We start from the raw sequence: 72,089 nt of genomic DNA on the forward strand, positions 1-72,089 counted from the left end.
GCCTTCAATAGAATTCTTTTGAACCTCCCAGGAGGCAGAGAAGAGACAGATTATTCCCATGAAATGTTTCCACTGAAAACCCACAGAAAAGACAAACCATGTCAAGTTTCTTTGCTGTCAGTATGTAGACTCAATTTACCTGTGCAACCACATAAACAAATCTTCAATTTTCATGGGACTCGTAAGAATGTGTGGTTCTACCCAAAGATAAAATGGCAGTGTTGCAATGCCTCCACTGGTGAATGGCGTTTCCCCCCTGCTTTTCAGTTAAAGAAAAATCTCAGTCACATGATCGCCCTGCACGACATCACAAATCTCCCATCTCTGCTTTGTTGGCCTTATATGCATGAATAATTTTCCCAGTGCTTGTTTGTCGCGCAGCCAGAGAAAGAGAGAATTACTCCCTCACAATCTCTTGTTGTCCTCAATCAGCATTCTGTTGGCTTGAGCAGGCTTACAACGGTGTAAAGACATTGGTGGCATGTGTTATAATATATCGAGCATTGTCCTCTTGAAGAACGCACGAAAGAAAGAACATTGTTCAACCAGGGAGCAATTCATTGGGTTTTTCCCAGAAACTCTTGGGTCAAGTTTTTATAGGCCTATTTGATTTTCAAATTCTTTTTCCTCCCCTTTTTCCTCACAGTGCGCCATAGTGTCCAAACTTGTCTACATTTACTTCTCATGTTTTGTGCATGGTAGATGTCCTTTAAAAAGAGTATCTCAAATAAGTCTTTATTCTTGTTTTGTTGGCTCTTCTTCTGTGTTTTCATGAACTCTGGCCCCGGCCATGGCAACTGCAAGAAAAATGTTAACATTGATTGACAGGATTGAAAAAGCCTCCATCCCTATCCGCATTTCAAACACTTTGAGAACAATGGGGTTTGGTGTGATTGAATTAATGAGATAGCGCAGACTGTCAAAAGAGCACACATATTTTACATAAACCTGATTATCTTTACATGGCAGAAATGAAGAGAAAGAGAGAGAAAGAGAGAGAGAGAGAGAGAGAGAGAAAGGGAGGAGGAGGAGGAGGAAGAGGGGAAGGAGAAGAAGAAGAAGAAGAAGAAGAAGAAGAAGAAGAAGAAGAAGAAGAAGAAGAAGAAGAAGGGCTTAAAGGTTTTGGTTTCAGTAGTACCTCGAAAGGAGCCATCAAAGTGGATGCCCTGGCACAGGGAGTGATGTGCCGACTGGCTTAGCCTTTCTCTCCCCAACCAAGCCTGCTTAGCATACATCAGCCATGGTCTTTAACAAGTCTATTCAGGAAACTAGGCCCCAGACAACACTCTTTTCACTACTCATCATCACCTCTCTTGCTGATTCCCCTCCCCTTCCAGGAGCCATTGTTTAACTTGAACTAAGCACACATTCCAACAATTAGACCTGATCTGGCTTCTCCTGCCCTAACTTAACCCCTGAAGACTGAGATCACTCATGACTATAACACACATTTAAAGAGGTGAGCCCCAGCTGGTGCCTTCTTTAAGGAACAGAAGAATAACTCTAGTGGGAAGAAGGCTTTGAGAGAGAAATGTCTTTCCATGTATCGCTCAGAATGATATTTGGCTCCTGTGGGAAATGTTTCCACAGCCATCAAGTCACAGGGGACCTACTGAACGCCACTGGACTTCAAAGGCAGGCAGAATGGCAACATCTTTCACTTCCAAAATGGTGAGTGTATGTCAGGCTGGGGCAACAAGCTGTGGCACACGAAGAGGAATGCAGCCCGCCAGTCATGTTTGGCAGCCAACCAGGGATTCTGTTCACCTCATGTCTTTGGTGCCTGCCTGGGGTGTGGAACCAAGGCACTTGTCGAGCACCTAGCAGGCCATAAAACATGGCTGATGCATCAGGTCAGGTACAGCAGCCTTCTCTAACATGGTGTCCTCCGGATGTGCTAGACTACAGCTCCCAGAATTCCTGACCATTGGCCATGCTGGCTGGGGATGCTGGGAGTTGAAGTCCCCATCTTTGATGACACCAAGACCAGGAAGACTGAGATACAAGTTATCTAGGATGGCACTATGGTTTGAATGGTTTTGGGAGCAATCCTATGAGAGCATCTGGGAGGACATAGGATAGTTAGGTTTCCTGGCTCTGAGGTGAGAGACAGGGATCTGACTTCAGAGCCAGGAAAATGTGCTCCCCACCCCCTCCCCCTCCAAGCCGAAGTGGAGAGGACCACACCAACTGCCTCTTCATACTCAGAAAGTGGAGCGCAGAGATGGGGTAAAGGGGGTGTCCCTGGGGGTGGGGAGGAGACCAGGGAAGCTGCACTATGACCTGTCCTATGGTTGCCTTCCCTGCACCTCTGCGGTGCCACTGCTAGATGAGTGAAATTGCCCCTCCAGCAGAAATTAGGGATGGCGGAGAATTCCGCCACGGATTTCAGGGAGGCTGAATGCACTGGCATTCGACCCCCCGAAATCCGTGGTGGAACGACCTGCCACTCCCCCACGGATTCCCCCCAGACGACGCTTACCTGGGGCGGATGTTCCGGACGGCGGTGGCTCCGGCGGCAGCTCCGGCGGCTCCGGCAGCGGCGGCTGGTTTTTTGACTGGCTGCTGCGGCCGCCATTTGCATCCTGGTCTTTGCCGTGATAGGCTACATAAGTATTTATGTAGCCTATCATGGCAAGCCAAGCTAAAAAAAAAGCGTACGCAAATGGCGGCGGCTACGGCAGCCGCCATTTGCGTTCCCTATTTTTCGCCATTTAGCCTACGTAAATATTTACGTAGGCTATTACGGCGAAAAAAAAGGGGAATGCAAATAACGCTCACTATGCTATTTGTGTCCCCCTTTTTTTTCACCGTAATAGCCTATGTAAATATTCATGTAGGCTAAAACAGAGAAAAATAGGGAACGTAAATGGCGGCCACCATAGCTGCCGCCATTTCTTTACGCTGTTTTTTTTTTTTTTTTGCCCAGCCGTGATAGGCTATGTAAGGATATGTAGCCTATCACGGCAGCCTGGCTGGATGCAAATGGCGGCTCCTATGGCGGCCGCCATTTGCATCTGCAGCAGCCCTTCCGCGGCCGGAAGTCTGGCTGCAGACGGCCCTGGCCGGCTGCTCCGTGGAGCCACCGCGGAGCGGAGCTGGCTGGGCAGGATTCCGGGGGGGAGGACCAGATCACCTCCCCCCCTGCCGAGGATTCCGGGGGGAGGGACGGAGCACCTCCCCCCCAACGTGAATCAATTCCATGAAAAGGTAAGTGACTTTCGTACATCCCTAGAAGAAATGCAGAGCAGCTGGTGTTGCAGAGGCGAAGATTGCCTCCGCTGTTCTCCTGCCTTGCATTGGATACTTGGCAGCCTCCGAGTTCGGAGGCTGCTGGGTATCCACATAGAATTGTGCCCTTTGAAGCTAAACGTCATTCTAAACATCTGCCTATATGCCTTCCTCCTGTAGTTCATTGCTTTTTTCTTTCCTTGTACTGTAGTTCTATGGTGCCAATGAAGGTTCTTTGCAAGCATCCAAGGAAGAACCCAGGTCAAAATTCCACTGAAAGAGAAAATATGTTCTAAATTTCATTTTCAACATGTCCGTCCTGTCACATTGGTAGCACTTAAAGACATAGTTTTTAAACTCAGGATAATGCATACCTTCTCACATGTGTGGGTATCTTTCACACTTGCGCATTTCACACATTTGTTTTTAGAATTCTATTTTCATAACCTTCGCCTCATAAAATACCATGGCTGTATTTACTGTATTTGTATTCAAGCTGGGTGTATGTGTGAGTGTTGCAATCCCCTCAGGAAGACTTAGGTCAAGTTCACACATGCTTGTACATCACTTGATCTCTCAACACTTAGTGACTTGTGGCAGAATGTGAGAAAGGACTCCACTGAAAAGCCTTGTGTTTCAGGTGGTGTGACACTCTTCTGGTTGTTAAGTAGCGATTCATCATCATGTATTCTACTCGACTGGAATGATGTTTGCTTCACGCAATGCTGGTCTTCCAGTTAGCCTCTGGGGCAGTTCATTCTGCAGCATCTCTACATCAAACTATGATTGGATCATTTCAATGCAGAGAAGAAACCAAACAGCCTGGTCTCAGAGGAGGATGACTATTGCTTCTCTGCCTGAGTCTGCCATAGTTTTAACAGCTTTTTATTGTTTTCATTGACTGTCGTGAGCCATTTTCCTGCTTCTCCAGATTTCTGATCAGGCACAGAAGACCATCAGGAGAGCCCTGCTGGATCAGATCATGTAGTCAAGCCATCTGTCTCCCATAAGGGCTACCCAGCCAACTGCATCTGGGAAGCTCAGAAGATGTCCATGAAGACATCAGGTGAGATTAAAGATCTTTCTGTGCTGATTAAACTGCGAGGGCTGCAGCCATCAAACGATGAACATGCATGGGAAAACCAGGTCTTTCATACTGAAGAATGTGAGAGATGGAAGAAAAAAGATGGCATGGGGGTGATTTAAAAAAATACCACAAAAATAAGTGACAACAGTACTAGACAAAGGAAGAAAGCATGTTTCCGCCATCTGTTGCTACTTTATCCCAACATTTCCTTTGTCATGCAAGCCAAGTTCTTTTGGATGCCATTTCTGATATACACTTTCTAGTGCACCCCAGATGTGTTGGACTACAACTCTCAGCATTTCTAACCACTGGCCATGCTGGCTGGGGCTGATAGGAGTTGTAGTCCAAAATATCTGGAAGCCACTACATTGCCTAGCCCTGTACTGCACCCATCTAGGAGCATGACTTGCTATACAATAGTATGCATGTTTACTGCAAAGGAAATCCCACTGAGTACAATGGGCTTATCCCCAGATCAGTGTGCCTGGGATCACAGCTGTAAATTGCTGTTACCAGGCCCCAAGCCAATTGTCCGTGTGTCCAGCAGTCATGAGTGCCTGTGGGTAGCAAGGCTCGAATCTGCTGAGGTCCTCTAAGTTCAACATTGAAGCTTAGACAACCTCATTTGTGTCCTGGATTGTGAGCTCCCTTTCCACTTTCCCCTATTCAAACAGGAGAAGTATTCATTTGGGTGCACATTTTGTAAAAGTGTGCCCCCAAATAATGATTTCCCCCATTGGCTAAAGTGTAAAAATGTGCATTCCCTCAAATGCGCATTTTAAAAGTGCATGTTTTCCTACAGTATGCATTTTGTGAATGAGCATCGCAAGGTTGTGAATATGTGAAGGTTGCCTGCAAAATGCACTCATCATGTCCAGAGGGGTGAACGGGGCACATTCTGATCTTAAATGAATGGAAATGAAATTCTCATTCATCCCTATCTATGGGGAGCTAAGCAACAATCATGCTGATTACTTTTTTGGCAGGGAAGGAGGGGCAGAGAAAAGAAAATCCAGCCTGTTGCTTTGAACTGCTGATTTGTACCATCTATTACACCTTTTCTAACAGGACTTTATGCTCACAACCCTGGTAGCTGGTTTTGGGGGTGAGCTATGTGAACAACTTCTGGTTGTGCGTGGGGCATCTGTTTCACTTACACGTCACCAAAAAAGAGGACAAAAAGGACAGAGATGTGCATAAAATTTGTATATGCTACATCTCTCCATAATGGGAAAGATTGTGACCCGGTGATGTCCTGTGTACCTTGCTCAGTCAGCTGTCCAGGGGCTGTTGATGGGCAACTTCAAGGCCCAGCTCTGGTGGTTCTTTATCTTTAAACTGGACTTGGACCAGACAGGCCTTCAAATAGAGGACTGTCCTCTGTATAGTAGGACACACGCTCAACTTACTACTAGCTGGACCAGGGTGCTAATGTTTAATGTGAATCCACTTGCTCTAAAACCCATTGATTCTTGACATGTTCCCATTGGATAGTTGTCCTTCCGCTTTATTTTAAAAAGAAATACACATGATTTCTCATCAACAGACTCATGCAAGGGGGAATTAGTTGGCAATAGCATCTGGTAACATGGAGGCAAGCATCATGCATTTAAAAGACAATTGAAATACGTGGTATCCGGAGCTGCTGCTTAACCTGGAAAAAATTAGGGATATCAGAGAATTCCACCACGGATCTCAGTGAGGCCAAATGCCAGTGCACTCGGCCCCCCGAAATCCGTGGCAGAACAAAGCCCCCCCGCCCCACTACCCCACGAAAGGCACGCGAAACGGAGCACTTACCTGGTGCCGTTCGTGCTGCTTTGCGAATGGCGGCCGCATCTGCGGCCACCATTCGCTTCACAATTTTTCCCGTGATAGGCTACATAAATACTTACGTAGCCTATCACGGCTAATGCAGGGACACCATTTGCATCCCTGTGGAGGCCGTGATAGGCTATGTAAATATTACGTAGCCTATCATGGCAAAAAAAGGGAACACAAATGGCGGCCGCCGTAGCTGCCGCCATTTGCGTTCCTGTTTTTTTGCTGTGATAGGCTACGTAAATATTTACGTAGCCTATCACGGTAAAAAAACAGGGGTGCAAATGGCATAGCGGCCGCCATTTGCGCCCCTGTCTTTCGCCGTGATAGGCTACGTAAATATTTACGTAGCCTATCACGGCCAAAAACATGAACTCAAATGGCAGCCACCGTAGCTGCCGCCATTTGCATCTGCAGGCTCCACATGCCTGCGAATGCACCCGGCTGGCAGCTCCGCAGAGTTGCTGCGGAGTGGAGCCGGCCGGGTTAGGATTTCGGGGGGAGGTGCGGAGCGCCTCCCCCACACCGTGAATCACCCCTGCGAAAAGGTAAGTGACTTTTGTACATCCCTAGAAAAAAATTGCTCCAGCATGCAACTGTGCTGTTAACAATAGCTTGGTTTTCAGAAATCAGTGGCATGAAGAGACATAATATTACTTGCCGATAATGTCTTCAGTTTGAGCCCCTGCCAAAGGTGCAGAATTAGGGACCAGTAAAAAGTTAGAAGAAACCCTAGCTGAGATCTGATAAACCTTTCTGCATTTCTTTTCGACCATTCTCTTCAGTTAGAAGACAAGAATGATTTGAAATGAGATATGAGTGTATTTGAACATGTTGATACTATGTCTACAATTAAAGGTGCTGTTCATTCTGGCTAATCCTGGTTGCCCATGCTATTACTTTCCTAAGTGAGCTATGAGACTTTCATTGTGATTTGGCAACATTAACCACTTTTGGGGAGTTTTTGCTTTCTTTATCACAATTGCGGAGCCCTTTGCCACTTTGTTTTATATGAAGAGCATCCTTCACACAAGAAACCCAGGATCCTTGAGTAACCGGAAATCATTAATAATTATAATTATCACTGGCGGCAGAAGAACAGGAGAAGCTTTGAGCCTGGCACAATGTCCTGGCCAAATTTGTTTGACTGGATGAAAAAACATTTACGGAGATTAACACCCGCCGAGCTTGCTTGTTGGTAGGTTGTCGCAGGTTAATGGAAATGTGTGACAACAGCCAGAAACATTAGCACAGCCTTTATCTTGGAGGCTCATAAATATTCTTCTAAACCCCTGCTAACACCCATGTTTCAGGCTTTTTTCTGAGAAAGAATTAAGACAGCTAACTCCATGCTTATTGTAAGGATTATGCATATTTGGTTCAGGTTTTTCCCCCTCCATCCCCTGATTGTTTGGACCTCTGCTACTCTGGGAACATTTATCTCAAGATTGTATCAAAAACAAGGACAGCATGATTCTCTTCTTGTAAAGGAGGGAAAATATCTGGAAATCTCTCCCTCAGAAATAAAATGGGTTTGGTGTTAGGTTGAACTCAAGGGTCATCCATGTTCTTAAATGTCATTTAGAGACAGTAATTCACCTTTCTTTTTCGAGGGGTGGGCAGAGAGAACGAGATTTTTGTAGGGGTCAAAGTTTAAAGGTCTGTTTTTAGCTATAGTTAATATTGTATTGTTATTCTATAGTTTGTTTTAAGGACATTTGTTGTGCTTATTTTTTAAATACTTCATGATTGACCAAAGCACGCTCTGTGTGTGTGTGTGTGTGTGGGGGGCATGCCCTAATCTAGACCCAGGATGAGTGTATTTTCCAGCTCAGGGCCGCTCAGGTCAATGGCTTAAACTGAAACCTGAAGTGCAGCCAGCCAGACATTGCTCTGCTGACAAGAGGGATGAAGGAGATCAGGCTTCTAGTATTTTCAGTAGAGCTAGGCCAAATTTTCACCTGTGAACAAATTTGGAGCAAAAAACCCAGGGGGGCTGAAAGGTTTCCAGCATCCATCCACCCACCTCTAATTTTCAGTGGTCTTTTCACTCCTGTTAGCAGTCCAATCTGTTTCTGCCTTAAAACCATTCCCTCCACCCCAAGTTTGCTTCATTGTGTGATCCCAGCCAATCAGGGTTGTCTTTACAGTGCTGCCAGAAGGTGCATTGGGATGGTCATTCAGCCACACCTGCTCACTCCAATATGCATTCTAATATCCAAATGGATATCCACATTCTGCTGCATATCCAGATGCACAGTTAGGCCAGTATTGCCTGTACTGTTGCACTATGCTGCGCTGTACTGCCACACTTTCATTGCCACATCACAGACTGCCAGGCACTGGCCTGGTGGTTGCTAAAGCATCAGAGATCTCTGTTCCCTCTTCCCCTTCTCCGTTCAACATTTTCACATCCTTTCCTGTAACCTCCCCAATTGCCAAGCACAGTGGGCTTGTCGAAGGGCATGACAGTATTTGCAAAACTGAAGCTGCATATCTCTAATCCCATCTGCGCCTGAAGAGCGCTCTAAAATGTGAGCACACATAGCCCTCAGTAGCTCATGAGGTTAGGTCCCCTGCCTGAGACTCTGAGGCTATCGCAATATCTTCAGCATCGCTCAGACAGTAAAGCCCCAGCCCTCTTTTTTCCTTTTCTTCACACAAAGGATTTGTGCCTCTGACATGCATACCATGCGTTCATGTTATTATTTATAACAATGGCCACTGTCTGTGTGTAAAATCAGTGAGCTGGCCAGAAATATACGGGTGAAGATATTGACAGAGCCTTTAAAGCAGGGGTGTTCAGCCTTTTTCAGCCAAAGGGCCAAATTCAATCCAGGGGAAGGTCTCGGGGGCTGCATTCCAGTGGTTGGTGGGGCCAAAGGCAAAAGGTGCAGGGCCAAAAATAACAGCATATTTTAGCTTAAAACTCTTCCTGCCAGTAACTAAACCTTAGGAGAGGCATTTCAACCTTTTAGAATAAGGAAAAAATGGCACAAAGCCCAGGAAACCACCAAATGATGGGGAAGGGGAAGGAGGCCTGGCCATCTGGGGAACCCCAGGGGGTTGGATTCGGATTCCAGGAGGGTCAGATTTGGCCCCCAGGCTTGAGCTTCTGTACCCCTGTTTAAGGATGGGCAAACTCACTGGGATCTAGGTCATGCACCACTTGCTGAACCCCCTCTGACCACCTGCCTGTAATCTTGCATAAATGGCCCCTTTAGGCCTCGTTATTGTTAACAAAGGAGTGCACCAGGGATGTTTGCTTGCACCTCTTTTATTCAATCTATATCTTAATGATATGGTTCCCTACTTATCTAATCCAGACTTCTTCCCACCTCTTTTAAAAGACAGGAATATTTCAGTGTTATTATATGCAGATGACGCTGTTCTCCTGTCATACACCCAGGTGGGGATGCGTAGGCTTTTAAGAGCCCTAAGCTCATATTGCGTGAGAGAAGCCCTTCAGGTCAACTACAAAAAAACTAAAATCTTAGTCTTTGGCAAAAGGAGGAAAAAATACCGATGCTAAGTTTAAAATTTTACTTTTACTTTTATTTTTATTTAAGTAAAAAATACTGCTAAGTTTGTCAGTCGAGCCCTGGAGAGGCGAAAGTCATTGACTGTTATAAAATAACTAAATCCGTAAACATGGTAATAACATTCTGGCAGATATTGTTTTAGGATTTTAAAATGTTTTTAACTTGTTCTTGTTAGTTATTTTATTAATAATTTGTACTTCGGTCTCCCTTTTGGGTTGATGTGAGAATTCTATTTGTTTTGTGTGCGGATGGCCTGATTGGCTAAAAAGCAATAAACTGTTACTGTAAAATGGCCCCTTTATGGCTGCCATTTGCGCAAATGGATGTTTACGAACAAGGACGAGCAGCCATTTTCTGGTAAAATGGTGGCTTGGGGAGTAAGCGGGTGGCCATGCAATTGCGAGCTGTGCAAGTGGGGGGGTTCACAGACTAGTGTCTGGGAGGCCAGATGCCAGCAACATCCCTACCCCTGTTTAAAGAGGAGTTACAGCAGGTTCTTCCTCTGCCCTGTGAGTCTGGCTTGCTCCCAGCTTCACAGTTTGCATGACAGACATACGTTCTCTCGAATCAAATGCTGGGTCAACTACCATTCTTTCCCATCCTGCATGTTTCAGGCAGGTACCCCTCCTTTTTTGAAATGCAGCATATATATTGTCTATCTATTTATACATTCACATACATTTAACTCTTTAAAAGCAGACACTAAACTGTACCAGAGTTAGGGGAAGAGGTGCTGTGATGACAGCACAGGAGCTAGTCAATCAACACCATCCACAGTTGGCTTTTTGTAGAACTTGCAGAGTTGTGTTGGGTTTCTCCTCCTGTCTTTCAGAGCTTGACCCTGGGGAGGAAGCAGCGATATTCATTTTTAATATGGTGGGGGTACTTTCAAACTGGTCTACTGATCTACAAATGTTCTCTCTGTTTTTGGCGTAAGGGTCCCTGGGGAGTAGCTACACATGATCTGAAGCACTAGGGTTGATGGTTACCTGCTCCAAACTACTACCCTACCAAAAGCTATATAGAAAATAGCTGTTTGTTAGCGCTTGTATGACTGGTTTTGCTTTTAAACAAGTCTGAGACTTGTATTCTGCAGCATGAAGAAAACAAAGCAGGGAAGGGGTTAAGGAGCTGCATTGGCTGCGGTTTCTCAATCAGCTTTGCGAAGCCTCAGGTCAACTTTGCTCATAAAAACTCTGCACAAATATTTCTTTTTCTATCAAAAAGAATTCTAATCTGCACAGACTGGTGGCACTCCGATTATTACACATTATTAAAAATTAATTTAGAGGAAAAAATTGTCTGGTCTTTGCAATCTCACGGGGAGATGCCAGGACAAAATCCCCTGTCCTATATTGATTAGATCATGCCTAAAATATACTTTTAATGCCTGCCTTTTAAAATTCATTTTATTTTGTTCCCTGCCTTCTCTAGCATTGTTCTGTGTACAATGATAAAGTGTTGTCTGCACATTGACTGTGTACAGTGATAAAGTGTACCTTTAACCAACACCCCTCTTTCTGACCATACAGCATGTATTAAGGATTATTACGCTAATTATGGGAATAGAAAAAAATAATCATACACTTACTTTTAACAACCTAATCATCTGCATGTTTCCATGGAAGTAAGTCCCACTGAGTTCAATGAGACATGCACAATCCTGTTTCCTCATCATGCAAGCATGCATAGAAAGCAAGCTATGGACTGGCTCCTCATAAAAGTCAGGTGCAATCCTCCCCAGTGCCTCCCTGTCACCAGTGCACTGGGCAATCTATGGCTAGGGATGGGTGAACATGTGGTGTTTGAGCTCGTCGAGGTTCTCGGAGTTCCTCTTTGAAGCTTGGTTTGCCTTGTTCATGTTCCCGAACATAAGCATCTTTTTTTTGAATGGGAAAAACACACATTTTTGATTGGGGGAAAATGTGCATTTTTTTAAAAAAAAAAATGCGCACCCTAAAATTCACACTTTCCCCCATTGGCTAAAGTGTGAAAATGAGGAAGTGTGTGAACTTTGGAATGCGAATGGAAGTTTGGGAAATTGCAAAACGTTCCTGAGAATTGCGCTCCTGCCTGCATTCGCATTGTGAATGGGACATGTTTGCATGATTTGCAAACCAGAACAACATTCTCATACACCCCTATCCATGGCTGTGCTTACGTGATCCAGCCCAGCTAGGTACTTCTGTGGAAGCTCACCTTTTCTTTGTATAGGACTTAGGCTAACTTTGGGTTGGCTTGGCTCTCATGTGTCTATACTGTTTGATAAGGAAGGATAAATTCCTTCAGAAATGGCATCATTCCTTCCTGCTCCAGATGACATATTTTTGGACCCTCTAAATCATGAGGGGAGCCTCCATGGATAGAAAAGTCTCCTCACTGTAGAAGGTATCCTTCAACATAGGAGGAGCTGAGAGAAGCCCCACGGCCACAGCTCTGTTGTATCTGTGTTGCCCCGTTGCATGAGTAGCACACGAGAAAGGCTTTTGTGTGAACAACTCTGGTCTTCTTGGTTTGTGTTGCACTTCAGTATGTCATTTTACTCTTGATCCAGCTTGATCCCTTACCGCTGACTCTCTAGCACATGGGTAGGGTGGGGGGCTTCCGGCTTAATCTGGCCCAGGGGCTCCCAATCCAGCATGTTATCTCCAATTTGTGATTGAAGATAACAAGGGGACTCCCCTGTGTGCTGCTTTCCTTCCCAATGGGAGAACAAGCGGCATGAAGGCAATCCCCTCGTTATCTCCAATCACTGATTGGAGATAAGATGGGGCTTCTCTACAGGGAGCAGGGCTGTGCATTCAGTATTATTTATTATTAAAATTATTATTATTATTATTATTATTATTATTATTATTATTATTATTATATGTATTAAGCACCAGAGTGGTCACCCAGCCACTCTGGGCGATGTACAGCATACATAAAACAGTTTAAAACAATAAAATTCTACAGTAAAAACATTTTCTAAAGTACCCTAATCCACCCCAAATGCCTGCCTGAACACCCACGTTTTTAATGCACGATGGAAGCTCATTAAAGAGGGGGCATGGCGGAGTTCCCTAGGGAGGGAGTTCCACAGAGTGGGGGCCACCACAGAAAAGGCCCTCTCCCTCGCCCCCACCAGTCTAGTTGCCCTGGCTGATGGGACAGAGAGAAGGCCATCCGAGGCTGATCTTGTTAAGCGGCCTGTCTGGTGCTGCTGGAGGCGCTCCTTAAGATAGGCTGGGCCGGAACCATATAGGGTTTTAAAGGTCAAAAACCAACACCTTGAATTTGGTCTGGAAAACAACTGGTAACCAGTGCAACTCCTTCAGCACTGGAGTGATGTGATCTCGCTGGTGGCTGCCTTTAATCAGGCGAGCCGCCACGTTCTGTACCAGCTGCAACTTCTGAACCATCTTCAAGGGTAACCCCATGTAGAGCGCATTACAGTAGTCTAAACGAGAGGAGACCAGGGCATGTACTACCGATGGGAGCAGATGGTCGGGAAGGAAGGGGCGCAGCCGCCGTATCAGATGGAGTTGATACAGTGCTGTCTGGCTCACAGCTGACACCTGAGCCTCCATGGACAGCTGGGAGTCCAAAATGACCCCCAGGCTGCGGACCTGGTCTTTCAAGGGTAGCCGTACCCCATTCAACACCAGGTCAACATCCCCCAGCCTCCTCTTGTCTCCCACCAAAAGTACCTCGGTCTTGTCAGGGTTCAGCTTCAGCTTATTTCTCCCTATCCAGCCACTCACCGTCTCCAGACATTTGGACAGGGATTCTACGGCGAACCTTGGTGAAGATTTGAACAAGAGGTAGGGATGGCAGAGAATTTCTCCATGAATCTCCGGGAGGCCAAATGCCAACACATTCGGCCCCCTGAAATTGGTGGGGAAATTCTCCGCCCCTCCACCCCCCCCGGGATGGGACTTACCTCGCGCGAATGTCCTTCTCGGCGGTGGGTCCTGGCAGCGTTTTGGCGGCGTTTTGGCGGTGGCAGTGGCCGGTCTTCTGACCGGCCGCCGCCGCCGCCATTTCCCCGTAAAGTAAAAAAAAAAACACGTGATAGGCTACGTAACGATTTACGTAGCCTATCACGGCTAGATTTTCAAAGTCAGCTGTGATAGGCTACGTAAATCTTTACGTAGCCTATCATGGCTGACTTTGAAAAAAAAAAGCGCGTACGCAAATGGCGGCGCCCATGGGTGCCGCCATTTGCATTCCTTATTTAGGCACAGGTAGTCTATGTAAAGATTTACGTAGACTACGGCGAAAATAAGGGCAACGCTATTGCGTTGCCCTTATTTTTGCCGTAGTCTACATAAAGATTTACGTAGACTACCCGTGCCTAAATAAGGAATGCAAATGGCGGCGCCCATGGGCGCCACCATTTGTGTACGCGCTTCCCCCCCCCAAAGTCAGCCGTGATAGGCTATGTAAAGATTTACGTAGCCTATCACGGCTGACTGAAAATCTAGCCGTGATAGGCTACGTAAATCGTTATGTAGTCTATCACTTTTTTTTTTCCAATTTACTTTTTTTATTTCGCGGCCGGGGAGACGGGGCGCTCCCCCCCGGCCTGAATTTCGGCGGCAAGGGATGGGGCGCCTCCCCCCCGGCCTGAATTTCGACCGGGAGGGGCAGGGCGCCTCCTCCCCACCAAGAATTTCGGGGGGAGAAACGGAATGCCTCCCTCCCACCGCGAAGCAAGCTGCGGGACCAGGTAAGGGACTTTCGTCCATCCTTAACGAGAGGTAGAGCTGCGTGTCATCCGCATACTCGTGACACCGCACCCCAAACCTCCTGATGATAGCCCCCAGCGGCTTCACATAGATGTTAAATAGCATCAGGGAGAGGATGGAACCCTGTGGCACCCCACAAGTGAGTGGCCACAGGTCCAAAACCTCCTCTCCCAGTGCTACCCTCTGGTACCTGCTGGAGAGGAAGGACCGGAACCACCGCAATACGGTGTCTCCAATTCACTCGTCCTTACAGGACAGAAGCTCCTGCAAGGGCTGGCGGAGTGCTCCTTGCCTGCCCTTTGTCCTCACTCAGTGGGGGAAGGTGCAGGGCAGGCAAAGCTGGTCAGGGTGGCTTTACTGCATGCAGGCCCTCAGTGTGGGAAACTCAGTGTGTAGTGAAGCCAGTTCCTGGCTGACATTCCAAGTGGGTCATCCCCCTGGTATGTCATCTGGAGCCCAAATGATGTCATTTGGCCCACAAAGGGCTGGGAGTGAGGGTCATCTGTCTCCCCACTGGAATTGCATTGCCCAACCCTGCTCTAGGGTCTCCTGATTCTTGGCCTCCTGGCTCTCCTCTGGCTGCTGCCTACAGCTCAGCCTTGATAAATTTACATTTCCATTTTTTTTTTTAAAGCAAGTCAATCATCCACAGTTTCATTAAAAGGAACAGGTTAAAACAGTCAACTTCTGAGCATGTACTAACAGTGGCTGCTGGCTATGAGTGCCTAGAATGATTAAAGCATATCCCGCAGGAGCAAAATCAGCACATGATTCTCAGTTTAAATTATGAGCTACAGGAAAATATCATCCAAGCATGATGAGCTGGGAAAATTCATATTCTGAGCCCATTCTCTTTGAACACTATTTGATCACAAATAGTGATCAATTGGCATCACTAGTGTTCACACAGGAGTGTTATAGTGGGGTTTGGAAGGCCAAATTGCCTCATAATGCAAAATTTAGAAACAAACTGTGTAATCCTATATGTGTCTACTCAGAAGTAAGCCTCACTAAATCCAATGGGATATACTCTCAATATGTGTGTATAGCAGCCTTCCCCAACCTGGTGCCCTCCAGATGTTTAGGACTACCACTCCCAGCATTCTGGACCATTGGCCATGCTGGCTGGGGTTGATGGGAGTTGAAGTCCAAAACATCAGGAGGGCACCAGGTTGCAGAAGGGTGGTGTATAGGACTGAAGTCTAAATTGGTTGGAATGTTTGCTCGCGCATTACAAATGCCTCTCCTTAGGAAGGATCAGGGGAGAAATTCATTCAGTTCACATTTTAATATGAACGTACCCAATTTTGCACTTTCAAAACACCATGAGAACCAAAATTCAGCTATCCTCTGAAGTGTGCACTTTTCCAAATTTTGCAATGGAGTTCTCCAATAAAAAAAAATGCATATATTAGAGAGAATAATGTTCAAATATGCATTATTGTAGGGAAAACAGCTTGCAAAAATGTGTATATTATGGAAAAATGCATAAAAATGCATGTATTAGAAGAAATATGTACAAAAATGGTTATGGATGTTCATACAAACTTTAAAAAAAAATTCTCATCATTCAGGATGAACCACACTTAAGACTGGAGAAATTGTCAAAGTTGGAGATGATTGGAAAGCTTAAGATTGGAAAAATGAGAAACTGAGAGAAACCGAAATTGACAGATTTGTCCTACTCTTTAGGCTTTCTGTTCCACATTAACAGTGATCACATATGCACAAGAAAACAGCAGTGCAGATCGGACTGGACCTTGCAGCCCAGGGGTCCCCCAAGTGCCCACGCAGAGATCAGCAGGTGAGAAGGGCAGCAGAAGCAAACTCCCCTTTATTCCTGTGATCATGATGGTGCAATAATTTATGTGAGTTTAAAATGCAAAATTGCAGGTGTTCAGTGTTTTGTTTTTAAAATCAGTGTCAGCAAACAGTTTGTTGTTAGTATTATTCTAATGTATCAGGAATGTAGAAGCAGTTGTAAAGTATGGAATGGCGGTGGAATGGGGGAGAAAACTGTTAACTGAAGTAATAATATGGCTATCTAAAGCCCCCCTCCTCCCGATAAGACCATTAAGTCCAGGGTCGAAAATTACCAAGCTGCACCACCGGAGGCAAGGTTCAGAAGCAGTTTAAACCTCATGTGTGAACATGGCCTTAGTTTTAGGGTGAAACTAAACACGAACTGCGGAATTACCATTGCTCTGTGTCCCTCCCCACCTCACATTTTCTCATAATGTCCAGGTTAATATAATGTGGCATTGCACTGTGACTTGCCCTGCCCAGCCACAGGGTGAGGCACAGATGGGACAATGCACAGCATGATGACATGACATCACACATTGTGTTCAAGACAACATCACAGGGAAGGAGGTGGGGAAAGCAGCATTTATCACAAGCTGCTCCATGTTGCTTGCAATGTCTGGTTCTGCTGTTAGTGCTAGCAGTTTCAGGGTTAATTCTCAGCAGGGGACAAAAAGCAAAGAAACAATCTGGATGCTAGTTTCTAAAAACGAATTTTCAGCGCATAGCCCACAGACGATCATTGATTGCAGTAAATAAATAAAGCCACTTCTGACTTTTATTGTTGTAGGGAGTAATTATAATTCACACAGCCAGACCTTTTGTGCCACCGAAAGCTTCGTTTGTGGTTTGCATGCGCAGATACATTAACTCCTGTAAGCTCTTTTCATTAGAACGCGATTACTCATTGAGGACTGATCAATATATCATCTATACAACATCTTGAAAGTGGATGTCTGGTCTCATTGTGGGCTTGCTGATAATGACTTCTTTATTCAAGGCACCTTGTACGAACAAGGAGATAAAGAAAAGAGAGGAGAATTATAGCATATGCTCGTGGAAGTATTGTAAAGGATATAAACAAAAAGTAATAGTAGACTTATAGGGTAGGGAAAGACAATTACAGGAGGAGGAGGGAGGGCAAGGGAGAAAAAAGTGGAAAAGAGGAGGTTGTGACCATGTTCAAGAAGTACATAATCCACAGCAAGCAATGCTTGGAGAAAGTCTCCTTTTCAAAGCAGCATCTCCCAGTGGAGGACATCAGCCTTTAGGCTTCAGCATTATGAAATGAGCTTGGATTGGGAGCTGAAGAGTCTCCAAAGGAAACAAAGTGGCTTCCTCCACCCCCACCCCCCATAAAAGACTGCACATGGCCATTTTTTACTCTTGATTTCCCCCACTTTTAACATCTTTGTTCTTTATTCAGCACCATCAGTGTCATTATGCACCTTATGAAGCTGCCTTGTATCAGTGGAGGCTGGTGGCTCCTATGTCAGTGGGGTGGTGAATCCACTCCGGGTTTCAGTCAGAACCAGACAGAACTCTAAAGGAGCTCTCCAAGGTGATTCGCATCAGAGCTTCCAGCCTCTACTGCTTTTTACTGAGTCAGAACACTGGATTCAGTACTGTCTACACCAGTCTTCCCCAACCTGGTGCCCTCCAGCTGTTTTGGACTTCAGTTCCCATTAGCTCCAGCATGCACGGCTAACCTTTCCTCGTGAGGCAGTTGCTTTATGCATGATGTAGAGAATGTGGATAGGGAGACATTTTTCTCCCTCTCTCAGAATACTAGAGCCCGGGGTCATCCTATGAAGCTGATTGATGGGAGCTTCAGGACAGATGAAAGGAAGTACTTCTTCACACAGCGCAGAGTTAAACTATGGAATTCGCTACCACAGGATGTAGTGATGGCCACCAAATTGGATGGATTTAAAAGGGGGTTGGACAAATTCCTGGAGGAAAAGGCTATCAGTGGCTACTCATCTTGATGGCTATGTGCTACCTCCAGTACCAGAGGCAGTGAGCCTATAGGCAATTGCTGGGGAACATGGGTGGGAAGGTGCTGTTGCGCTCATGCCCTGCTTGTGGGTTCCTGGTTGACAGCTGTTGGCCACTGTGTGAACAGAATGTTGGACTAGATGGACCCTTGGTCTGATGTAGCATGTCTCTTCTTATGTTCTTATGTTTAGCCTCTTGATCATTTTAGTTGCTTTTTCTGCACCATTTCCAGTTCTACACTATCCTTTTTGAGGTTTGGTGGCCAGAGGTGTACACAGTATTCCAAACATTGCCACAACATCTTTTTTTAATTTTTTTTTTTAATTTTTGGTAAAGGAATCCCTTTCCTAATGATCCACAATGTGGAATTTGTCTTTTTTAAAGCAGCTGCACACTGGGTCAATGTTTGCATTGCGGGATCCACCACAACCTCAAGATCCCTTTCCTGTCAGTCACCACCAGCTCAGACCCCCATTATCATAGATGTGAAGTGTCTTATGCCCCACCGTGCATCACTTTACACTCACACTGAACTGCATTTGCCATTTTAATGCCAGTCCCCCCAGCTGGAGATATTCTTTTGGAGCTCTTCGCAATCCTTATTTGTTTTAACCACCTGAAATAATTTCATGCCATTAGCAAACTTGGCCACTTCATTGCTCACTTATAACTCCAGATCATTTATGAACAAGTTAATAAATATGAGGAAAAGTTAAAAGCTTTGGTTCCAATACAGATTCTTGGGGGAATCTACTACTGTTTACTTCCCTCCATTGGGAGAACTGACCATTTATTCCTACTCTCTGCTTCCTGTTATTTAACCAGCTTTTGATCCATTGGAGGTCCTCTCCTTTTATCCCATGAGTGTTAAGTTTGCTCAGGAGTCTTTGGTGAGGGGCTTTGCCAAAAGCCTTTTGGAAGTTGAAGTAAACAATGTCTACCAGATCACCTTTATCTATATGTTTACTATAATTCTCAAAGCTTAGTGAGACAGGACTTAGCCTTGCAGAAGCCGTGTTGATTGTTCTTCAACAAGACTGGTTCTTCTGTATGCTTAATAATTTTATCTTCACCAATTTGCTTAGAAAAGCTGTTATGCTAGCTAGCCTGTAATTTCCTTGATCCCCCTGAATCTCTTTTTAAAAAGTGATGTGACATTGGCCACTTCCTAGTACAGAGGGACAGCTTACGTATACCAGGAATTGAACCTGGGATCTTCTAAACATGTACTATACCACTAAGCTACAGCCCTTCCTTTTACAGAGTAACATATGCAAAAGAGACAGGCCAATCTCCTTAGAACTTTGTCACTTTGATAAGCAATCCATCTCTAGTCAAATACATGAGATGCACATCTACATCTGTATTAATGGAGCCATCCACAAAGCATGTGAGGAATAGCATAGCCACGTTGGTCATGAGCATTAATTTTTCTTGCTGTATCACGACAGTACTTATTTTCCTATTGCGCATGATTTAGATGAAATGTAGCACACAGTGCTGCCCAAAGCAACAGCATCATAGTTTTCATGTTACAATGGGCTGTGGATGTCATTAATAATGAGCAGAGGATACCTGACTTAAAAGTACATGGAATATGTTTCATAGGAACTATCAGTAATAATTGTTTTCATCCTATCAGTGACAGCCAAATGATGATTCATTTAGGAAAGTAGACCCTCCTCTGAAGAGGCACCTCCATGAAATATATTATGGGTTGTATCCAATGGTATTCCTACTTAGAGTAGATCCAGTGAAATGAATGGGACTTAAGTTAGACTAACATTGGATACAACCCTCTGGCTCCAATCCAGCTACTATTACTTATGACAAAGCCCAAAGAAACCAATGGAATAGCCACAACTAACATTTAATCAGATTTACAGTGCAAAAGCTGGTTTGAAACTCAACATTAAAAGAACTAAAATCATGATATCTGGCCCCATCACTTCCTGGCATATAGAAGGGGAAGAAATGGAAGCAGTGACAGATTTTATTTTCTTGGGCTCCAAGATCACCACAGACAGTGACTGTAGTCATGAAATTAAAAGACGCTTGCTCCTTGGGAGGAAAGCTATGGCAAACCTAGACAGCATAGTAAGAAGCAGAGACATCACCTTGCCGACAAAGGTTCGTCTAATCAAAGCTATGGTTTTCCCAGTAGTAACATATGGCTGTGAGAGCTGGAGATAGGGATGGCGGAGAATTTCTCCACGAATCTCGGGGAGGCCGAATGCCAATGCATTTGGCCCCCCGAAATTGGTGGTGAAATTCTCCGCCCCCCCGCCTCCCCGGGATGGGACTTACCTCCCTCGAATGTCCCTCTCGGCGGCGGGTCCCGGTGGTGGTTCGGCGGCGGTTTAGCGGGGGCGGGGGCCGGTCTTCTGACTGGCTGCCGCTGCCGCCATTACAAAGTGAATTAAAAAAAAACAAAAACACCCGTGATAGGCTACGTAATGATTTACGTAGCCTATCATGGCTAGATTTCCAAAGTCAGCCATGATAGGCTACGTAAATTTTTACGTAGCCTATCACGGGTGACTTTGAAAAAAAAAAAAGTGCGTACGCAAATGGCGGTGCCCATGGGCGCCACTATTTGCATTCCTTATTTGGGCCCGGGCAGTCTACGTAAAGATTTACGTAGACTATGGCGAAAATAAGGGCAACGCAAATAAGGGCAACGCAAATTAGTCAATCCTAAAGGAAATCAACCCTGAGTGCTTATTGGAAGGACAGATACTGAAGCTGAAGCTCAAATATTTTGGCCACCTAATGCGAAGAGAAAACTCCCTGGAAAAGACCCTGATGCTGGGAAAGATTGAAGGCAAAAGGAGAAGGGGACGGTAGAGGATGAGATGGCTAGATAGCATTACCGATGCAATGAATATGAACTTGAGCACGCTCCGGGAGAGAGCGGAGGACAGGAAGACCAGGTGTGCTATGGTCCATGGGGTCACGAAGAGTTGGACACGACTGAACAACTGAACAACAACCTTAGCATCTTCACTCAATGGGACTGCAGCCATAGTTATGACTACCTTTAGTGGATTGGTGGCTGTACCCTTAGCATTTGTTCCTCTTGCATTGGTGACCAAGGTCCATTCACACATCCCTCCTGTTTATCCCTAGGTACACCGCTTGCCTGGAGAAATGTATTGTGTGAACTGGCACTAGTGCTATGATCTTCTGTTGCCCTTTCTGAAACTTCCCTGATCATAGAAACAAGTGAAGGAATGTACCAGTTGAGCATTGGTTTACTCAACTCACTTCTCAATGCTTATCCCTGGAGCTGGAAGGGTTTGTATGGAGTTTATTGCCTGTTTGGAATGGTCCTGATAATATAGAGAATGTACAGCAGGAAGACATCTGAATTTGCTCAGAAGAAGATGGAATTTTTAAAAGCCACGAGATGTAGGTAACTTGTTGAAAATAAACAGATATTTAAATTATGTGGGGGAGTGGGTGCTGTGTTTATTTAGAGGGATATTTGCCATCAGCGCTGTAGTGATGCATAATGAATGGGAATGGGGAATAAAATGGAGCTGTCTGCTTGGAACGCTAGGAACATAGGAAGCTGCCTTATACCAAGTCAGACCCTTGGTCCATCTAGCACAGTATTGTTGACACTGACCAGCAGCAGCTCTCCAGAGTTTTGGGCATGGATTTTTCCAGCCCTACCTGGAGATGCCAGGGATTGAACCTGTGAACTTCTGCATGCAAAGCAGGGGCTCTACCACTGAGCCATGGCTACATCACCTTGTGAACATGAGCACTGAACAGGAGCAAGCTGGACTTTTTTGCAGATCCCATGTGTAAGTGCAGTAATATTGAGCTCTCCAGCTTGTATGATTTTAATTTGGTTAGGTATGTAGTAAACAATATAAATTAACCCCACTGTGTGAAACCCATGATTATTATATAGTGGGATACAGTTTTATTTTACAGTGCCTTGATTGTATAAACTATCTTTCAGAATCAAATAAAATGTAGCTAGGAATCATGCATGCTATAAATTATAGAAAACACTAGTGCAAAGATATTGCTTAATGAATAAATTAGACATTCAATCATAAGACCAATAACAGACGCAGAAAGAAATTAAGAGGTGTAAATATAAAAAGAAGAATGAGGACAGGAATGAAGAGCTGATAAGAGAGAAAAGGAAGAAGCGGAGAGGCCTGGATGCAGTCCAGAGCAACACATCAGAGCGATTGGAGAAAAGGTGTGCCACCTGCTTTATATTTACTGTATTGTCATATCAAGTTAAAGCATATGCTGTCAAGACTCAGCTGGGACTGTGAGTGGCTGTCCCCAAATGTAGGCCTGGAGGAGGGTATGAAGAAGCTGCAGGAACCTGGAGGGTGAACTCCAACAGGTATAGGAAAAAGGCCAAGGCTCCAAGTATTTATACCAGGCCTAGCCAATCCAGAGTCTTTGTGCTGCCTGACAATCCAAAGAGCCCGTGTTGCACAACGTTTCACTGCCTGGAGAAGATTCTGAGGCTCAAGTATACAGATTCCCATGTAGATGAAAGGGCTCTATTTGGGTCATTGATTGTGGACATTTTAACTAGGGATGTACGAAACCCCCCTTACCTGGCTCTGCCGGGTTCCGCTGGGAGGGAGAGGCGCTCCATCCCTCCCCCCAGAATCCTCACCGGGGGGGAGGCACTCCACGCCTCCCTTCCGGAATCCTGGCTGGCCGGCTCCGTTCCGCGAGGATTCCGTGGAGCTGCCGGCCGGCTCCGCCAGCAGCCGCACATCCGGCCGTGACAGGCTACATAAAGACTTACGTAGCCTATCACATCTAGGTTAAAAAAAACAAACACGCGTACGCAAATGGTGGCGGCTATGGCCGCCACCATTTCTGTTCCCTATTTTTGGTTGTCTTAGTCTACGTAAATATTTACGTAGACTAAGACGGCGAAACTAAGGGGGAACGCAAATAGCGTTCACTACGCTATTTGCTTTCCTCCTTAGTTTCGCCGTCTTAGTCTACGTAAATATTTACGTAGACTAAGACAACCAAAAATAGGGAATGCAAATGGCGGTGGCCGTAGCTGCCGCCATTTGCGTACGCATTTTTTTTTTAAACCCAGACGTGATAGGCCTCCTACGTCTTTACGTAGCCTATCACGAATGGGGGGGGGGGAAGACTGCAAATGGCGGCAACAGCAGCGGCAGCCAGTTGGAAGACCAGCCGCTGCCGCTGCCTCCGCCGAAGCCGCCGCTGGAGCTGCCACCATCCGGAACATCTGCCCCAGGTAAGTCTTGTCCCGGGAGGGATCCTCGGGGGGCAGGAGGGTGGCAGGCCGTTCCGCCACGGAGTTCAGGGGGGCCGAGTGCACTGGCATTAGGCCTCACCGAGATCCATGGCGGAATTCTCTGATATCCCGAATTTTAACTTTTTTATTAGAACAATTAACCAAGCTCCTTGTTGTTATGCTGACTCTATATAGCTGGTCTGCAAGGTTTACCATGCAATCCTCCGACACATGCTTAGGTATATGGTTGGCCACTATGGGAAACTGGATGATGGACTAAAAAAGGCTTTAGTCTGATCCAGCAGGGCTCTTTTTATGTTCTTATGAAAATAGGTCCCATTAACTTCAATGAGATTTGCTCCCAGATAGGGAAGTATGAATGTCACTTACCTTTCGCGGATTATGTTGATGGTGGGGGGGAGGCACTCCGTCCCTCCCCCCGGAATCCTGGATGGGGGGGGAGGCGCTCCGTTCCTCCCCCCCCGGAATCCTGGCCGGCCGGCTGTGCTCCGCAGGGGTTCTGTGGAGCTGCCGGCCGGCTCCGCCAGCAGCCGGACATCTGGCTGCTGGCTAGCAGGGACGCAAATGGCTGCAGCCGTAGCTGCCGCCGATTGCGTCCCTGCAGTCAGCCATGATAGGCTACATAAATGTTTACGTAGCCTATCACAGCTGACTTAAAAAACAAAAAACAAAAACGTGCATATGCAAATGGCGGCCGCCATATGCAAATGGCGGTGGATGCTACGCTATTTGCGTTCCCCTTATTTTTGCCGTCTTAGTCTACGTAAATCTTGATGTAGACTAAGACGTGCCAAAATAAGGAATGCAAATGGCGGCGGCCGTGGCCGCCGCCATTTGCGTACACATTTTTTTTTTAAGTCAGCCGTGATAGGCTACGTAAACATTTACGTAGCCTATCATGTTTTTTTTTTTAAACTTAGCCGTGATAGGCTACGTAAATCTTTACGAAGCCTATCACGTCTTTTTTTTTTTTTTTACTGGAAATGGCGGCGGCGGCAGCTGGTCGGAAGACCGGCCGCCACAGCCGCTGCCACCGCTGAACTGCCGCCGAACCGCTGCCACAGCCACCACCAGAGCTGCCGCCGCCAGGAAGATCCGCCCCAGGTAAGTCTCGTCCCAGGGTGGGGTGGGGGGGAGACCGTTCCGCCACCGATTTCGGGCCTCCCCGAGATCCATGGTGGAATTCTCTGACATCCCTACTCCCAGGTAAGTATGTATAAGATTGTAGCATTTGCTCGTTTAATCAGTAGATAATTCAACCAACAGTTTAATTGACTTACTGGGAGGGGCAATTTTGATCAGCAAGAGTAAATGTATTCAGTGCAGCTATAAGTGAAAGGTGCACATGTTTATTTATGGCATACTTTGCCATAAATAAACACAGCAGGATACTTTGATCCTGGTGTGTTGCTGTCTTTTCAGTGGGTGGTAGCTTTTGCTGATTAAACTGTTGTTGTACAGTCGTTAAGTCGTGTCCGACTTTTCGTGACCCCATGGACCATAGCACGCCAGGCCTTCCTGTCCTCTGCTGTCTCCCGGAGCATGCTCAAGTTCATCTTCATTGCATCGGTGATGCTATCTAGCCATCTCATCCCCTACCATCCCCTTCTCCTTTTGCCTTCAATCTTTCCCAGCATCAGGGTCTTTTCAAGGGAGTTTTCCCTTTGCATTTGGTGGCCAAAATATTTGAGCTTCAGCTTCAGGATCTGTCCTTCCAATGAGGAATTGGAAGTCAGGGTTGATTTCCTTTAGGATTGACAGATTTGACCTCCTTGCAGTCCAGGGGAATCGTAAGAGTCTTCTCCAGCACCACAGTTCGAAAGCATTGATTCTTCTAGGGATGTCAGAGAATTTCTCCACGAATCTCGGGGAGGCTGAATTCCAGCGCATTCAGCCCCCCAAAATTGGTGGAGAAACGGTCTGCCCCCCTGCCCCCCCCGGGACGGGACTTGCTTTGCTCGAATGTCCCTGGCGGCGCCGCCATTTCCAAGTAAAACAAAAACAAAAACAAACAAACGTGATAGGCTACGTAAAGATTTACGTAGCCTATCATGGCTAGATTTTTAAAAAACACTGTGATAGGCTACGTAAATCTTTACGTAGCCTATCACGGCTGACTTTGAAAGAAAAAAAAAAGCGGGTACGCAAATGGCGGCACCCATGGGCGCCGCCATTTGCGTTCCTTATTTTGGCACGTGTAGTCTACGTAAACATTTACGTAGACTACGGTGAAAATAAGGGCAACGCAAAAGCGTAGCATTGCCCGTATTTTCGCTGTAGTCTACGTAAATGTTTACGTAGACTATATAGCGTTGCCCTTATTTTCGCCGTAGTCTACATAAATGTTTACGTAGACTACACATGCCAAAATAAGGAGCGCAAGTGGCAGCGCCCATGGGCGCCTCCAGTTGCGTACACGCTTTTTTTTTCCCCCCAAAGTCAGCCGTGATAGGCTACGTAAAGATTTACGTAGCCTATCACGGCTGACTGCAGGGACGCAAACGGTGGTGGCTACGGCCGCTGCCATTTGAGTCCTGGCAGACGACGAGGTTTTGTGGCCGGAGGGACGGGGCGCCTCCCCCCCGGCCAGAATTTTGGCGGGGATGGACGGGGCGCCTCCCCCCCGGCCAGAATTTCGGGGGGAGGGACGGAGCGCCTCCCCCCCACTCCGAAGCAAGCGTCGGGATCAGGTAAGGGACTTTTGTCCATCCCTAGATTCTTCAGCACTCAGCCTTCCGTATAGTCCAGCTCTCACAGCCATACATTAGAAAACCATAGCTTTGTTTATACGAACCTTTGTCGGCAAGGTGATGTCTCTGCTTCTTACTATGCTGTCTAGGTTTGCCATAGCTTTCCTCCCAAGGAGAAAGCATCTTTTAATTTCATGGCTACAGTCATCGTCTGCGGTGATCTTGGAGCCCAAGAAAATAAAATCTGTCACTGCTTCGATTTCTTCCCCTTCTATATGCCAGGAAGTGATGGGTCCAGATGCCATGATCTTCGTTTTTTTAATGTTGAGTTTCAAACCAGTTTTTGCACTCTCCACTTTCACCCTCAACAAGAGGCTCTTGAGATCCTCTTTGCTTTCTGCCATTAGGGAGGTATCGTCTGCGTATCTGAGGTTGTTGATAATTCTTCCAGCAATCTTAATTCCAACCTGTGATTCATCCAACCCGGCATTTCTCATGATGTACTCTGCATATAAGTTAAATAAGCAGGGAGACAATATGCAGCCTTGTTGTATTCCTTTCCCAATTTTGAACCACTCGGTTGTTCCATGTCTGGTTCTTACTGTTGCTTCTTGACCCTTGTACAGGTTTCTCAGGAGACAGGTAAGGTGGTCTGGTACTCCCATCTCTTTCAGAATTTGCCACAGTTTGTTGTGATCCACACAATCAAAGGCTTTAGTGTAGTCAATGAAGCAGAAATAGGGATGTCAGAGAATTCCACGATGGATCTCGGTGAGGCTGAATGCCAGTGCATTCGGCCCCCTGAAATCCATCGCGGAATGAAGCCCCCGCCCCCCCACCCCATGAAAGGCGTGTGAAACGGAGCACTTACCTGCTTCCGTCCACACTGCTTTGCGAATGGCGGCTGTCCTGTGGCCGCCATTCGCTTCATCTTCATAGCCGTGATAGGCTACGTAAATACTTATGTAGCCTATCACAGCTAACGCGGGGACGCCATTTGCATCCCTGTGGAGGCCATGATAGGCTACGTAGGTATTTACGTAGCCTATCACGGCAGGGGGAAAAAACCCCAGCTTACGCAAATGGCGGTAGCTGCCGCCATTTGCATACACTGGGGATTTTTCCCCCTGCCGTGATAGGCTACGTAAATATTTACGTAGCCTATCACGGCTCAATACAGGGACACAAATGGCGGCGGCTACGACAGCCGCCATTTGTGTCCCTGCAGGGCTGCCCAGCAGCCAGCTGGCCAGCTGTGGGCGGCCAGAGCCGGCCGGCGCCTCCACGGCTTGACTGTGGAGCGGAGCCGGCCGTGCAGGATTCTGGGGGGGGGGGAGGACTGGATCACCTCCCCCCCATCAAGGATTCCGGGGGGAGGGACGGAGCACCTCCCCCCCACTGCGGATTGCCCAGCGCGGAGCCAGGTAGGTGTTTCGTACATCCCTAAGCAGAAATAGATATTTTTCTGGAATTCTCTTGCTTTCTCCATGATCCAGCAAATGTTGGCGATTTGATCTCTAGTTCCTCTGCCTCTTCGGAACCCAGCTTGTACTTCCAGTAGTTCTCGGTTCACATACTGCTGAAGCCTAGCTTGTAGGATTTTGAGCATCACCTTGCTGGCATGTGAAATGAGCGCAATTGTATGGTAGTTTGAACACTCTTTGGCATTGCCCTTCATTGGAATTGGAATGTAAACTGAACTTTTCCAGTCTTGTGGCCACTGTCGAGTGTTCCAGATTTGCTGGCATATTGAGTGCAGCACTTTAACAGCATCATCATTTAGGATTTTAAATAGCTCAGCTGGAATACTGTCATCTCCGCTAGCTTTGTTGTTAGTGATGCTTCCTAAAGCCCACTTGACTTCACTCTCGAGGATGTCCGGCTCAAGTTCAGTGACCGCACTATCATGGCTATCAGGGACATTCAGATCTTTCCTGTATAGTTCTTCTGTGTATTCTTTCCATCTCTTCTTAATCTCATCTGCTTCTGTTAGGTCCCTGCCTTCTTTGTCCTTTATCATGCCCGTCTTTGCACAAAACGTTCCCTTGAGATCTCTGATTTTCTTGAGGAGATCTCTAGTCTTTCCCATTCTATTGTTTTTCTCGATTTCTTTGCATTGTTCATTTAAGAAGGCCTTCTTGTCTCTCCTTGCTATTCTCTGGAACTCTGCATTCAGTTGGGTATATCTTCCCCTTTCTTTTCTCTTCCCTTCTTTCCTCAGCTACGTGTAAAGCCTCATCAGACAGCCACTTTGCTTTCTTGCATTTCTTTTTCTTTGGGATGGATTTCGTTGCTGCCTCCTGAACAATGTTAGGGACCTCCGTCTCAGGCACTCTGTCTATCAGGTCTAATCCCTTAAATCTATTCCTCACCTCCACTGTATATTCATCAGGGATATGATTTAGGTCATACCTGAATGGTTTAGTGGTTTTCCCTACGTTCTTCAATTTAAGCCGAAATTTTGCAACAAGCAGCTCATGATCTGAGCCACAGTCAGCTCCAGGTCTTGTTTTTACTGACTGTATAGAGCTTCTCCATCTTTGGCTGCAAAGTACATAATCAATCTGATTTCGATATTGACCATCTGGTGATGTCCATGTGTAGAGTTGCCTCTTGTGCTGTTGGAAGAGTGTTTGCTATGATCAGCGTGTTTTCTTGGCAGAACTCTATTAGCCTTTGTCCTGCTTCATTTTGTATATCAAGGCCATGCTTGTCTGTTATCCTGTGATTTCTTGACTTCCTCCTTTAGCATTCCAATCCCCTATGATGAAGAGGACATCTTTTTTTGGTGTTAGTTCTAAAAGGTGTTGTAGGTCTATGAAGAACCGATCAACCTCAGGTTCTTTGGCCTCAGTGGTTGGGGCGTAGACTTGAATTATTGTTATGATGTTGAATGGTTTGCCTTGGATTTGTACTGAGATCATTCTATCATGTTTGAGATTGTAGTCCGGTACTGCTTTTCCCACCCTTTTGTTGACTATGAGCGCTACTCCATTTCTTCCAAGGGATTCTTGCCCACAGTAGTAGATATAATGGTCACCTGAATTAAATTCGCCCATGTTTGTCCATTTTAGTTCGCTGATTCCCAAGATGTCGATGTTCAATCTGGCCATCTCATGTTTGACCACCTCCAGCTTACCTTGATTCATTGATCTGACATTCCAGGTTCCTAAGCAATATTGTTCTTTACAGCATTGGACTTTCTTTTCACCACCAGACGCATCCACAGCTGAGTGTCCTTTCGGCTTTGGCCCAGCCGCTTCACTCTTTCTGGCGCTACTTGGAAATTCCTTCTGCTCTTCCCCAGTAGTATATTGGACACCTTCCGACCTGAGGGGCTCATCTTCCGGCATCATATCTTTTAGCCTTGTGATACGTTCCATGGGGTTTTCTTGGCAAGAATACTGGAGTGGGTTGCCATTTCCTCTTTCAGTGGACCACATTTTGTCAGAACTCTCCGCCATGACCTGTCCGTCTTGGGTGGCCCTGCACGGCATAGCTTATGGCTTCACTGAGTTATGCAAGCCCCATCTCCACAACAAGGCAGTGATCCATGAAGGGGGATTAAACTGTACGTTGTCTCAAATATGCACATTTATTTAAATGTGATGGATTAATTGAGTGATTGAGGCAGATGACTGATCAATGAAATCTTCCTAATATCCCTCATTTATTATATCTTGATTACGTACATCTGCTATCCTTTGATGCAATTTTTGCTTGGAGGGATCTGATTCCTGTAGTATATCAGGGGATTATATAATGCAGAAATTTCACATCAAACTCTTGTCCACTTTTATGATTAGAAAATAAAAGATTAGTTTTACTTTGTCTTTAATTACCCCATGAGTATCTCAGTGCACCCTCAGTGTCATGATACACACATATGTACGTGTATCTATTTGGCAGTCAATATACAGTTTATAAGCACGGTATATCAACGCAACGAATACTGCCTTTTGTTGCAAACTGAGAACAGCCCTTGAAAGACCTTTATGTTCCAGAGCCTAGAGCCAATTGTCTGCCTCAGTCAGATACTGCACCAATCAGTTGTTTGGCGGGGAGAGAGGAATGGCCTTCTGTATTCCTTCTTTCAAACAGCTGATCAGTTCTGTTGTCCTTTTTTCTTTGTAATGGTCTGTATGATTGCATACCTGGTTCCTGTGACTGGATCAGAAGGGGAACTGCATGCACAACGCACCAATATATATGTACACAATTCTTTATCAAGCTAGGGTTACACATGCACAAGCCAGGTCTCCTAGGTGAAGGAATCAAAAGGATGATTATCAGTCCCTGTGATTTTTGAAAAGGTACATTTTGATTTGTGAAGTTCCCCCCACCCAGTGAAGAGCTGTTCAGTTAATCTATTTTGGCCTTCTTACAGGAGGTTCTCATGTAAACTGGCATGTTTATGCCTTTGAATAACTCTTCAATTTGTTTATTTATTATATTTGAATCCCATGGGCTCAGGGCGGCTTACAGCCATTTTATCAAAGTCAAATCTATCACTGTGTGTCCCCAAAGGGCTCACAATCTAAGCAATGGCTTGAGGAAACAATATTTTATTCTCCCATTAAATCAGTGGGACCTTTAAGTGTATAATTTGTTATTGCTGTTGTCATCATTGGCCAAAATCTGGAGAGTTTCTTCATCTACTTCATCCTATGGGATAGTTCTTCTCCCCTGTTAACACTTAACTGCTACGTGCTGGGCAGGGGCATGCTTTTCTTTCTCTCTTTAAAAAACACCCACAGTTTTACTAGGGTGGGAGCACACACAGAAGCAAAGCACTGTCTAAAGCCACAGCCACCCGCCATCTTCATTTCCCAGAATGCCTCTGGGGCTTGCTGCATTCCAGGGCAAAGAAGATGGCAGGTGTTTCAAAGCTGGTAGACTGCACGCACCCCACAGATTCACACAGACTCTGCCTTCCAAACAAACTTATAGGTTTTATTTAAACAAAGCCTTTCCATAATGCCTCCAATATTGTGTAGATCAAGCTTTTCCAGCCCAAATGTGTGCATATTTAAATATGCATATTTTTAATTAGCTTCCTTTTTCGTAACAAACAAAAAACACCTCGGCAAAATGGCAGGCGTTCGCGGATGGGACCCGGGGTGACTACGGGTGGCTCACTGAGCTCGTGGGGGTTTGAGCATGTGTCTAGGGGGGCTCGAGCAGGGGGGCTCGAGCAGGGGGGCTGCTTCAGCAGGTGCCTGCCGATCCCAGACGGGGGTGGGTTCACGCATCCCTAACTGTACCATATTGAAGGTTTCTGCTTTAGCTTCTTCTACTGATCCCTCCATGGTAGCTTCTGGTAGGTATGCCCAGCTCAGGGTATCTGCTAACATTAGGTCTCTGCCAGGGCAGTAGTTGATTTGTATATCATACTTCTGCAGAGGCATCATCATGCATTGTTGATGCTTTAGTGCACTGAGTAAGGATTTTTTCCATATTTTTTCCAGAGGTTTATGTTCAGTCTGGACATCTACGGTGCGTCCATATGTGTACTGGTGAAATTTCTCCATGGATTTATTACCCACAGAATGTCTTCACATTCACTGTCACTCTCCATATTTACAGTGAGCACTCTAGCTTTGGGCTTTTCCTGGTTTGATAGACACTAGGGATGGACAAAACTCCCTTACCTGTTCTCGAAGCTTGCTTCACGGTGGGGGGGGAGGTGCTTCGGTTCTCCCCCCGAAGTTCAGGCGAGGGGGGGGAGGCGCCCTGCCTCGCCCGGCTGAAATTCAGGCCGGGGGGGAGGCGCCCCATCCCTTGTCGGTGAAATTCAGGCCGGGTAGAAGCGCCCCGTCTACCCAGCCACGAAAAAAAAAGTAAACACACACACACACACACACACAGCCGTGATAGGCTACGTAACGATTAACATAGCCTCTCACGGCTAGATTTCCAAAGTCAGCCGTGATAGGCTACGTAAATCGTCACGTAGCCTATCATGGGTGACTTTGAAAAAAAAAAGCGCGTACGCAAATGGCGGTGGCCCATGGGCACCACCGTTTGCGTTCCTTATTTTGGCACGTCTAGTCTACGTAAAGATTTACATAGACTACGGCGAAAATAAGGGCAACGCAAATAGCGTTTCCTTATTTTCGCCGTAGTCTACGTAAATCTTTATGTAGACTAGACGTGCCAAAATAAGGAACGCAAATGGCGGCGCCCATGGGCCGCCGCCATTTGCGTACGCGCTTTTTTTTTCCCCCAAGTCACCCGTGATAGGCTACGTGATGATTTTCGTAGCCTATCACGGCTGACTTTGGAAATCTAGCTGTGATAGGCTACGTTAATTGTTACGTAGCCTATCACGGGGGTGTTTTTTTTTTTTACTTTACTTTTTTTTTTTGCAATGGTGGCGGCGGCAGCCGGTCGGGAGACCGGCCGCCGCCCCCGCCCCTGACGAAGTGCCGCCAAACTGCTGCCGGGACCCGCCGCCGAGAGGGACATTTGGCTACGGTAAGTCCCATCCCGGGGGGCGGGGGCCAGCAGAGAATTTCCCCACCAATTTCGGGGGGCCGAATGCGTTGGCACTCGGCCCCCCGAAGTTTCGGGGAGAAATTCTCCCCCATCCCTAATAGACACTTGGATGCATCATTGTCACTATTGTGGCACTATGTGGCACAAGTATGGCATTTCTTCTCATAAACTGGGCAACTCTCTTTTTGTCTTGCATGTTTCCCCCCACAGTACTTGCATTGTTCTATGGTGTTCACTATTGTCCTTACATCTGATTTCCCCCTCTCATTCTTCCATACTATATGGAGAGGTTCCAGGGCTCTAATCCTGTCTTTGGACAACTCAGCTGCCCTGCAAATCTCCAAGCTTTTCTCTAAGATCAAGTCTACTTCCCTCAAGAATCTCTTGTTCTTGGGTGTCCTATATTTCTCACACAATCCAGTCCCTTTTTAAGGAGTCTGATGTCTCCAAAATAGCAGCTGGCTGCTAACACCTTTTAACTGGTGCAATATTCCTCAATGCCTTCCCCTATTGCTTGGTTCTGCATGAAAAAGCTATATCTTTCCATAGTTTCATTCTTTCTGGGGCATCAAAACAACCTATGATTGTACTTGAAGTATGCTGTGCTTAGGGAATTATTGCAGACAGTGTCTCACTTATTTCTCTCTCTGCTTTTCTCCAATCAAATATAGAAACAGTTTCATTTTCACAAACTCCTCCTCATCTGTTATTGCAATGACCGCATAGAGATTAAACTCCTCTTTACAGGTTTTCCATGCCTGGCTAAGTTGTAAGCTTGCAGGTTGTGCTTGGTGGCTTCAGTCTCTCTCTCTTTTTCTCTCCTTCCGGTTTGTTCTTCATCTTCTGGCTAGGATTCAGTCACCACTGCCATCATGTTTCAGAGTTGGTGGACTTCACTCCGACTCACACAGACTTTGCCTTCCAAACAAACTTATAAATTTTATTGAAACAAAGCCTTTCCAGTGAGCTCCTTCAGGCTATGGCCATTCTTTCAAAAGTTAGTCCTATTGATTTCAATGGGAGAGTTTTAAGTATGGGCTTAACAACTTCCACAGAAATAAGTGGAATTTGAAAGTAATTAACTTTAAATTAAGCCCATTGTTATCATCATTGCTAATGGTATTTCACCTCATCTCTGTGTAGGGTTAGATTTAAAAACAAAACCACACCCAAATTGTACAGATTAAAAAAGCTTAGACATTTAAAAGGAGGTCTTGCAAAAACAGAGCAGCAGAGGATTGAAAACCCCAGTCCCAAACCTCTCAAAAATGTTGCCAAGCATCCAATATTTTACTGGTCTGACCAGGAAAACTTTATCATCAGGCAGTCAATTCTGGGGTCTGAAAAACTGTTAAAACTCCAAATGCTGTGAGGATTTTCCCATGTCCCATCAAACTAAATCTTTCCCTAGTCCTTCCACTGACAAATCTATCCTGTTAAGCCCGAACCTCAAGTCCTGCTCTGTCTCCACCTTCAGTTCAATAAATTCTGCTCAGACTCCCCTGCTGGCCTGAGGGGTTCTGATCTACCCTGGCTCTACCTGCCTTAGCTCTTCCCCCTGGCCCCACCTGGAGAGGCCTGTACTGCTGAAATTAAAAGTTAAATCAAAACTAACCCCAAGTCAGGGTTGATAAAAATCAATGATTTTTTTCTAAAAAAAAATAAAAAAAGGATTTTTTAAAATGTAAATTGGATTTTTTTAAAAATTCAAATCAGATTCTGACATTTTCTTCAAACAATTAGAGACAAAAGAGCCTAGGTCAAAGATATCATCATGAATACTAATTACACAACTTCTAATTATACTCTATGAATGTGTTAACAGCAGTTTATGGAGAGGGGAGATAACCTGATCGGTCCTATTCTGCACTGCAGGTGGTGCGCGGAAGTGTGCTCTCTCTCTCTGTCTCTCTCTCTCTCGGCCTTGCCTCTCTCTAAGTGCAAAGATAGGGAAGGTCAATGAATAGAGAATTTGGGGAGGTGGAGTAGATCTGAACAAGGAGGAGGAGTCTGGATATAAACACAAGGGGTGGGAGAGGGGAATAGAAAGTGAAACCAAACATGAGTAGAACATGCGGTCCTGACTCCTGAGGAAACTTCTGCTTTGTGAATCCTCCACTGTGTCCCTACCTTCTAATGAAACCTAGATCTCTGAATACGTATTAAGGTTATATTAAACAATAATGTACTTCTACTAAAAAATGATTAAATAGAATCTTCTTCACTAGTGAGTCCTTCAGAGAAGTGATTTCAATCAAATCAACCCCGCATCCAAGACTGGCGTCAAGAGTTGGCATGGCTGGCCACCTGCTGAGGACCCTTGCCCCACAAGGGCCAACTGACAAGAGCCCCTTGGAGTTGTCCCTTTTCTTCACCATTGCAACCTCAGGATTCATTTTCCTAGCTATCCTTGCAAGAAGAAAAGTAGAAACTATGGAATCCCTGCAAGTAGAAAAGTCATAACTACCACCTATGCAATTGCTCTTTCTGTTCTCTTCCCTCCCTGTATTTTGATGTGCATAATGATTTATATTTAAATCAGAGCCTTCAGATGTAGGACAGACAGACAACAGAAGCACAAACACACACACAGACAATTCAAGTAAAAGTTTACGACTAAGGAAAAATAGAAAGGTTGAAGGAAAATAATTAGCTGACAAAGGCTTTATAAAACCATAGCATGTGGAACAAAGACTAATTAGCCCTTTAATGCACATCTGGTTTGAAGATAGCAATGCTATGTATTAGTATGTTCAGCAGAATATTCCGGAAGATCATCCACAAATATAAAAGTAAAGCAGAAATCATTATGCCTAGGTGAGAAGGTTATAGCAACATCAGATGTTCATTCAATGTATTTTATGACTTCAGGGCAACACACAGCAGCCTTCTCATCTTCTACCATAAATAATCAGGCAGTCAGCCTTAATGCAATATGCAGGTGATGTTTGTGCAACTGTAAATTTACCTGGCGTTTAACTGTAGAGTGATATCCCTTTAAGTAATTTTAAGAGATATTAGACACCAAATCTTATACATGTTGGGCTGTAATTGCGTCCTGCACATTTCAGAGGGGTTGCCATGTTGGGCTATTGAGCTCTGTGGTACCTCAGAGGCTGACCACTTTTTAAAAAAATTGTGGCTACTGCTGAGCTGACATTTCTCAGGAGATGTATTTCAGAGAATATTTCCATTTCCCCCTGACTACCACACCCCAGAAAAAGAAGACAACTGTTCAGAATTTTCTTTGAATGTTCTCCGCTATTATTATTATTATTATTATTATTATTATTATTATTATTATTTGCGTGTGTGTGGTGGCTGCCATTCCTCTTCTCATCCCACAGTGCCATGGAATAACACAAGGTTTGGGCATATAGAGGATGCAAAATCATGTCTTGGCTGCCAGTACATTTGCAGTTTGCCAAAAAACAGGGTGGAGAATTTCAAGAAGCTCTATTTGCGCACAGCTCTATTTGTGACATAATCTTTTGCAAACAAGAATCCAGATGCATGAAGTGACATCCTCATTTTAAAAGTATATACATCTATCTATCTATCTATCTATCTATCTATCTATCTATCTATCTAGTACAGTGAAAAAAGTTTGTATCATGTGATCAAAGGGCAGTATCCTATTTGACACCACTGCTAATGTAAATTATGTTGCACTAGCATAGCCAACTTCTAGCATAACATCAAAAGCATTTGCTGGTGTGATGTGTTTTTCATGGAAACCTGTTGTGCCAGCAAACACTACCGCCATTGTGGTAGAGGTTGCTTGCTCTAGCAGAACGTAATTCATGTTAGCAGTAGTGTCAACTAGGATACGGACAAAAAGCCTTTAAAATGAAAAGGGGCATCAATAGGTCTACCATATTTCTCTGCCATGCCGTGTATATGCAAGATAAGAACAATGGTCAATGGTGTCTTTCTTGCTATGATAATTTAACACCTAAAGTGGAACAATTATTTGCAGTGTGAAAGATAACCCTAATCTCACTTGAGTCCAAATTCAATAGAGATAATCAAATTTGCTAGAAAAAAATCCTGGTTCAGCAGTTCTGGATGCTCAAGGATTTCTGTTTGGCGTACATTTTGAAGCAAACTGTCCTGCCCCACACCTCCCAGGTGAATTTGCGGGCCAGAATGCCGTTATCCTTTGGATCTCACACTTCTCAAAAATTTGCAATGCAAAACTCTCAGCTCAAAAAGACCAACAGACATATAAAATGTGTATTTTAGAATAAGATACCTTTAGAAATGCATATTTTGTGAGAAAATATATTCAAAATACATATTTGAATATATTTTCATGTGACTATTCACAGTTCAATATGGGACTAGGACAGAATGGATTTAGGAAGGGACATGTGTGAAACTGACATGAACTGAAGATAGTCTGATCCGTCCATCTATCAGCAGTTCCATACTAAAATTTCCCTTTGAAGTCTTTTTGTTTACATTTGGGGACTTTGACGTCAGCAGCAGTGTGTCCTCGCTGGGGATGTACGGATTGTGTGAAATCCATTCTGTCTCTGTTTCATGGATTATCAGGCACCTTTTGTTCAGTCATCCGGCCATCCACAGAATCAGATTTTTTTTTGTTTCTGAAGTTGCACAAATTCACATGTACAAAAATGTGCAAATTCCCCCCAAATGCTCAAATTCCTTCCAAATGCACCTTTTCATGCTTTAGCCTATGGGGGAAATGCACATTTTTGGCCAGTTTTTACATTTGTTTGCTTATTTTTCTATGACAAAATTTGCATAAAATTCTGGAAAGTTAAAAAAAAAATGGTCTGGAAGTCCATGGAAACTGCCCAAAGGGGGAAAGCCAGTCTGCTGTGGAATCTGTGGGGCAGATTCATAAAAATCTGAACCAATTTGGTTCCATTGCAGAACCAAAAATCCTACTATCCATTATTGCTACAAAGCCAGGGGGACATCCCTGCAGTGCTGGAATAGCTTTATAGGCATTTGCCAAGAGTATAGCCAATTCATATGAGACACGATACACATTGCATTTGATGTTTCAGTTATTTATTGGAGTAACCAATGATCCATCCATATCCCTTCACAAAACTGACCCAATAGGGCTCAATGGAGCCCTTTCAACTCCTTACTTGACTGGCTGTTGCCATCCATGGGAGACTATACATGTACCTTGTACCTGGATCCTGAGCTTGAGCTCAATTTCTGCATTATCCCCCATCTTCTTACATTTAGGAAATGAAATTGCACAATTGCACATGCATAGTTTGGTGTTGCAGGCATCAAACAATGAACATGCATGTGAGAATCAATCCCATTAAATTGAGAGTCCCAATTCAGAATTGCATTTATAATGTCTGCAAACCCTCTTCTTCTTATAGCTGGGAAACAAAATCATTTATTTTGATCAATAAACTCCTTGTATTTTCCCTTATCACAGTAAAGCATTGTGACTAATAGTGACATGTAAACATTAGCAGCTGAAGGCCAGTGGATGTTATAAAATTGATGCATATTGATGTATTATGAACATAGGGTGAGGGGACTGGTGCAGTGGTTTGCCTGTTCTGTTGTGGGATTTTTTATTTATGAAACAATTTATATCCCACCTTTGATCTCTAAAAAGCCCCCCCCCCCCCCCCGGCAGCTTAACAAACTATAGAAATAATACAATACTAAGGAAGAGCATAAAATTAGAAAATTTTAAGAGATTTTCAGCACAGATGCATTCAAAACAGAGTCAACACAGCCAGGGAAATTCAGCAAAAGATCAAATATCTGGTGAAATTAAATAGTCTTAATGGCATGTCTAAATAAAACTGTGAGAGAAGGGGCCAACTGAATATCTCCAGGGAAGGAGTTCCACACTCTGGGGGTCACAACCAAGAAGGTCCTGTCTTGTGCCTCTGCAAAGCACACTGCCAAAGTTCATGGACACAGAGAAAGGCCTCCAATGAGGAGCATGGTTGGTGGGCAAGTTCCCTGGAGGCTGACATTTAAAATTCCCACAATGCCCTGTGGCGATGCTACATTGGAGGCATTGTGGGAAATTAAAATGGTTGTTTGATGCTGCCACCACCACTAAACTCACAGCCAGGACCACAGGGCATGTATCAGCATGAGTGGGGCATGCTGGCCTGGGTGTTGATGTTCACCCCGCAGTGCGAGAGGCATGTTGACGAACGTTTCATTGTTCCTACTCTTAATATCACTCTTCTTCACCTCCTCCTCACCCCTGTGCTCTCTGTGTTTCACAGCCTGCAAGACATCTGTGCCACCCTTCAGCTCCTTCCCATGTTCCTTCCTCTTCCTTGACTCATCCACTAAAGCTATGGTTCCCTTGCTTACTAGGCAGGCTTAGAAAGTGACATGATTTCCACGTTATATGTGATAATTCCTTCCAGACTTCCTGCATCTTGTTTAATGCTTGAACTGGCCTGACATGAAGTACTGGCGTCCAGTGTGGTATAGCGGAGAGAGCATTGGACTTGGACTGGGGAGATGTGAGTACAAATGCCTACCTAACCATGACACACACTGGGTGATCTTGGGCCAGTCATTCTAAGCCTAACCTTATGAGGAGAAACTGAGGGATGCCACCTGCCGCTCTGAGATTCTTTGAGGAAATTTAAATTTCAGGGTCAGTGGTGGGTGGGGAGAAATCTAAACTTCAGCCAATGCAGTGGTTGAAATAGTTGTTTGAAAAATTGTTTATTCTCATGGAAGTCTTTCCACATAGGAATCCTATGTGTAACAGTGGATCCTTGGTGGTTTTGGGGTCACAGTTACAGTTCATGATGGGGGCCTATTTGAGAGGACAGGACTCATGTACTTTTAATATTTGTACAGAAGAGCGTATTTTAGTAGTTTAGTATAGCTGTTCATGCAGGGATAACTACAGCTACAGTGGCTGAAATTCCCTTTTCTGTACACTGTTAAAGATACTGAAGACTTGTCCCTGCATGGCCCCTTGGCCTCACTGTTGCCCTGCATGTATTGAAAGTTTACCACAGAATATGGCCAAGACTAGCACAAGACATCTTACTGGCACAGTGGTGCCTTCCCCACATGCCAGGTCACAGTGCAGAGTACCTAAGGCCATCCAAATCATTTTGAGACCTAAGCCTGCAAATCCTGCAAGAATGTCTTCACCTCCCTGGCACTAAAAGTACAACAATAACAAATTAAACAATTGACCATTGGCTTCCCTTTCATGACATCCATACCTAGAAGAAGCTGCCTCACTTGGCCTTATGAGATGGCTGGTCCTTACATAGCCAACATTCTCTACAGTTCTGAAGAATGAGATGCTAATGGTAGAGCTGGTGTGGTGTAGTGGTTAGAGTCCCCTTCATGGATCACTGCCTTATTGTGGCGAAGGGGCTTGCGTAACTCAGTGAAGCCATAAGCTATGCCGTGCAGACAGACAGGTCATGGCAGAGAGTTCTGACAAAATGTGGTCCACTGGAGAAGGAAATGGTAACCCACTCCAGTATTCTTGCCAAGAAAACCCCAAGGAATGTATCACAAGGCTAAAAGATATGATGCCAGAAGATGAGCCCCTCAGGTCGGAAGGTGTCCAATATACTACTGGGGAAGAGCAGAGGGTTTTTCCTAGGGATGTACGAAAGTCACTTACCTTTCCGCGGATTATGTTGATGGTGGTGGGGGAGGCATTCCGTCCCTCCCCGCGGAATCCTCGACGGGGGGGAGGCAATCCGTTCCTCCCCACCGGAATCCTCCACAGCCGGCTGTGCTCTGCGGCAGATCCGTGGAGCAGACGGCCAGGCCCAGCCCAGGCCAGAGCTGTCTGCAGCCGTATTTCCGGCCACGGAGGGCTCTGGGGAAAAAAAAAAAACAGAAACAAACCCCGTACGAAAATGGTGGCGGCTACGGCCACCGCCATTTGCGTTCCTTATTTTTGGCCATCTTAATCTACGTAAATATTTACATAGACTAAGTAAACTGAGAGCCAGTGTGGTGTAGTGGCAAGAGTGTTGGACTAGGAGCTGGGAGATCTGGGTTCTAGTCCCCACTCGGCCATGAAAGCTCACTGGGTGACTTTGGGCCAGTCACAGACTCTCAGCCCAACCCACCTCACAGGGTTGTTGTTGTGAGGATAAAATGGAGAGGAGGAGGATAATGTAAGCTGCCTTGGGTTCTTCGCGAGAGGAAGAAAGTAGGGGTGTCAGAGAATTTCTTGCCGAAACTTCAGGGGGCCAAGTGCCAACGTATTTGGCCCCCCGAAGTAGTTTCGGGGAGAAATTCTCCCCCCCGCCCCCCCCCCCAGGATGGGACTTACCTTTCCCGAATGTCGCTTCCGGTGGCAGGTCGCAGCGGCGGTTTGGCAGGGCTTCGACAGGGGCAGGGGCGGCAGCCGGTCTTTCGACCGGCTGCCACCGCCGCCGCCATTCCAAGAAAAGTAAAAAAAATCAACGCCCCTGTGATAGGCTACGTGACGATTAACGTAGCCTATCACAGCTGACTTTGCAGATCTAGCCGTGATAGGCTACGTAAATCGTTACGTAGCCTATCACGGGGCGTTTTTTTTTTTTTTTTACTTTTCTGTTGAAGTTCGCGGCCGGGGAGACGGGGTGCTTCTCCCTGGCCTGAATTTCGGCCGGGGTGAAGTGGGAAGCCTCCCCCCCGGCCTGAATTTCAGCCGGGCGAGGCGGGAAGACACCCCCCACTCGCATGAACTTCGGGGGGAGAAGCGAAGCGCCTCCCCCCCACCATGAAAAAAGCTGCGGGACAAGGTAAGTCCCTTTCGTACATCCCTAGAAGAAAGGCGGAGTATAAATGCAATAAATAAATAAATAAATAGACTATGATGGCGAAAATAAAGGGGAATGCAAATAGCGTAGCATGTGCTATTTGCGTCCCTTTTTGATTCACTGTTTTAGCCTACGTAAATCTTTATGTAGGCTAAAACGGCGAATCAAAAAGGGACGCAAATAGCGCCCGCTACGCTATTTGTATTCCTCTTTATTTTCGCCGTCATAGTCTACGTAAATATTTACGTAGACTAAGACAGCCAAAAATAAGGAATGCAAATGGCAGCGGCCGTACCTAGGGATGTCAGAGAATTCCGCCATGGATCTCGGGGAGGCCGAATGCCAGCGCATTTGGCCCCACAAAATTGGTGGGGGAACGGTTTGCCCCCCCCCAGGATGAGACTTACCTGGGGCGGATCTTTCTGGCGGCGGCGGCTCCGGCGGCGGTTCGGCGGTGGCGGCTGCGGCGTCCGGTCTTCCGACCGCCTGCCGCCGCTGCCATTTCCAGTTAAAAAAAAAAAAAAAGACGTGATAGGCTATGTAAAGATTTACGTAGCCTATCATGGCCAGGTTTTTTTAAAAAACCATGATAGGCTATGTAAATCTTTACGTAGCCTACCACGTCTGACTTTTTTTTTTAAAAAAACCCCGCGCATACACAAATGGCGGCAGCCACAGCCGCCGCCATTTGCGTTCCTTATTTTGGCACGTCTTAGTCTACATCAAGATTTACGTAGACTAAGACAGTGAAAATAAGGAGAACGCAAATAGCGTAGCGTCTGCTACGCTATTTGCGTTCCCCTTATTTTCGCCGTCTTAGTCTACGTAAATCCTGACATAGACTAAGACGTGCCAAAATAAGGAACGCAAATGGCGGCGGCTGTGGCCACTGCCATTTGCGTACGCACGTGTTTTTTTTTTAGTCAGACGTGATAGGCTACGTAAACATTTACATAGCCTATGACGGCTGACTGCAGGGACGCAAACGGCGGCGGCTACGGCCGCCGCCATTTGCGTCCCTGCTAGCCAGCGGCCGGATGTCCGGCTGCTGGCAGAGCCGGCCGGTGGCTCCGCAGAATCCCTGCGGAGCACAGCCGGCTGGCCAGGATTCCGGGGGGAGAGACGGAGCGCCTCCCCCCCACCATCAACATAGTCTGCGAAAGGTAAGTGACTTTTGTACATCTCTAGCCGTAGCTGCCGCCATTTGCGTACGTGGTTTTTTTTTTTTAAACCCAGCCATGATAGGCTACGTAAATCTTTACATAGCCTATCACATGTTTTTTTTTTTTACAAGACAAGACTGCAAATGGTGCTGGAGCCGCCGCCGCACGGAAGATCTGCCCCAGGTAAGTCTCGTCCCAGGGGGGATGCGCGGGGGGGGAGGGGGGGCAGGCCGTTCCGCATTCGGCCTCACCGAGATCCATGGCGGAATTCTCTGCCATCCCTAGTATTTCAAAGTAGCGCCAGAAAGAGTGAAGTGGCTGGGCCAAAGCCGAAAGGACACTCAGCTGTGAATGTGTCTGCTGGTGAAAAGAAAATCCGATGCTGTAAAGAACAATATTGTTTAGGAACCTGGAATGTCAGATCAATGAATCAAGGTAAGCTGTAGGTGGTCAAACATGAGATGGCAAGATTGAACATCGACATCTTGGGAATCAGCGAACTAAAATGGACAGGCATGGGCAAATTTAATTCAGGTGACCATCATATCTACTACTGTGGGCAAGAATCCCTGAGAAGAAATGGAGTAGCACTCATAGTTAACAAAAGGGTGGGAAAAGCAGTACTGGGGTACAATCTCAAAAATGACAGACTGATCTCAGTACGAATCCAAGGCAAACCATTCAACATCATCACAGTAATTCAAGTCTATGCCTCAACCACTGAGGCCGAAGAAATGGAGGTTGATCGGTTCTACGAAGACCTACAACACCTTGTAGAACTAACACCAAAAAAAGATGTCCTCTTCATCATAGGGGATTGGAATGCTAAAGTAGGAAGTCAAGAAATCACCGGGATAACAGGCAAGCATGGCCTTGGTGTATAAAATGAAGCAGGACAAAGGCCAATAGAGTTTTGTCAAGAGAACACACTGATCATAGCAAACACTCTTTTCCAACAGCACAAGAGGCGACTCTTAGGGATGACAGAGAATTCTGCCACGGATCTCGGTGAGGCCGAATGCCAGTGCATTCGGCCCCCCGAACTCCATGGTGGAATGGCCTGCCACCCCCTGCCCCTCTGCGGATCCTCCCCGGGATGAGATTACCTGGGGCGGATGTTCCAGACAGCGGCGGCTCCAGCGGTGGCTTTGGTGGTGGCAGTAGCTGGCCTTCCGACCGGCTGCCGCTGCTGCCATTTGCATCCCTGCTAGCCAGCTGGATGTCCGGCTGCTTGTGGAGCCGGCCGGTGGCTCCGCAGAATCCCCGCGGAGTGGAGCCGGCCGGCCAGGATTCCGGGGGGAAGGCGTGGAGCCCCTCCCCCCTGGCGAGGATTCCAGGGGGAGGGATGGAGTGCTTCCCCCCCCCAGTGGAACCCGAACTCTACACACGGACATCACCAGATGGTCAATATCGAAATCAGATTGATTATGTACTTTGCAGCCAAAGATGGAGAAGCTCTATACAGTCAGTCAAAACAAGACCTGGAGCTGACTGTGGCTCAGATCATGAGCTTCCTGTTGCAAAATTTCAGCTTAAATTGAAGAATGTAGGGAAAACCACTAAACCATTCAGGTACGACCTAAATCATATCCTGTATGAATATACAGTGGAGGTGACAAATAGATTTAAGGGATTAGACCTGATAGAGTGCCTGAGGAACTATGGACAGTGGTCCATAACATTGTTCAGGAGGCAGCAACCAAGTCCATCCCAAAGAAGAAGTAATGCAAGAAAGCAAAGTGGCTGTCTGATGAGGCTTTACAAGTAGCTGAGGAAAGAAGGGAAGAGAAAAGCAATGGAGAAAGGGGAAGATATATCCAACTGAATGCAGAGTTCCAGAGAATAGCAAGGAGAGACAAGAAGGCCTTCTTAAATGAACAATGCAAAGAAATCGAGGAAAACAACAGAACGGAGATCTTTTCAAGAAAATCGGAGATCTCAAGGGAACATTTTGTGCAAAGACGGGCATGATAAAGGACAAAGAAGGCAGGGACCTAACAGAAGCAGATGAGATTAAGAAGAGGTGGAAAGAATACACAGAAGACCTATACAGGAAAGATCTGAATGTCTCTGATAGCCATGATAGTGCAGTCACTGAACTTAAGCCGGACATGTAGGGATGTACGAAAGTTCCGCCACGGATCTCGGGGAGGCCAAATGCCAGCGCATTCGGCCCCCGAAATCAGTGACAGAACGGCCCGCCCCCCCCGGGACGAGACTTACCTTGGGCGGATCTTCCTGGCGGCGGCGGCTTTTACGGCTTCTACGGCTTTTACATTTCCAGGTAAAAAAACACAAAAAAACAATAAAACTGATAGGCTACGTAAAGATTTACGTAGCCTATCACGGCTAGATTTTAAAAAAACACCGTGATAGGCTACGTAAATGTTTATGTAGCCTATCACGGCTGACTTAAAAAAACAAACAAATGTGCGTACGGAAATGGTGGCGGCCATGGCCGCCGCCATTTGTATCCCTTATTTTGGCACGTCTTAGTCTACGTAAACATTTATGTAGACTAAGACGGCGAAAATAAGGGGAACGCAAATAGCGTAGATGCTATGCTATTTGCGTTCCCCTTATTTTCGCCATCTTAGTCTAGTAAATGTTTATGTAGACTAAGATGTGCCAAAATAAGGAACACAAATGACAGCGGTCATTGTCGCCGCCATTTGCGTACGTATGTGCATTTGTTTGTTTGTTTTTTAAATTAGCCGTGATAGGCTATGTAAACATTTACATAGCCTATCACGGCTGACTGCAGGGACGCAAACGGCGGCAGCTACGGCCGCTGCCATTTGCAGACCCAGCCGGCCAGGATTCGCGGCAGGAGGGACGGGGCGCCTCCCCCCGGCCAGAATTTTGGGGGGAGGGACGCAGCGCCTCTCCCCCACCGCGAAAATCAATTTCGTCATAAGGTAAGTGACTTTCGTACATCCCTACAAATCAGTCCATCCTAAAGGAAATCAACCCTGACTGCTCATTGGCAGGATTGATACTGAAGCTGAAGCTGAAATATTTTGGGCCCCTAATGTGAAGAGAAAACTCTCTGGAAAAGACCTTGATGCTGGGAAAGACTGAAGGCAAAAGGAGGATGAGATGGCTAGATAGCATCACCGATGCAATGAATATGGACTTGAGTACACTCCGGGAGAGAGTGCAGGACAGGAAGGCCTGGCGTGCTATGGTCCATGGGGTCATGAAGAGTCAGACATGACTTAACAACTGAACAACAAAGTGGTTAGAGTGTTGGACTAGGAATGGGGAGACAGGGCTGGCGTCAAGGGCAGGCATTGTGGGGCACCTGCTGAGGGCCCACACCCCAGCAGGGGCTGACTGACAAGAGCCGCCTGGAGCTGCCTCTCATCTTCACCATGGCAGCATGCTTGTTCACCTGCTTCAATCTTGCCCTGTCCCAGACAATAGTGGTGGTGAGAAGGAGGAGCAGTAGATGCCATAGCCTGCTTGCTCACTGGCAGTCTGGCTGTCAAGTAAGCAAGTGGCAGCCATGATGAGAAAAAAGAGTGAGGCACAATAGCAGCTGGTGACAATGGCAGTGAGAAGGCAGACTCACTGAGGGAGGGTGCCCAGTGAGGGTGTCTCCTTGCCCAGGGGCCCTCAGAAACTATGAGCTGGCACTGTGAGGAGTCTAAGGTTCAACTCCTCACTCAGCCATAAAGCTCACTACCCACCTCACAAGGTTATTGTGAAGATAAATGAGGTGGTGGTGGTGGGGAGAACCATGTAGGCCACCTTGAGCTCACTGGAGAACAGAAATAGAATAAATGAATGAATCACATAGATAGATAAGCTATTCTTTCTTCACCATTACTGATCTTTTCAATGAGGAAAGGAAAACTAGGGTGTGAGAAAGCCACTGAATGAATGGATAAAAATACCATATGACAAGGGAATACATTTTAATTTTTATTTTAAACATGCATTAAAAACTCTGTTTTTAAAACCTAATTAGAGCTAATTTTGAAAAGCCAGCTGAGAAAGGCAACTGTCATCCTGCTGTGTTTTTTTTTAAAAAAAGCCAAACCAGGAGATTGGCTGGGGGGGGGGGGAACCCCTCTCACTTTATTGTTCCTTTTAAAGAAAGAACAAAAAAGAAGAGGGGGAGAAAAGGAGATGAAGAAAGTAGTTTTCACATACATAACCTCCAGCTTTTCGGCTCACCTGGTGGGCTCCCCTTACTCACCATGCCCTGAGTGGATGATTAAAAAGAAATGGGGGGCTTAAGTGTGGGGGTAAGTGCAGGGTCTCTGGAGCTTTGCAGAGCACTGAACCGTGCTGCTACAGCTGTCTTCCAAACAAGCCCGACATTCTTTATTTATTTGTTATGAAATATTTATGGATGTTATGAAAGGTTTAAAATAATGTGTCTGTCTCTCTCCTGCCTATCCCCCCCCCTTCTCTTTTGCCCTGGCACACTCTTTTCTAATGCATAAATAATTCTGGCCTGTGGACAGTAGGACAGCACATTAGGTGGGATGTTTCTGCTGTATCACATTCTTTCTGCCTGAGAGAAAATATCATTCCCAGTAATTTTCTACACTTATACAATCTGCGTTGACAGTAAATAATTGATGTATGAATTTAGGACTAAACTCCAACACAATATGACTTTATGTCAAAGGGTTACTCCCAGCAGATTTTGAGCTAAATCATCTTGCAAAATGGGTTCTTTCAGTGGGAAAAAAGGCTTTTTGAATTATTTTAATGGAAAGATGGGACCTTCACGTAGCTTTCCTTTTGATGAGGTCTTGTTTTGCATGACTGGTAATAAAACCGAGCAATCTACCCATTATAAGATTGGAAATGTTTCATTTGTGATCACAAATGGATTTTTTTAGACTGACACAAGCTGTTTTTGTTCCTTTCATTCTTTTCTTCTTCTTCTCCCCCTTCTCTTTTCTATTTTTTTGTATTATTGTGGTAGGAGAGAGTTTGCATGTGATAGGGTGCCCTCTGCTTTTCATCCCTGTATCTTCCGTACGAAGTACAATTACATTTTAAATTACAAGCCAGATATATTTGCAACTTATAAAGATACATAATGGGAAGAAAGGCTTAAAAAAGAAAAGATTACAAATTTCCTCCGATTGCCTCAATTAAAATCCTTTTCATCCCTGAGGGAAAGTGGTTACCATACAGCAGAGGGTAAGAAAGAAGAAACAGAACAGAGAATGGACTCTTTCATGATACAGTTGGAAATAAAGAGTTCTATACCTATTATAGATGAGACAGGAAGATCAAAGGAAAGACATTACTTGAATGACCCATAGTCAAATATCCCCTTTTTGTGTTTTGTTTTAATGTACAATAGATGGAAGGAAGGAATGTTCTGGCTTTCCTTTTAACATTCTGCTTTTGCATCATTGCTGATGCAGCAGGAATATATAAAGAGTGGGCTTTTTTTACATTAAAAATATAATTACAGACTTTGAATAAATGTCAGGATTATTATCTTTGTCAGGATTTCTTTGCTGCTTAAAATTGTAATGACACTTGTTCACTTAAGTTAAACCTCCACTTACAGGAAAATAATTGAATTTGTTGTGACAGGTAGCCTGAATGCTGGCAAAAGTGCTTATTGTGAAACTGGACAAAATTGCCTCTTGGGACTATAAAAAACAAAAGCTATGCTTTTCTTTATCAACAATAGAGGAAATATCGAACAGAGACCATGTGCTGTAGATGGTGGTCCGTGCCTCTAAGAGGGGGTGGAGAAATCCAGCTTTCATCAAGGAGAGAGAGAGACAGAGAGAAAGAGAGAAAGAGAGAGAGAAAGAAAGAAAGAAGAAATAATATAATGCTACAACTCTATGCCATTTACTTGAAATACATAACTTTTACAGTATGGTACTTATGCAGGAGGCTGCTAGAAACAGCACTTGGTGATTCCATATGGTGGCTGGCTGCACCATGTTCGAGTTGCTCATTTCTGACTTGGTCCATCGTATTGAGACTTTCCTTTCCAGTACAATCTGTTCCTGGTTACAGCTGATGCTGGTGTAGAAACTTTCCACACAACGGGAATAACTCATGTGGCAAATGGCTGTCATGTGTAACAGCTACTGAGCTGTTGCTGTGCTAGTGAGAATGACCACTAGCACAACGGGAAGCTCATGCTGGCTAGTGCAACTGGAACGTAGCTGAAACTACTGCTTCTGGAATGGGACAAGTCAATGGAGCTTGCAGAAGGGAGCTATGTTGACTTGTCCTGTTCCAGAACTGGTCGTTTCAACTAGTTTCCTAGGTTATGCTAGCTTTCCATTGTGCTAGCAGTCATTCTCACTAGCACAAGGTGTTAGGGATGCTGGAGAAATTCGAGTCGGACTAAAATGAGTTCGAATTTCTAAGAATCTAACCTGCAGAATCCGCTGTGGACCAGTCCCCTTGGGCCACACCAAGTCTGTGGACTTCTGGATCTTTTTTTTTTTTTTTTAACTTTCCCAAAATCTATACATATTTATTTGCAGGAAAATCCACATGTTTCTGTTGAGACTGATAAATATACGCAGGGAAAATCTGAATGGAATGGGGGATAATATGCTAAATGTTACGTACTAAGGTAAATTATGTAAATTGTTGCAAACCCTCTTACATAACTATTTGCATATTTTTCTGCATAGTGAAAACAATTCTGCCTGTGAGCGTACGGCGGAACAAAAGGCACCTGGCGATCCGTGAAAAGCAGATGGAGTGGACTTTACACGGTCTGTACATCCTTAGCGCTGGTGGAATTTCAGCACTGGATACTGCCCAATGAACAGAGCCACTGCCATGCAGAAACTTTTTTCATCAGCTCCCATGTGGTGGACATTATTTTTATTTATTCATTCTTTGAATGTATATCCTGCCTTTCTATTATCTATATTCAAGGTGGCTTTACATGCATCAGTTTGCACAGGGCCCTGGAGTACAGAGATCAAATGGGATTACAAAATCCTACACATGGCAGTGGAATATGTGAGACTTAGGCCTGCTCATGTGTCCACTGACTTCAGTGAGATTTAAGCAATCTAAATGTGTGCAGCCCATCAAGGCACATTTATTCATTTATTTATCTAGTTTATTTTACAGCTGTGCACAACTGGCCTCCTGAAATTCCCCACCTTACTTGTGGTCAGAGAAATTTGGGAGACAATTTTACCAAATTTCTTCAGGAGAAGGAGAAATTCTCAGCAGTTTCTCCCAGGCAGGGCTCCCCATTGGCAGGGGTCATGGCACAGCTTCTTTCTTTTTTGGTGAGGGGTTTGGGAGTTTCCATTCTGCAATAGCATCAGCTGTCTTGGCAGGCTGGCCCCAGTTTGCATCCACTGCAATGCAGGTGGGAGGCAGTGTTGTGTCAAGCTCCAGGGATGAGGTGGAGCTAGTGCTCTGCCAAAACCTGTCCTCCAGTTTTCTGAAAGTTTTCTCCCCCCATGAAAAAGGCTTCCATTCTTCTCCCTCATTCAGGATGCTTTATAATTTATTTTTGCGGTGTTTTTGAGCTTAGCCTCCCAGGCTGCCTGCATGTCCTGATGCGAAAAAGGCCCATGGGAGGAATTATCTCATGATGCCTTAAACTGGGCTTTAATTAAAGTGTAAGAAGCTGAGGAGGCTACAGGCTACCAGAGAGAGGATGGTACAATGAAAGACAGGACACGTGTGCTCAGTCCTCAGCCACCTTCTAAACGATGTGAGCCCAAGAAACCCAAACTCAACCCACAAGAATTTCTCTGAATCTTTCCCTCCTTTGAATTTCTTTTCAAAAGCTATTTCTCTTCTATCAATTTGAATGAGAATGGTTGAGAAATTTTTGGTACAGCACTACTTTATTGAATGTATATTCTGCCTGTCTACCTGCCCCCCATGGCATCAAAAATGGTGCTCAAGATTGGCTAGCAATTTTTTTCCAGATCTGTGTGTCTGTGTGTCTTGTATCCATCCATCTATCTGCTGGACATATAATGGATGTGGCTGACATAGGGATGTCAGAGAAATCCACATCAGATTCAAATGAGCTCACATTTCTATGAATCTGACCTGTGGACTCTGCAGCTTCTGAGTTTGCAGATTCTGTGGACTTGTGGACAATTTTTAAAAAAATGTGTTTGTGGGGGATTTGTGAAAATCCCCACTTGTGCTAATGCACATTAATGCTAATTGGCACTAACCGTAATATGCATTAGTACAATTATTATTATTATTATTATTATTATTATTAATTGCATTTCTATACTGCCCCACAGCTGAAGCTCTGTGGGCAGTGTACAAAAGTTAAAACATTAAATACAATATAAAAACTTTAAAAGCCATTTACAAAAAAGCACACAGACAATATACACAAACAACTTATAATTAAAAACAACATTGAACTATCAGACTTAACTAAAGACACAGTTTACATAGTTAACTGAAGTGCTAATGTGCATTAGTGCAAGTGTGTATTAGCGTAAGTGAAATGAAATTCTCTTACATCCCTAAAAAATATCTGATTCTGTCAATAAGTAGATGATGGAATGAAGGCACCTGACCATCAGAGAAACACAGATGGAATGGATTTAACAAAGTCCATACATGCCTAGTCTGATGCAGTTGACATGGCTAAGCTAACACAGGTAGTGCTGGACTGGGCTCAACCGATCTAACTATATGACTTGGTTCACACACTCAGCCAGCCAAAGAGTGTCATGAAAGACATGCCCTCCCCTCCGCCATGCAATAAGGCAACATGAGATGTGGATACTTCCCAGCCTCTTCTTGGAAAGGAAAGAATCCTACAAACTGGGCCTATACTTGTATGGCCCTGTGCTTGGAGCACCCAGATCTCATGCTGTCTTAATGCATGTCAGAAGGAGTATGTATTTACTCATTCCTCCACCATCAAAAGAGAATGTGGATCAGGTAAGCATATGATCCAGCCCTAAGTAGTTTAGCTGCTGATAGTAATATCAGATTTGCCGTGCTTTTTTGTGGCTGAAGGCATTTTAGCATTTTAGCTTCCTAGTCTTTTAGTTTTGGTGTGTTAAATCTGTATTTTAAATCTCTGCATTGCTGCTAGGTTTTAATCTGGTTTTATTCTGGTTGTATTGTTATATTGTGGTTTTAATGCGTCTATATTTTATATTGTTTTATCCTGCACTTTTTAGTTTTAATTTTTGTGAACCGCCCAGTCAGCTTTGGCTATTGGGTGGTATAGAAATGAAATAAGCAAACCAGTAAATAAATAAAATGAAGGTGGAAAAGAAGACTGGCAAAATTCTGCTTCTAATTTCAGATATCCTTCCATTAAGGCAGTTGCATAAAACCTAAACCAAAATAAATTATTGTGTTCAACCATTAAGGAACTAGAACGGTGTTCTATTAGATAGAAAGTCAACCTGAAGTAGGGTGGTGACTTATTCATTGCCAAAAAGAGGAACTGCCTCAGATGAGCATTTAGAAATAATTACTATATTTCAAAGAGAAAGAGAATACGTCTCACCATAGTGGGAAGGCCTGTGACCTGGTGAGCTATGTGCCTGCTCTGTCTGCTGTTGTCCAGGAGCTAACAGTTGATGGGCAACTTCAAGACCCCCCCCCTCTCTTTTTTGATGGTTCGTTAACTGGACTTGGACTGGACAGCCCTTCAAATAGAGGACACTTTCAAACTGAGGACTGTTCTCTGCCAGCCCTTCAAGTGGAGAATTGTCCATTCTAAATTAGGGCACATGGCTACCCAAATCTGAAGCTCTTGCTAGGGTTGTACGAAAGTCACTTACAGTTTCGTGGATCTGCTTTGCGGTGTGGGGGGGGAGGCGCTCCGTCCCTCCCCCCTGAATCCTCGATGGGGGGGAGGTGCTCCGTCCCTCCCCCCAGAGTCCTGCCCGGCCGGCTCCGCTCCGCAGGGATTCCGTGGAGCCGCCAGCTGGTTCCGCCAGCAGCTGGTCATCCGGCCGCTGGGTAGCAGGGACGCAAATGGTGGCTGCTGCTGCTGCCGTTTGCGTCCCTGTATTCAACCATGATAGGCTACGTAAATATTTATGTAGCCTATCATGTCTGGGTTAAAAAAAAGAAGAAGTACGCAAATGGCGGCGGCTACAGCGGCCGCCATTTGCGTTCCTTATTTTTCGCCGTCTTAGTCTACATCAATATTTACGTAGACTATTACGGCGAAAATAAAGGGGAACGCAAATAGTGTAATGGGCACTATTTGCGTTCCTTTTTGATTCACCTTTTTAGCCTACGTAAATATTTACATAGCCTACGTAAGTCTTTACGTAGCCTATGATGTCTATGTAAAAAAAAAGAAAGAAGACCAGACTGCAAATGGCGGCGGCGGCTAGTCAGAAGTAGGGATGGACGAAAGGGACTTACCTAGGGATGGTGGAGAATTTCTCCCTGAAACTTCGGGGGGCCGAGCGCCAACGTGTTCGGCCCCCCGAACAAGTTTTGGGGAGAAATTCTCCGCCCCCCCCGCCCCCCGCCCCCCCCCCGGGACGGGACTTACCTTTGGCGAATGTCCCTCCCGGCGGCAGGTCCGGCCGGTGGTTCGGCGGGTCTTCATCCGGGGCGGGAGCGGCAGCCGGTCTTTTGACCGGCCGCCGCCGCCGCCATTCCAATAAAAGAAAAAAAAAACGCCCCCATGATAGGCTACGTGACAATTAACATAGCCTATCACGGCTAGATTTGCAAAGTCAGCCGTGATAGGCTACGTAAATCGACACGTAGCCTATCACGGGTGACTTAAAAAAAAAAAATAGCACGTACGGATAATGGTGGCCCCCATAGGGAGCCGCCATTCCCGTTCCTTATTTGGTCGCTGTAGTCTACGTAAATCTTTACGTAGACTACGGCGAAAATAAGGGCAACGTAAATAGCGTTCCCTTATTTTCGCCGTAATCTACGTAAATCTTTATGTAGACTAGATGTGCCAAAATAAGGAACGCAAATGGCGGCGCCCATGGGCCGCCGCCATTTGCATACACGCTTTTTTTTTTCAAAGTCACCTGTGATAGGCTACGTGACGATTTACGTAGCCTATCACGGCTGACTTTGCAGATCTAGCCGTGATAGGCTACGTTAATCGTCACGTAGCCTATCACGGGGGCGTTTTTTTTTAAAACTTTTTAGTTCGTGGCCGGGCGAGGTGAGGCGCCTCCTCCCTGGCCTGAATTTCGGCCGGGCGAGGCGGGAAGCCTCCCCCCCGGCCTGAATTTCGGCCGGGCGAGGCGGGAAGCCTCCCCCCCGGCCTGAACTTCGTGGGGGGAGCAGCGAAGCGCCTTCCCCCCACCGCGAAAAGCTTCGAGGACAGGTAAGTGACTTTTGTGCACCCCTTGACTTACCTGGTCCCGCAGCTTGCTTCGCGGTGGGGGGGAGGCGCTTCGGTTCTCCCCCCGAAGTTCAGGCGAGGGGGGGAGGCGCCCCGCCTCGCCCAGCCAAAATTCAGGCTGCGGGGGAGGCACCCCATCCCTTGCCGCCGAAATTCAGGCCGGGGAGGAGCGCCCCATCTACCCGGCCGCGAAAAAAAAAGTAAAATAAAACATATACACACACACCCGTGATAGGCTACATAATGATTTACGTAGCCTATCACAGCTAGATTTCCAAAGTCAGCCGTGATAGGCTACGTAAATCATCACATAGCCTATCACGGGTGACTTTGAAAAAAAAAAAGCGCGTACGCAAATGGCGGTGCCCATGGGGCGCCGCCATTTGCATTCCTTAGTTTGGCACATCTAGTCTACATAAAGATTTACGTAGACTACTGCGAAAATAAGGGGAACGCAAATAGCGTAGCGTCTACGCTATTTGCATTCCCCTTATTTTCGCCGTCTTAGTCTACGTAAATATTTACGTAGACTAAGACGGGCCAAAATAAGGAACGCAAATGGCAGTGGCCGTAGCCGCTGCCATTTGCGTACGCGCATTTTTTTTTTAAAAGTCAGACGTCATAGGCTACGTAAAGATTTACATAGCCTATCACGGCTGACTACAGGGACACAAACGGTGGCGACTATGGCCGCTGCCATTTGCATCCCTGCTAGCCAGCAGCTGGATGTCCGGCTGCTGGCGGAGCTGGCTGGCAGCTCTGCGGAATCCCCGCGGAGCAGAGCCGGCTGGCGAGGATTCCGGGGGGAGGGACGGAGTGCCTCCTCCCCCCAGCGGAACCCGGCGGAGCCAGGTAAGGCCAATTTCGTACATCCCTATTGGAATGTAGATCTTCCAGCAGCAATGTGTTCAAATAATGTCATGATAACAAAATGAATACAAATGAAATTTAGAACAGAGAGAAAAGATCCACATATCACCCCTGCAAAGAATCGTGAAAATCAAAGATGTAAACATCACAACATCTGGAGAACCTTGCCAGATCAGGTTGAAAACCTGTGCAGTTTGGCATTTCTCTAACAGTGGCCAGGCAAGAGTTTCCTCCTGTGGTTTATTCCCAGCATCCGACATTTGGAGGTATACTGCTTTTGAAGATGAAGGTTCTGCCTAGCTATCATAGCTAAAAGCCAGCGTTAGGCCTGTTGTCCATTAATTTAGACAACCCTTTTAAAAGCCTTCTGAGCCAGTGGTAATCAGCAGGACAAAGCTAGCGATACACTATGGGCAGTGCATTTTCACAGATGTGAGTATATGCTTAAATTTAGGGAGAACATGAAAATTAGAATGTATTAAGTGTTGTATATCACCTCTTGACAGATGTGCTTCCTTTGACAAGTACTTAAGCACACATCCCAGGATAAGATCTATTCACGACAATGTTGCATTTAGAGCTACATGCAAATGGCCTCTGGAAATTCTCTGCCCCATTTGCAGGCACAGAAAATGGTTGGTTGGTTGGTTGGTGGGTGGGTGGGTGGGTGGAGCAGGGGGAGTTTTCCCTAAATCTCTCCAGGGAGAGGAGAAATTCTCCAACAGGTTCTCAGGAGAGGCGTTCCCATTAGCAGTGGCACTAGCTCTTCTTCCTCTTCCTCTTCCTCTTCAGGAACAGGAGGCGGCTGTTGCTTGCGCGCCAAACAGCAGCTACGCCTCCTTTCCGCGCCCTCCATCGTCTGCATCGAGCATCTAGCAAGCCTCGTTCCTGCACTTTCTCACTGCTAGGATTACTATCTATCTCAGGAATGCCAGTAGGAGGAATCTTTGCCAGCTGCTGTGCCTGAGAGGGATGAGCTGGCTCCTCTCCCATGGATTGCTGATCCTCCTCCAAATCAGAACTGCTCTGGGGTTCTATCGGCTCAGTTTCCACCCTGACAATTACACTGCCACAGACACACAGACACTTGTATTCTTAGGGTTATGAATTTGATCTTTGCGAATTCCTGCATGAACGTATACAATCCACACCTCCCAGATTAATTAGTGATTAGAACATAATTATCCTTTCGCTTTTTGCACTTTGTTGAACGTTGTAATGCAATTCTTGGCTCAAAAGGTGTAACAAAATGCATTTTAAAATGCATGTTTTAGGATAAAATATGTTTCGAAATTCATGTGCTCAGATAAAATGTGCTTATAAATGTGTATTTTGTGTAGGGGTGTATGGACTCCCCACTGTCTGTTCCAGTGGGGAATCCATCGGGGGGGGGGGGAGACGATCCGTTCCTGCCCCTGGAATCCTTCAGAGTGGCTCCACTCCGCTTGGATTCCCGGTGGGGGGGGGAACTGGCTTGGGGGCCACTCACCTTCCCTCCTGCCAGCCAGAGCTGTTCGCTTCCTCCCTCTCCCTACTGATTGCCATGTCTTAAAAAAAAAAAAAAGCGATCGGGAGGATATGCCCATAGACTTAGATGCAAATAGAGTCATGAATCTTGCATCCAAGTCTGTGCCCATAGGCTTATATGCAAGATTCATGGCTCTATTTTGCATGTAAGTCTATGGGCACATCCTGCTGATCGCTTTTTTTTTTAAAGACATGGCGATCAGCAGGGACAGGGAGGAGGCGAATGGCTCTGGCTGGCAAGAAGCAGCCAAGTGCCGTTCCGCCTCCAGTCCTCCTGGAGCGGAGGTAAGTGGTCCTGATCCGCTGCGGATTCCTGAGGCTGGATTCCAAAGAATCTGACCTCATTTGAATCCACAGCAGATTTCTCTGACATCCCTAATTTTGTGAGAAAATATGTTCAAAATACAGAGTTAAATATGTGTGTATTTATATATGAGTGTTCATGTGGATTTTTTTTTTAAAATTCCACATTACTGTGGAAACGAGGCAGAACAGACTTATGAATGAACACTTTACATAATTGACATGAGCTGGAAATAGAACAATCAGTGCATCCCTATGTTCAGTCCTAGGCAAGCAGTGAAACAAGTCCAGGAGGTTTAAAGAGGTCCCCCTGGTCTGGCATTCATGGCTGGCAGGCTGTGTTTGGGTTGGTGGATCAGAAGCTGTGGAGGTCTGGGGTACACTTTGAACATTGGGTTCACTGTGTGGCCTTGGGCAGGTCTCTATACCTCAGCCTAGCTTATGTCACATGGCAGTTCTGACAACAAAATGGGAAATAGCCCATACACACACCCTTGAGCTTCTCAGAGGAAGGGCAGGATCAGGACTGGCTCCAGGGGGTGACAAGGTTGGGCATTTGATGGGTCCCCAAGACCAGCCAAGGACCATGCTGCTCCAACAGCACCACTGTTGTCACTGTCCACTGAGCATCCTAGAACAGGGGTGGGCGAAGTAGATGTGGATCCACTGGTAGATCTCCGAGCAATTTGCAGTACATCTCTTAGTGATTTCCAGTAGTTCACCAAGAATTTCTGACCCCCTATGGGTTAAGAATAGCAACAATAAAATCACCCCCCTCCAAACTCTAAATCTCACTGCTGAAATGAAGAAAGCTTGGGGTGGTGATGATGGGAGTAACCAAGAGAGCATTTTTGTGTGGGAAGATGGAAGATCTGTTCAGTTCTGTTACTCAAAACAAATTATTCTGATTCTCAAAACAAATTCCTGGGCTCAGAATTCTTTAGTTCTAAGTGTGTGTCCAGGCTCCAGTTAGTTGATTTTGCATTTCAAGTAACAAATGAAGGAGATCCCAGAAGCCTGAAATCTGCCCACCACTATCCTAGAAGATCAGCGGCAGCACGAGAAAATTCTTGGTTTGTGTATCCTGACCCTTTGAGGGTAAGTGGGCACACAGGATGCCTTGTCTTGCCTGAGGACCCCCCCCCCCAAAATCCTGGGGCCACCACTGAGCAATTGTTGCTAAATAGATCAATGCCATAATTTTCTGTTTGGCTTCAATCTCAGCCTGCTAGAAAAGACCCCCCCCATTTCCCTTTATCTGTTTGGTTCGCCTTTGTGCACAAATCCCACCCTTCAGATCCATAGGCGGTCATTGAAAGAAAAAAGAAAGTTAAAGGAAAGTTGACTCTTGCAGCTACAGTAGTAGCATAAATGCAACCACAAAATAAGGGTGTGGGGGAGTGAGTAGAACTACATTTTGCTTGAACATGTTGATTAGAGAGATCCAGATTGCTCTGTGATAGAAACTGACTGTGTCATGTAAACCAGCTGGTTGGTATTCTTCCCCACTCCCTTCCTCTACACCCATCAAATGGGCCTCATTTCATTCCTTAGCAAGCAAAAATAAAAATGGCTCCAGGCGTTAGCATACTCCACTAAGGTGCTGGATCAATGACCCTCCCTCAGCATCCCTTTCTCCCTGTGTCAGTCTTTCCCTTTTGAACACTTGAACATCTTCAGACCTTAAAGAAAACAAAACGCTAGAAGGCAAATGCTTCTTCCCCTTCCTGTTTGAATGTTGCTGATGCACCAAGTTCTTTCCAATCTCCAATAACAGGCCCCCTACAATATAACTGGCAGAGCCTGACTGCCAATCTATAATGTTCCTGGCCATGATTAATCTGATAAATAATAAATATATCAATCTAGTCTTTTAGACAAGGACAAATTCTTACCAGCGGGGAGGCGCGAAGCCTCTTTTACAGCTGCCTGTAGTGCTGGAATTAATTATTTAATGCTTAATTCTTTGGGAAATGAGAAAGTTTTGATTAATGTTGTCCAGTGTCATTTCTTGCTTGTTTGATATGTGTCAGATAATTTTTTCCTTGGCAGTTGCTCTGAAGAACCCAGAGGCAACTGTCACCGGGATCAGACACTGAATTTCGAGAGATTAATTGAAGTGAAAATTTATAAGTTGAATGTTCCGTTAAGTGCTGGCCTGAACTAACCTTTTCATGGGCTAAATTTAGCCGTGTGAGTGTGTTTGGTAATGTTGGCCTCCCATTGCCCTTGGTGTAAAACATTTGTATTAAATGCTTCTAGAAACCATATTTTCTTGTTGCGTTTTTGAAATGGATTTGTGTCAGCATGATTCATATATTCAGGGTAGAGTTGTGAGCATTTTATTTCAAAAAGATAGACCCTCTGGGTGGGACCAGCAGGAGATCCAGGGTAGGCAGAGCCTAGGCAGAATCTAGTGGATCGGGGCAAAGTGAGGGCAAAAGCTGTTGTCATTATGGTTAGACCCTGGTAGAATCTGGTGGGTCATGGGTGGAGTTTGGCAGACTCTGGAGTTTACCATCTTCTCAGATGCCAAGTATTGGTTTTTGATCAGAATGCAGTTTTAGATTGCTTCCACACTAGCCATTTTCTCTGTAACTGACATCACACACTTACTCTGTTATTGCAGGGAATCCAAACAATATGGTTGCCAGCCCATTGCATCCCAGTGTTTTCCATGTTGGCTTCTCATCTCCCCCCCCTTTTTTTTGCAGATGGACTTCCATTTATTGATGTTTGGGCTTGATGGTCTTATAGGCCCCTTCCAACCCTACTATTCGATGATCCTATGATGCATTTAGTGGGGGAGTGGTTTGTGATGCCCCAGTTTCCTTCACTAGTCCACAGCTTCCTGTGACTGAAATAGCCTTGTCCAGATCAATAAATAAATAAATAAATAAATTAGTTTGCACAATTCCTTCCTTTAGGAAATAATACCACCACCCTCCTTGGAGTAGCAACTCCAGCAGAGGTAGAAAGATAGAAAGAAAAAGCTCGGTGACTGATTGAGAAAAGGAGATGGAAGGCTGCTGCCCAGTACTTTCACCCTTCTCCTCTAGCCCAGGCTTAGGGCTGGGCAGAAGGTAGATATCCAGATGTTTTGGACTTCAACTCCCAGAAGCCCCTGCCAGCATGGCCAATGGTCAGGGATGCTGGGAGCTGAAGTCCAAAACTTCTGGAGATCTATCATCTGCCCAGCCCTACTTTAACCCACAGCTGAACCTTCCTGGTTACCTCCACAGCTGCATCCTCTGAGCCATGCGTCTGCTGCTGCCAATCCCTGCGTGCCTGCCTACTTTCTTTCCTTTGCTTGCACTATAGCCAGCCCAGGTCCAGCACCCATGAATCAGCACCAGGGAGAGGAGAGGCAGGAGGCAGCTTGAGGAGCATCAGTGGGAAAACATGTCTGGCACAGGATGGGAGGAGGAACGATGGGGTGCAGCTGTAATTGGTCAACAGGAGATCTGTAGGTGGAACCTCTGGCTTGCCTTGCTTGCTTGGAGGAAGGGAGCATTATGCACTGCTTTGCATTTGATGTTAAAGCTCAATGGTATGAATAAAGATAAAATTAAATAAAAGTGAAAGAATGCTGCCAGATAGAATGTTGCCCTTGGATGTTGAGCAGGTAGGGTTTCCACTCCCTAAAACAAATGGATTGACTTAGGCAGGTTAGCCAGGGTTGTTGTAAGGACAAAGTAAAGTTGAGGTTTAGTTGTGGTGGAGGTGGTGGGCATCCAATACTGGCAATTCTAAGCAAGTGAGGACAAGCATGGTCATACAGCAGTGCCCTCCAGATATGTTGGACTACACCTCCCATCACATCAGCCAGCATAGACCATGCCTGTGGTGGCTAGTGATGATGGGAGTTTTAGTCCAGCATATCTGGTGGGCATCAGGTTGGCGAAGCCCATCAGATAGTGCTAGGTTCTGTTACTATGTCAAGTGCTGTGTGTGGCCACCACTTCCTGATGAATGTGGAATAGCAGCACCTGAGTGGCCGTAAGGAGCCCTAGTGTGGTGAGGTGCTTGCTGGTTGGTCTAGTAAAATACTGATTTTACCAGTAAAATACTGTCTGAATCTAATTGCCAAAACTAACTCCAGGCCCTGTTCTCTTCCCACTTCTAGAGTTGTGAGTAGAATTGCTTGAGGTGAGGGGACTGGTAAAAAAAGAAGTTGAAAAGGTAAGTCAAGAGGGCCAAATCTCTCTAGAATGCTTGGGGGTTACTCAAAACTACCATAATAGAAGGTCGGCTAGAATGTATACCAAAGGTCAAGGAAGAAAACACAAGTCTAAGAAGTCACCAGCATGGTTAACAAGCAGTGCCAGAGAAACTATTAAGAAAGGAAGGATCCCTTCAGAAAAATGGCTGTCTTGCCCAAGTGAGAAGAACAAAAAGGAGCACAAACTTGCAAGAAGGAAATGCAAGCAGACAAGCCTGGGCCCCCTATTCACCAGGGTCCCAGTTTGTGCCACGGCGTGGGTGGTAAGCCAGGAAGGCTCTGAAGGAGGGGGCCCGGGGCTGTGGCCAGCTGTTGATGGCCATGCCTCCCGCAGCCCAATCAGAAGCACTGGCTGGGCGTGTAGGGGATGGAGCTGAAGGGGCAACCTGGAGGGACGAGTTTTCCCTCCAGTCCTCTCCTCGGCTACTTCAAGAGGCTCAGGCCTCCTCCACACTCTGCTGCCTTGGCCTTGTAAGGTTGCCTATTGGTATGGACTGCAGTCAGTTGCTGGTTGATGGGGCTGGAAAGGAATTTTACCTGGGGATCACAGGGTTTTCGCCTTCCTCATAGCAATGTAAGTTGGTTTAAAGGTCAATTCTTAAGTATCATTGTCACACCTTTAGTGTGGATGGCATTGGGCTGGATCCAAATCAAGGGGAAAGGGGGTACACACCCCAGTGGAAGGGGGGTCCCTGGGGGGTGGGCTCAGGGCTCCAGCCCAGCTCAGGGGCTGGCATGTTGGTGCCAGTCCCAGGGGAGCAGGCATGTGAATGGCCCATGCTGTGGCATGGTCAACCCCATGCTCTGGCCAAAACCTCCCCTATGGGGCCACCCAGCACTCAGGCTGAGTTGTGAATCAGTCAGCACTGCAGGCAAGCAGGCCAATGATTGGATCCAGCCCCATACCATGTCAAACTCTACACTGTAACCAATAAAGTTGTGGTCGGTTCATAACCCAATATTTTCTCTGTGTAGTTCTTGGTAGACCTTCCAGGTCAGTCACCCAACAATAAAACATTATTTATATTCATCAGAAGTGGGAACTGGGAAACTGGCTAAGGAGGTAGTTGGACCATTGGATGACAACAGAGGTAAAGTATTAAAGGAGGGTAAAAAACTTGCAGAGAATCTGAATGAATTCTTATTTTTTGCATCTGTCTTCACTGTAGAAGATAGGGCAGATACCTGTGCCTTAATGGATATTTTCAGTCTAGGGAGTCTAGAACTGAGGCAAAAAGTGCTGGCAAGAGATGAAGTTCTAGACCTTATGACAAACTAAAAGCCAACAGATCACCGGGCCCAGATGGTATCCATCTTAGAGTTCTCTAACAAAAATGTGTAATGTGTCCCTAAGATTGGCTTTTGTGCCAGATAGGGATGGTAGAGAATTCCGCCACAGACTCCAAGGAGGCTGGATTCTAAGAATCCAGCCCCTCGGAGTCCGTGGCAGAATGGACCATCCACCACCCCGCGAAGTTGCCCCAGAACAGATCCTACCTGCCACCGGCCGGGTCCGGTCTGTCCGCTGCCATCCTGCGGAAGAAAATGGCGTCTGGTGTAGTGGACACCATTTACGTCCCTTCTCTTTGCTGTGATAGGCTACGTAAATATTTATGAAGCCTATTACATCGCCTATTACGTCGCCTATCACTACCTTGGTCCATTTGCGTCCCAGTGGCTGGAAGTCCACCAGTGGCTGGAGCTGTCCGGCAGCTCCGCGGACTCGCTGTGGAGTAGAGCCGGCCGGCAAGGATTCTGGGGGGGAGGGACGGATCACCTCCCCCCCACTGCAGACCCCCTTGGGCTCCAGGTAAGGGGGTTTCGTACATTCCTAGTGCCAGAGAACTGGACAGTGACCAATATAACACCAATTTTTAAAAGGGAATCCAGGGGGAAAGGCCAGTTAGCATAAAGTCTGTTCCAGGTAAATTGGTGGAAAGTGTTATTAAAGATAAAATTATCAAGGATATAGAAGGAAAAGTCCCACTGAAAAAGCATTGACATAGCTTCTCCAAAGGCAAGTCTTGTCTCATTAAACCTTTTAGAGTTCTTTCAGAGTTTCAGTAAACATCTAGGGGTGATCTGGTAGGCATTGTTCACTTGCACTTCCAAGAGGCTGTTGACAAAGTCCTTCATCAAAGGCTCCTGAACAAGCCTAGCCCTCATGGGAGATCCTCTTATGGATAGGTAACTAGTTAAAGAACAGAAAGCAGAGAGTAGGAATAAAAGGCCAGTTCTTCCAGTGGAGGCATGTAAACTGTGAGCTCCCCCAAGGACCTCTATCAGGACATGTGTGTTTTTTTACTTGATCTCCAGTTAGGGGTGAACAGTGAGATGGCCAAGTTTGCTGATGATGCCAAATTATTTAGGGTGGTTAAAACAAAATGGGATCACAAAGAGCTCCAAAAGGATCCCTCCTAACTCTAGGAATGGGCATTAAAATGCAGTTCAATATAAGCAAGTGTAAAGTGATGTACATTTCGGCAAAGAAACTTAATTTCACACACACACATACACACACACACACATATATATATGGGGATCTGACTGGTGGTGACTGACCAAGAAATGGATCATGGATTTGAAGTGGATAGCTCAATGAAAATGTTAACTCACTGTGCACATGCTGTGAAAAAGGTAAAATCCATGTTGGGGACCATAAGGAAAAGAATCAAAAATAAAACTGCTGTATCATAATACCATTACAAAGATCTATGGCGTGACACTTAGAATACTGTGTACAGTTCGGTCTTTTCTGCACCTTCTCCAGTCCTGCAATAGCCTTTTTTTTTAAATCTCAGACAGGATATTGTAGGACTGGAGAAGGTGCAGAAAAGAGAGCCAGAATGATCACAGGGCTGGAACAACTCCCCTAGGGCTGTGCACCGCCTCGGTATGAAGCCTGAATAACAAGGCGAAGCAGGCTGATTTGGAGGTGCCTCATTGTGATACAAAGCAGATCAGGCCAGCACTGAGGTGCTCCACAGTAAAGTGGCTCCTCCACGAAGTGCCTCATCCACCTTGTATATTCGGAGCTCTTCTTATGCCTTCTGAGTAGCCTCCTCGACAGGCTGTCTCCAAAATGTATCAACTTCTGAAAGATCATGTGGAGGGGCAGGAGGAGGAGGAGGAGGGAGGGGGGAAGGTGAGAGGACACAGAGGCACCAAATGTAGAGCGAGAGAGATCCGGCCACTGGAAGAGGCGGGGGAAGGGGAGAGGAGAAGGAGGAGGAGGAGTGAGTGGGCTATGCTGTGAGCCAGAGCCAGCCTCCGTTTGCTCATTGTGAGAGAAGTGGAGTTACTGGAGAGGAGAAGACTGTCTGAACATTATTTGGCTAGAGCAGTGGTCTCCAAAATGGGGTTCATGCACCTGAGGGGCAGCACAAGATGATCCATTGGGGTGTGTGAGTCTGATAATTGAGCAGCATCCTGTATTCTGACAAGCTGCCATTGTGTGCAATGATGGTGGGAGTTGGCAGGTGGCGATGGCGGCAGCAGCAGGATGGGATGGGAGCCGAGAGGGAAGCTCCATGGCATTTCTCTCTCCACTGCAGTCCTATCCTGCCTCTGCTGCGGCCACTGGGAGCAACTGCCCTAGTCTCTGCCAAGCCTTAACCCTTCCCACTCTCCTTTGGCAGAATGAAGCCGAGAAGAAAGTACGTGCTATGGGGGCCGGGTAAAATGGGGATCCATAAAATCAAAAAGGGATCCTCATGATGTCATATGATTTTTAAAGGGGAGACCCACAAAACCACCATCCAATCACAGAGCACATCTGCCTCCGTGGACTGAACCAGAAAAATCACGGATCTGCCATTTGTGGGCACAGCCATGGTGCAAAACCAGGGGAAAATGGCTCCCCCTATTCCCTGGAACAAGACGGTTGCCGGCGCATGTCCAGAGGGCCTAGAAGCTGGTGGCGGCAGCGGCGGCGCAGCATGCCCTCATTGCAGGCTGCCATTGCTGGCCTCCCTCAAGCTTTCATGGGCTCCTCGCAAGCAATGAACCCGGGAAGGCTTACGCAGGGGCAGGAGTTGGCCTCCAACTGGGAGCCCTCCCCTCCTTGCAAGGAAGGGAGGGAGCTCAGTGGGAGGGTGACTCCTGCCTCCCCTGCCTGGCTCAAGGCTTCACAATCTCCTTGCAAGCAAGGAAGCTGTGAAGGCTTGAACAGAGAGGGAGAGGGAGAGAGGGAGAGTGAGCGAGAGAGAGAGAGAGAGAGCGCACTTGGAGGGCAACTCCTGCCCTCATGCATGTCGGTGGTTGGCGGACCGTGATGGCCAGCGGTTTCCCCGGTACTGTCAGCAGTGGCTCCCCTGGTGGCAGAGCACCCCCCACAGAACAAGGGCCCAGGTAAGGAGCTGGTGGGTGGGTGATGTGTTGGGGGGGGAGTGGGATTCGGATGTCCGAATCCCGCTTTGGCTTTGTAGGCCAAGGCGGGTCAGGGCCCCCCTGAATCAGCCTGAGCCGAATCAGGCCTGCCTTGGAAGCCCTAAATTCTCCTATGGAGAAAGGTTACAATGTTTGGAGGTTTTTAACTTAAAAAAAAAAAAGGCAAGTAAGGGGAGGAGTCATGATAGACGTGCATAAAATTATGCGAAGTGGATAGGGAGACATTTTTCTCACCCTCTCACAAGACTAGGACCCTAGTCATCCAATGGAGCCAAGCGATCAGAGAATCATACCAGGCAAGAAGAAGCGCTTCTTTACAAAGTGCATAGTTAAGCTATGGGATTGGCTACCACAAGAGCTGGTGGTGGCCATCAGCTTGGATGCCTTTAAAAGGGGATGAGACAAATTCATAGAGGAGAAGGCTATCAGTGACTGCTACTCATGATGACTATATACTACCTCCAGTATCAGAGGTGGTACCCATTCATTCATTCATTCATTCATTCCATTTCTATACCGCCCACTAGCCAAAGCTCTCTGGGTGGTTCACAACGTGATAAAGCATAATATAAAGCCATTAATACACAAACATTTAAAACAATTTGAAAAAGTTAAAAATAAGTAACAATAAAACTACCGGGACCCAATAAAAACAAACACTTAAAAAGCCCCTCATATGCTGTCAAATGCCTGGCCTCTCAATACCAGTTGCTGGGACCATGAGTGGGAAGGTGCTACTGCACTCATGTCCTACCCGTGGACATCTCATAGGCACCTGGTTGGCGACTGTGTGAACAGAATGCTGGACTAGAAGGATCCTTGGTCTGGTCCAGAACAGGTCTTCTTATGTTCTTATGAGACTGCCAGACAGGGATGCCAGTTTAGGGCAGTCCTGCCCACCCTTCCATGTTTCAGATCACATGTGACTATATCTCCCAGGAGGAACACTTATATTATTGATGGTGTCAAAGTTCGTAATCACCTGGTTTGGAATATGAATTTGTCCAGCTCATGATGTTCAGTTGTATTTTGAATGGAGTGCCTTCGTCACCCCTTGGAACCCTTCTCTGGTGCATAATGTTAAATGAAAATCTGCACAGGTGTGATCAGCATTTAGCAGACCAGGCACCTGAAGCTAAATGTTTGGAAGGCACATGACATGAGCAGTTTCTTTTGCCCTTACTCTTGATGAAAATTATGTTCATTGCTGTGAACTATGTGACCACACTAGGGATAGAGAAGAATTTCAGAAATTGGAGGATGGATCCCAACCCTAGTTTGTTAATCTCGCCTTTGTGAAGTGAGCCCAAGGATGTGAGGTGATCCACTTTGAATCTCACCTTGGCTTATATCTCCTCCTCCTCCTCCTCCTCTTCCTTCTTGTCAATCTTTGACCAGGATGAATAAGCAAACAAACAATCCTACAGTTACCAGAGTCAAACCAAGTGCTATTTCTTCACTTTCCAGTGAAGGCTGCTGCACATGCTCAGTGTGTCTGTTTACTTATTATCCTGCCTTTCTGTCAAGAGTGGAGTTCAAGGGTTGCGCTGGTCATTCTGGGAAGTGCATCCCCCCCAACTCATTGACCATGATGAGTCAAATGAGATTAATTTTAAAAACTACAATTCCCTCAGTTCCTTCTGATGATAGAGGGTTCGAGATTGCTTAGAGACCTCCATTACAGCGAGCTAGGAACTTTGGGAGAGCATTCAGGAGAGCATATGGACTTCTGTGCATTACTATAAAGCTGCAACAAAGCAATATTGATGTGCTTGTGCATGCAGCAATATGGATGTGAATGTACGGATGGGACTATTTTTGCCTGGCTGGTATTTTAGCAATATGCAGAAGTGCATTGCAACACCAGTAAACAGTGCACAAAGAGAATCTTGCAGCAAAAATCATGTCAGCATTGCTTTATTGCAGTGTAGAAAAAGACCCACATGTATGGAAGGAAGTGCACACCATGACAAACTGCACACAAGCCAGCTTTGGAATTAATTTTAGAAATTCCCATTGTTAAACTGGAATCCAGGAGGAATGGAACACAGCACGTAGCAGACCAGTGGAACAATTAAGGATTGTAGTGGGAGAAATCCCTGTTATGTAGGAATGCCAAAGGTGCAAATCCCTACGTTCCTTGTGTTAATAAGCTGCCTTGTACTTATAAGTAGCTGTCTTAGACTGAGACAGGTAGGGATGACAACCTCAATATGAAACAATAGAATATATACGTTATGTACTATTGCACTATGCATTAGGAATGTGAGGAATCTATCTTGAATGGACCTCTCAGATGCTTGCTCTCTTTCTTCTATTCCTTCTCACATTTATTTAATACAGGGAATGCATCTATCTATCTATCTATCTATCTATCTATCTATCTATCTATCATCTATCTATCTGTTACTACAAAGCTCTTTCAATACCCATGGTCTCCCCACCTCACCCCATGGGACTTAGAACATATTCAATAAGTCTGGGCCTTTGCGTCTTGCACTCCCTAGAATTGAAATCTGAAATGGTAACCCTGTTTTCAGACAGAAATTAGTTGGTAATAGAAGTAGCATCCAAAAAGGCACTGATCATGAATTCATTTAAACTCAGGAGAGGCCTGAGACTGGACACAATCCCAGATCGACAGTGTGTTATTCTCAGCTCTATATCTTATTTATTCAAAAGCAGCAGTGCAAAGCAGCCACAATCCTGGCTCAGGGTTTCATAACTCATGAGAAGCTGCCTTATCCCAAGACATGAATGCATAATAGTCTCAGTTAGGGCAGCCGATCCTCTATTTTGGAGAGCTGGCAGAGGACAGTCCTCTATTGGAAGGTGTCCTCTATTTGATGGGTGGTCCAGTCCTGGTTTGAAGCCGAAGAACCATAAGGAATGAAAGCAGGGGCCTTGAAGCTCCCATCCACAGCTAGCACCTGGACAGCAGTCTGAGCAGGCACACAGGTCACCTGGTCAGTCATCTTCACTAAGGTGAGATGCATTGTATTTCTATTTAAATAATAGTTATTCTTTTAAAATTTCCACCTATACAGATACATTCGCATATGCAAATAGAATGCAAATTTGTGTCCTCTATTTTGGTGATACAATTCATAGAATCATAGAACAGGAGGGTTGGAAGGGGCCTACAAGGCCATCGAGTCCAACCCCCTGCTCAATGCAGGAATCCAAGTCAGAGCATCCCTGACAGATGGCTGTCCAGCCTCGTATTGAATGCCTCCAGTGTGGGAGAACCCACCACCTCCCTAGGGAATTGGTTCCATTGTCGTATTGCTCTAATAGTCAGGACGTTTTTCCTGATGTTCAGCCAGAATCTGGCTTTCTGTCACTTGAGCCCATTATTCCGTGTCCTGCACTCTGGGATGATCGAGAAGAGATCCCGGCCTTCCTCTCTGTGACAGCCTTTCAAGTACTTGAAGAGCGCTATCATATCTCCCCTCCGTCTTCTCTTCTCAAGGCTAAACATGCCCAGTTCTTTCAGTCTCTCTTCATAGGGCTTTGTTTCCAGTCCCCTGATCATCTTTGTTGCCATCCTCTGAACCCACTCCAGTTTGTCTGCATCCTTCTTAAAGTATGGTGCCCAGAACTGAACACAGTACTCCAGATGAGGCCTAACCAGTGGTGAGTAGAGGGGAACTAGTACTTCCCAGGATTTGGAAGCTATGCTTCTATTAATGCAGCCCAAAATAGCATTTGCCTTTTTTGCAGCCACATCACACTGTTGGCTCATATTCAGCTTGTGATTGACAGCAATTCCAAGATCCTTCTTGCTTGTAGTGTTGTTGAGCCACATATCCCCCATCTTGTAACTATGCATTTGGTTACTTTTTCCTAGGTGCAGAACTTGGCATTTATCGCTATTAAATGTCATTCTGTTGTTTTCCACCCAGCGCTCCAGTCTATCCAGATCACTTTGAATTTTGTTTCTGTCTTCCAAAGTATTAGCTATCCCGCCCAATTTTGTGTCATTTGCAAATTTGATCAGCATTCCCTGCACCTCCTCCTCCAAGTCATGAATACAAATGTTGAAGAGCACTGGGCCCAGGACTGAGCCCTGCGGTACCCCACTCGTTACATCTCCCCAGTTTGAGAAGATCCCATTGATAAGCACTCTTTGAGTCCAATTCTGTAGCCAACTGTGGATCCACCAGATCGTTGTTTCATCTAGCCCACTTTGAGCTAGTTTGCTCATCAGGATATCATGGGGCACTTTGTCAAAAGCTTTGTTGAAGTTGAGGTATATGATGTCTACAGCATTCCCACGGTCTACAAGGGAGGTGACTTGATCAAAAAATGAGATTAGGTTCGTCTGGCAGGACTTGTTTTTGACAAATCCATGTTGGCTTCGAGTAATCACTGCATTGTTTTCAAGGTGCTTACAGATGGATAACTTTGTCATCTGCTCCAGAATTTTCCCAGGGATTGATGTCAGACTGACTGGTCTGTCGTTCCCAGGTTCCTCCTTTTTACCCTTTTTGAAGATAGGGACAACATTAGCCCTCCTCCAGTCATCTGGCACTTCACCTGTCCTCCATGATTTCTCAAAGAGAATAGACAGCGGTTTTGAGAGTTCTTCTGCCAGTTCCTTTATTACTCCAGGGTGCAGTTAATCTGGCCCTGGAGATCTGAACTCATTCAAAGTCATTAGGTGTTCCTTGACCATATGCCTATCAATCTCAAGCTGCAATCCTGCCCCTTCAGCCTGTACTTCGCCTTTGCCAGGGGGGTCATAGACCCTCTTTTGGGAGAAGACTGAGCCAAAGTTGGAATTGAGCACCTCTGCCTTTTCTTTGTCATCTGTTATCGTTTTGCCATCCTTATTTAATAGCTGAACCACCATTCCTTTCCTCTGCCTTTTACTATGCACGTAGCTGAAGAAAGCCTTTTTGTTGTTTTTAGCATCCCTCGCTAACCTCAGCTCATTCTCAGCTTTAGCCTTCCTGACGCCATCCCTGCAACTCTGTGCTACCTGCCTGTACTCTTCCTTTGTTACTTGGTCTTCTTTCCACTTCCTATATGTGTCCTTTTTTGTTTTCAGGTCATCTCTAAGCTTTTTGTGAAGCCACATTGGCTTCTTCTGTTGTCTTCCACCTTTTTTTCTTGTTGGAATTGTTTGTAATTGTGCCTTGATAATTTCCTTTTCTAAAAGCTCCCACCCATCTTGGACTCCTTTTCTCGTTAGCATCGCTTGCCATGGGACCTTACTGATCGTTGTTCTGGGTTTATTAAAATCAGCTTTCCTAAAATCCAGGGTATGCGTTTGACTACACTCGGCTGTTGCTTCCCTTAGAACCAAGAACTCAAGTACAACATGGTCGCTTTCCCCCAGAGTTCCTGTAACTGCTACTTTATCCACTAAGTCATCTCTGTTGGTTAGGATCAAGTCAAGGATAGCCAATCCTCTAGTTCCTTCCTCTACTTTCTGTAGGAGGAAGTTATCCGCCACACAAGTCAGGAATTTCCTGGAGGGGCCATGTTTTGCAGAATTTGTCTCCCAACAAATATCAGGGAAATTGAAGTCTCCCATTACTACTACATCATGCTTCCTTAAAACATTGGCTATTTGTTTTTCAAAAGTTTCATCCTCGTCTTCTCCTTGAGTGAGTGGCCGTTAGTAGACTCTGACCACCAGGTTCCTTTTATTCTTTGCTCCATTTATTTTGATCCAGATGCTCTTGATGGGGCTACCAAGCTCATCCTCCTGTATTTCTGTGCAGAGATATGCATTTTTCACATACAGGGCAACCCCACCTCCCTTTCTGTTCCTCCTGTTCTTTTTGAACAAGTTATATCCTTCAGTTGCTCTATTCCAGTCATGAGAGTCATCCCACCAAGTCTCAGTTATACCTATCAAGTCATAATTTCCCTCTTGTATTAAGAGTTCAAGTTCGTTCTGTTTGTTTCCCATACTCTGGGCATGTAGACATCGAAGACCATGTGCTTCATAGACTGGCTTTCTTCCTACATGTGTCTGAACACTATTATTGGGCGCTATTAGAGCTGTTCCCTCTGTTGCGGTGCATGAGCCTATGTCCATTGTTACCCCCAACTTTACATCTCCCTTCCCCATAGGATTCAGTTTAAAGCCCTCCTGATTAAGTTCTTCATGCTGTGGCCAAAGACATTCTTCCCATCCTTTGTGAGGTGCAACCTGTCCCTTGCCAACAGCCCATCTTCCAGGAAGTATAGCCTGTGGTCCCAGAATCCAAATCTCTCTCATCAGCACCACCATTATAGCCAGTCATTCACCCAGAGTATTTTTTGTTCCCTTTCTATCCCTCTTCTAAATACTGGAAGAATGGATGAGAAAACTATCTGGGCCCCAAAGTTCTTGAGTTTCCTTCCCAAAGCTTCAAAGTCTGACGTGATTTCTTCGTAGCTCCACTTGGCAGTAGCATTTGTTTCCACATGGATGAGAAGAAAGGGATACCTGTCACTGGGCTTTATGAGTGCAGGCAACCTTTCAGTCACGACTCTAATCCGTCCTCCCGGGGGACAACATACCTGGAGAGTCCACAGGTCTTCGCAACATACTTGGGTCTCGATCCCATGCAGCAAGGACTCTCCTACTACTACCACTCTTCTCTTCTTGTTGTTGTTAAGGATGTCAGAGAATTCTGCCACGGATCTCAGTGAGGCCGAATGCCAGTGCATTCAGCCCCCCAAACTCCGTGGCGGAATGGCCTGCCACCCCCCTGCGGATCCCCCCCGGGATGAGACTTACCTGGGGCGGATGTTCCGGACGGCGGCGGCTCCAGTGGTGGCTTCGGTGGAGGTGGCGGCTGGTCTTCTGACAGGCTGCCGCCGCCGCCATTTGCAGTCTCCTCCCCCCCATTCGTGACA

This window comes from Heloderma suspectum, chromosome 4 (assembly GCF_057233095.1).
Source record: "Heloderma suspectum isolate Gila_16-S chromosome 4, 16-S_ref, whole genome shotgun sequence".
Lineage (NCBI taxonomy): Eukaryota > Metazoa > Chordata > Lepidosauria > Squamata > Helodermatidae > Heloderma > Heloderma suspectum.